Source organism: Magnolia sinica, chromosome 16, assembly GCF_029962835.1.
Source record: "Magnolia sinica isolate HGM2019 chromosome 16, MsV1, whole genome shotgun sequence".
Lineage (NCBI taxonomy): Eukaryota > Viridiplantae > Streptophyta > Magnoliopsida > Magnoliales > Magnoliaceae > Magnolia > Magnolia sinica.
The window spans coordinates 61,356,762-61,428,850 of record NC_080588.1 but is presented as its reverse complement, the minus strand read 5'-3'; the positions used below and the strand labels follow the sequence as shown (position 1 = coordinate 61,428,850).

Genomic DNA, 72,089 nt, shown 5'->3' with positions numbered 1-72,089 from the left:
CGCAGAACCTATTCCCATATTAGCATTATTGTAAATTAGTGGTAAACTATCATAGCCTAGCTCGTAAGTAGGTCTCTTGGCCCTTGTTTGGGATCATGGAAATGGGAATTTGTTAAATTCTTGGATTTGCATTGTATTTGGATTTGAGAAATTTTAAAGCTCACTAGTTACAAATTGAGCAGCAAGTTCACAGGTTTGGAGATTATTTATGGTAAGGGAATAACTTTTATTACTTGCATAAAAGTATATATTTTCTTGTAAATTTGCCAAGTTTAAAATTTTTTAGGACTTTCATTTGCCCAACGTTTATAAATTTATGGAAGTGTGGATTCAGAATAGCTAATCCACAGATTTGGCAACCCCAACAAAAAACAAGTAGGAGATATTGAAATCTATGAATTACACAAGTTCCAACTCCAAATGCTCATCCCGAACAGCCCATTTACAAAAGGCTTCACATCCAAATTACCTAAGTGCTATTTATTTTTTTTTAAAATCCTTCTCATATCCTTATTAATGTATAATTTTAGCAAAATTGAAAAACTAATTTCATTGAAATTATGCCCCTAACTTTTCCTATTATGCATAGTTGCAGGAATTATTTGATACTCAGGCAGTGTATGATGCTTGATACGCCGATTGCTTGAACAATCCCAACTTCTCACTCCTGAACGCTCATTTTAAAATAGGTTGATTGGATTTTATTTTATTTTTTTGCAATTTTCACCATCCAATCAATATCCACAACTTGAACATTCAAATCATCAAGTAATCTTAATGTTTTGTTCATGATAAATCTAAGTTGGGATCCATGATTTAGATTTTAATTTCAATGATTTTTATAACCACACATGCAATTTAAGTAATTTCTAAATGCTTGCCTAATGTTCATCACTCTCTACCTGAGTATCAAAGTTCTCATATATTAGAGAAGTTATCCATTTTATTGTAAAGGCTTGCACGAATATATTCTTCGTACTAATTGCAATGTGATACATTGGAACTTTATCCTTTGGATCTACATCATCTTCTAATTATGTAAATTGCATATTCGATGAGCCTAGACTTTTAGGGTTGATAGACAACAAATGAAATCTTTAAATTGAATTATTTCTATAATTTGATTTATTTATTTTTTTAAGAGTTTTTTTACATATAAAAAAATGAGTTTAATCAAAGGGTTGAAATATCCAATTTGATAAAATTTTCAAGCATCTCCTACAAGGAGAGCCCTACCCAAAAAGATATATATATATATATATATATATATATATATATATATATATATATATATATATATATATATATATATATATATATATATATATAAACAAACCCCAATCCTAAGGGCCTGTTTGGGAGCGTGGATTTGGAACCCGTTGGATTCGGAACCGCGGGATTAGAAACCCCCTGGATTTGTCTTTGGCACCATGGAGTGTGAATTAACTTTAATCCAAAAGTACCTATCCATGGTATATTTATAGGGGTTTGAATTTAATTACTAAATCAACTTTAATATCTCTAATTAGTGAGATATGTAATTTTTGACACAATGGTTGTGATAAGCCCGCTGAAATATATGCTTTGCCCAAAAATGATAAAATTCCAAGTCTCGGATGCACCACAAGCACAAGACCATGTCTGAGTGACTAACCAACAATTTTTAATCATTGATTTACATGAACAATGTTTGGACGGTGTTGATCATCATTAGTGGGCCATATGCCCAACAGAATGATAGTGTATAGTGACACACATGTTACACATGCAACTATTGAAATGATTTTAGGTGTAATCTAAGCTCTCATGGTGGATTACAAACCCCCTCTAGTAACCTCTTACATTTGAAACCCTAAGTTATGGCTGCCAAACAACAGGGGGTTTGAACCCCCTCAAATCACCTTCAATCCACAGTGCCGAACGACCCCTAACGATAAAATCTTGAATTATAATATTGCATTATCAGGGATGTAATTTTTTATAATGGCCTTAAGCAAAATCTAAGGTTTTGCTCATCTACTTTCATATTAAATGGTATTGACCTTGTCATAAATTAATAATAATAGGTGATTAGGTAACTCTAGCTAATCTATTAAAGAATTCAAATACATTAAAAAAGAAAATCTTCCATTCAGATTCAAGTCTGCATTCCTTACAAATATCGTAGGGAGAGCTGTCTCTGCGACTTTCCTTCGCCTGTAAGTCATTAATACACCTAAATAAATTCCAAACATGTGTTGAATTTATTCACTTCTAAGCTATTACGACGAGGTAAGCAACAATCAATCAGATATATGCAGTCATTATATAAATTATATCTTATAAATAGATAGACTTCCACCAAAGATATTTCAAATTCAAGTGGTGGCTGGGTCAACCACTTAATCCTTTTGGACGGATTAGATTATGATCAAATTCATAGTAAGCCCACGAGAAAAATTGAAGAGTAAGCTTATTCTAAAACTTTTATGAGATCCAGCCTACCTGGAATAGGAATCTTCACCGTTGTTTTATGGTTAGGTTCATTGAGGACTCTGGTGCCATACCGCACCATCGAGATTACCTGGTGTGGCCCACCTACTAAGTGGATCTGCCTGAATTTCGAAATGGTGTTTTCGGTGGTGGAGACTTAACGTTTTGATGGTCCGGATGTCTTGCATGATCGGCATGTTAGATGGAAAGATGGTATGGTAACTTGTATGGTCCGCCAGTTGTCTTTGATTTAAAACGGTCCATTTGACAGAGACCTCTATGACGATTTGGACCGTCCAAACAGCGTGCTTCTTTCTCTGCGTACCATCCACATTGGGACTCGAAAAATGGACGGTTTGGATTAGGTGAGGTGGGCCAGAGACATACATAGTTTCACTGTTGGCAATTCATGATTTCAGTCGCGTGGCGGACTTAGTGATGAGCCAGCCTGATTTTCTGCGGTTGTGGCGTTGTTATCCACATGGTGGGAGTATCTTTGCATGCCTCATATCTTACACGTGTGACACGTGTGCCGGAGTAATGGCCGGCATGCCAGCAGGCTGTTGGTGGTGCATGAGTGTATCCGCCAAGGTATTCTCTTCCACGTGTTGGCACATGATCTGTCCTTATGGCCGTCGGCATCCACATGAACGATTGAACGTACATCCAAACCGTCCAGATTATGGTACCTGATCTAGCTGGGGTACACTCAAAAACCATATTCATTTGAAGGATCTGATCATTGATTAATTGGTTTTTCGTTTTTGAACCTTTCCACCGTTCAGAAAATTAAAGATCGACTATTTGACTATGCAGTACGAAATTTGGATTGCAACCAACTAAGAGTGAGGCCCATAGTTTGGACGGTTCAGATTAGGTAAATATGCTATCTATACCATACTTTCGTAAAGTGTATAATGTGAAGCATTGCTATTGTATTCTTCGTGTCCCCACCCAAATGGACGTATTTTATAGTGCCGTAAATGAGTTAGCCTTCTCCAAATGTCCAGTCCCCATTGAGGGCGGAAAGTCCACGAGAGAGAAATGTGGGGAAATACGCTTTATATCATATTACTTGCAGCCTTTAACTTTTCTTATAGTACGTAAATTGATATCATTTTATATGAGTTTAATATTATTATTTGTTTTTTGTTTTGCATTACCATAAAACTAATAAAATTAGTTTTATAATGTAAAAATATAATAATTATAAATTTATTTATTAAGTATGATTTCTAAGCTATAATTTTTTTTAAAAAACAAATCAATTGAAATAATAATGACTACTCATTTATTTTGCATCACATATGAAATTGGAAAACAAAATACTCTTTAAATATTTTATAAATAAGAGTCTATATATGCGTGGTTGAAATTTAGGTTTTAAAAAAATTAAAATGTTTTGAAAATTTTGTTTTCCTGTAAAAGAAAAAAAACGATGTTGAAATTTCAAATGAAAAGTCGTAGTTTCTTTAGTCTCATATTAGAAAGAATGAAAAAAAAAATCGTAGTTTATAAGTTGTTGAGGGCTTAGTTTTCTTACCTGGACAATTCAAGGATGAGATGCTCAGTTTGCATTACACACTGGAATGCACACGCACGCTCGGGCATGGGTAGTATGGTTGTAGTGGCGTACTTTACACTTCACATGTGCGGATTATATCGTAGACTGTGCGCTCCCTCGCGAGACTGTGCGAGAGGTGTGAGATGAGCCTGGGTTTTATAGGCAAATAGAACGATTGGATTTATGTATCCAAAACCATCAGCTGTTTTGAGAACGACTATTAGCCTTAAAAGCCAAAATAGTCCAAAAACGAACGGGCCTTTATGATCTAATGATCTGAAACACCTCGAATTAAGTGTAAATGGTTAAAAACATTTTACAAACGTTCTGAACCATTGATGACCACCTAGCAATGGTCTACTCCTCTGATGCCTATATAAACTGGAGCATTCTGGTCCAAAATTATGAACTCCAACAAATCCTATCAAAATATCATCTGGTCTTTTATTCACACCCCAAGTATAGGGTTGTGATGTAGTAATAATCTCGATAAGAAACTCAACTCGTAGATTGAGTGGAGATAACCCGTTTCAACACTTGAGGTCTTGGTATCGATCCCTAGTGGGGTGGCTAACATGGAGTGTGTGTACTGACATGTGGTGTGTACTAACAACCAAACCCCCCAAAAAAAAAAATAATAAAAAATCTCGGTAAGACCGGGGTCGAATCCACAAGGACCGAACCTTGTACGTAATCTGAAAGTAACTTGAACTAGAACTAGGCAAAGATGTAATCTAAATCAGGGAGAAGTAAGAGAAGAATTGTGAATTATTTAATTAGAAACTTGTAAAATTCAAAGGTGGGAAACTAGGGTGCCAAGGATCCACTTATAAAGATCAGGGAAATCTATGCTTGATTCATAAGCGCAACTGGATTCAGAGTCCCATCTTCATCCAGTTGGAAGTTATTTCATTAAAATCCAAATATGAACTTCCTTTGATCTAGTTTTCAAGAGAAGATAGGTATGAGAATTAGAATTGATTCCATCACAAAACCATGCCCATGAGATAAAGCAAACAACAAAATTTAGCCAATTCACATCCAATCTAATGGATGTATGAATGTTAGGAAGGATTCCATCATCCAACTATGCCCAGGAGACGATGATCAACAACAAGGTTCCCAAATTCACAAACCCTATAATGAAAAGACTATACTCAAAGCTATCACAGATTTATTGTAATTTAAGTCACAACAAACCATTAAAAACTAAAAGCATATCTTATAATCAAACTATAATCAAGAGGGTTCATCAACCATGAATCAAAGCCGTAAAACACCCCATCACGCTACAAGCTTCACCTCTTAGCCCTAGCTAAGAGGTTTAGCCAACCACGGACATGATTAAACTAAATCTCTTAAAAGAATATAAAATAAACAAACAAGAAATAAAGAAAAGAAGGAAAAAACTCTTTGAAGCCGGCCCACACTCCATGGATTGCCTCCATGGCTGCCCACGTCCAAGAATGGCCTTCCCACGTCCTTCTCTCTCTCTCTCTCTCTCTCTCTCTCTCTCTCTCTCTCTCTCTCATAGGCCCCAGGGGTGGTTTAGAGGGCTGGAGGTTGGTGGAATTCATGTTTACGCAGCACGGATGCAAGAAACGTACTAACTTATGTTTGGACCGAGTTCTCCACCAAGAGACGTCCAAGAAATTAATTTGAACTCCATGGTTGGGGTAAAAACCCCCCTATGAAGGTTCTGAATGATTTGGATCACCCATTCGATCACAATTTGGGCCATATAACTCCCCATAACGTTCGATTTTCTCGGATGTACGTTACTTGCAGAAATTCTACGCTGACGTGTTCGGTGGGCCCCATAGTGGTGTTTTCGGCAAAATCCACCTCGTTCATTAGATTCCTGGTAAAATTTCAGTCGAAAAGGAGTGATTTTGGTTAAGTTTTGGTGTGGTCCACTGTATAAAATCAATTTGCCGTCTATTTTGCATTTTCTGGCGATTCATGTGTATACGTGCGCATGTGGCCAAAAGGCCACCATGTTCAGGGTCGTGGCAACCCCTTAGACATAATGGACGGTCCAGATCGTCCATTTGGGTGACGGGTGGGGCCTACTAACAAAACCTAATCAGCTCAGGTGCGAACACTAGGCGTTTGCACGAAGAAGGCTCGGTCAGCCCTATCGAACTCTCTGTCCGGTGCACCTCTCGTGCATGTGTACCCTATGTACATGCAATGCACATGTGGGGTCCATCGTGATGTTCATGAGAATCTCAGTCCATCTGTTTTAACACCTCATTTAAGGGATTGAGACTAAAATTGAAGTATATCCAGATATCAGGTGGGCCCAAGATCAGTATTTTAGGGGATGATCTGTCCGTTGGGCCACTTCCACATGGATCCAATGGCTGAACTTCGACGTGTATGGTTAATTTAGGGTCCTCAGGCCAAATATAAAGTTACGAGCCGAACATATGGTGAGAACCCTGTGATCTTGCATTTTGGACGACTTTCAGGCCACTTGAACTTCAATCATTTGATTTTCTCGGATCTCTGGCGTGTACATTCTTCGATCTTGGTCCCCTGGGGTCCTTCCCTTGCATTGGTGACTTCTGAGCATTAATTTCATGCTTTTAGTACCCTTTTTCAGTCCAAGCTCCTAAATTCACCTTGAAACAAAAACACGATTAAAATAGGAGGTTAAGCATTATCATGTATGTAAAACTAAGCAATAACAGGGGTATGCAATATTTGACCCTCAACATCTCTCTAAAATACTTTCCTTCTAAGAAATTGCTAAGACGACCACTAATTTAGTTTGCTAAACGAAGTAGATTCCTTCGTGATTGTTGCACGCGAGATCTAGAGAGAAGACTTATCTTATCCTGGAAGCAATTCGCCTGTAACCCATCAACAATCGATAAGGGGGCGAATCAAGCTTTAAGGACGACATATTTATACGTGAATCAGCCTGGTGCTAAAATATAAATAATTTCATTTTCGATTTTTTCCAATATATTTTTCCAACACGTGTGTGAGTAGGATTGTGCCATATGACACTCATTCAACTATTTATAACTTACACACACACACACACACGCACGCACACACATATAATATCTCATATTCTTTAAACACTATTAGAGCTCTTTAAAAACTTTTAAAAATCTCTATAAAGTCCTATCCCATTTTGAACTCCGCACAACTCTAAATCTTTTTACAATTCTTTACACATTTCTACCATTTTATGCAACTTTATGCACTAGTTCAATTGTACATTGATGTCGAAAACCTCTCTAATGTACGAGATGAGCATGGATTTAGCCAAGGCTATGAACGATTAATATGTAACCGTTTACACTTTAGTCTTTGTATTCATCTTGTATTTTGACAACCTAAACAATTTAGGATGACGCTTGATTTTGATAGGGTATAGACAAAAATATAAACAATCGGAGTGAAATATTTTGAGCCATTTATCTCTAACATTAATGGTCTTCATATATCTAAGAGAATGTTAATTGCCATAGAAATTGAAATTAGAATGTTTGGAGTGTTAAAAAATATATGATTTCAATATATTCTTTTTTCTTTTTTATTGAGATTTGATGAAGTTGGGATTAATTTAAGGTTAAAATTGATTTTATTATAATCTTTATTTGTTAGGTCATTTCTCTTGTATAAATTTAAAGCTATACTCAATGAAAATATATAAGTAATTTTCAATATTTCAATTTCAATTTATCTATTTCTTGATTTTTTATCATGGTATCGGAGCTTTTTATATAGAGCTCTTGATCATTCGATGCTTTTTCTGACAATATCATTTGACTGTGCAGATTCTTATTCTTTAACTTAGGCTTGTTGCATGAGACATAACTCCCTTCTTCAGCCACATAACAATTGTCACCACCTTTAGCATTTGCGGTTGTGCCTAAAAAATTCTTGACCTTCTAAACCCACCTTCGTCATTAATATTCATCCGAAATCCCATCCGAAAGCCTGAAGCCCCTGCTACTTCGAATTAACATCCATGTCTTATCTTAGAGGGTTTACGCCCCTACCCCTACCCTTGTTGTCATAGTGTAGTAATCCTAACTCTCTCTGATCTACCATTCTCACAAATTGCTAAACTTATCCTTTGTTTGAACCCTCACTACTGTCGTCACATCCCGGTTGGTCGTCACCCATAGCCCATTGCCATTGTTGCAAATTGTTGGCCCCTCCTACTACCACAACTAACAGTTGTTGTTACATCCATCTTGATCTTCAATCGACAACAATCACATTACCTCCTGCAGTGACCCCATTGGCGGAATCTCATCTCGTCATCATTGTAAGGAGCCCCTACTGTCGATGTCGATCTCTTCTCCCCACCATTGATCCACAATACCATTAGACAAGTCCAAGCAGCCCCTTTTGTATACTTCTTTGCACAAACAGGTAAAACTCTTCTTCTTTTTTTATGCTTCGTATGTGCATCGCAACAATCTCCTACATTATTTGTTGTCAAGGTAGAATAAGTCAGCATCTTGGCATGCCTTAATTGAAGCCTCCTAAAGTTCGTTAATAAGCTTAGGGCATATTGGAAAGCCTAACTAGTTATTATGCACCTGCCTTTTCTTGTGAATCATTGAAGTTTGAACATGTTACTCGGCGATTGTTGTCTCTCGGTTAAGGAAATTCATTGGAGAACATCCGTTTGTGCTCATGCTTTTTTATTTTTCTATCCATTCAAGTGCTTTCTTTCCAACTTCATAGTAACTTCCTTTAGCATGTTGGCTTTTTTAGTCATTTTTTCCCATGTCACCACTTGGATGATAGACCACGGTGCCTTTGCTCACATGTCACCCAATCTCTCATTACTCATAGACTTCGAACAAACTCCTGAGGCTAATTAAAATCGCCACATTACCAACTGGAGATGCCACCCCATCACTCATGTTTGCTTAATCTCTTTTTCTTTAGATTTGATTTTAGATGATATTTTTTGTGTTCTCACTTTTCATTTTAATATTATATTGGTTAATCAACTCACAAAAAGTTTAAATTGTGCTATCTTTCATATATATATATATATATATATATATATATATATATATATATATATATATATATATATATATATATATAATATTTTTCAAGACCTGTCCTCGAGAAAGTTGCTTGAAGAAGGTAAAGTACGAAATAGACTCTACCAATATCGGCCACCCCAAGTCTTTGCACTATCAGTCATGTTCACTACTCAGCCTATCAGGTCTAACATACATATTGGCCACCCATTTGCATCACGATTATCTCAAATATTGTCTACTTCGAGAATGAATCGTAGTGATGTCTATAAAAGAATTAAACAAACTCGTCGTCCATTTCCATTAAGTTACATTCGAAGCATAAATCATTTTGATTTGGTTCACCTTAATATTTGGAATGTCTATCCCACATTGGTGCACATTATTTTCTCATTATTGCCGATGACTATTTGCGTTGTATTCAAGTTTATCTTCTGTATTTTAAAATTAAAATATATTTTCTCTTCAAAAACTTTAGTGTAATGGTTCAAATTTAATTTAAAAGTCAAGTTTATCAAATACGCACTAACAATGGAACAAAATTCCTTTCCAACTCCATGCAAACTTTTCTTCGTGAACATAACATTCTTCATCAGCTCACTTGTGTTGAGACATCATAATAGAATGAAGTAGTTAAGCATAAAAATTTACACCTACCTGAGGTTGCTCTCGTTTTATGATTTTAAGTCAATTAGAATTGTCCTTTCTGGGGGATATACCATACCCATTTTGAATAATAAAACTTCATATTAAATGTTGTTCCAACATCCACTATCTTACGATCATTTACGCATATTTGACTACTTGTGCTATATTCATACCATTCATAGCCATCGATAGAGCTGTACACGACTCGTGCTAAGTCGAGCTTGGCACAGCTCGACTCGGCTCGGCCACTAGCTGACCCCAGCTCGAACTTGACTCGGCTCGGTCCTCAACCCTGACTAGCTAGCTCGGCTCAGTTCGATCAACAGCTCGAGCCGAGTTCAAGCCTGTGCGGCATTTTTATAAACATATGGAGTGCACTTTCAATTTCTTACTGCATATAAAACAAAAACAGCTGTTTATAGGTATTTCATCAAATACCTTGTAGGCAACATCAAAATCAAGAAAAAATGATATTTGTTTCATATACATACCTTCCTTACCACCAGCCGACACTTCGTTGAGTCATTTCATCAAAAACTTGGTGAGTAACATCAATATCAAAGTAACTAAGTCACTAAACTAGTTCGATCCGAGTTCGATTCGAGATGGGGTTCAATCCGAGTCGAGTCGAGCTTGAGCTCAAAAAATCAGCTTGACTCAGCTCGAACTCAGTTTTGAATCAAGTTAAATCGAGCCTTTTCGAGTCGAGTCGAGCCGGGCGAGCTAACCGAGCTAACTTGGTTCGTGTACAGCCCTAGCCATTGATATAAATTTACACCTCGTGCATCTAAATACATCATTGTTGGTTACCCTTTGATCAGTGTGGTTATCAAGTTTATGACATTAAATGCAAATGCATCTCTATTTTTTGAGATGTTACTTTTTGTTGAAATTAAATATATTTTTTAAAATACAAGCACAGTCGATACATCATCTCTTGTCATTCATATGCCCATCATTAAAGATTATCTTGTGCTTCCTACCAATGCACCTCCACCTTGCTCTGGTCACTCTCACCATATTATAACCCGACCCACTCACCTCAACGACTATATTTGTCCCACCCTTTCACCTCCATCCTCTCATACTTTACCTCTATACTCATTTCCTCTATTTTCTCTCATGATGAGCTGATATCATTTTTTCAAATTGTTTAAATTTCTCATTGGCGCAAAGTACTAATTGTAGAAATAAAGGCGTTGGACTAAAATTAGACATTGACCTTACAACATCTACCTCTAGGCAAAAATTCATTTGATGCAAATGGGTGTACAAAGTCGAATATCGTATTAACATAACAATTGAATGTTTCAAAGCATGTTTAGTGATGAAAGAATACAATTAAAATAAGGGGTTTTGATTTTTATGAAACTTTTGCACCTATTGTCAAGGTAGTTACTATACATTGTCTCTTGAATGTAGCTACTATTCGTCATTGGCCACTCAATCAACTTGATGTCAACAATGCTTTCTTCCATAGAGACCTTCATAAAAGAATTTACATGACGATTCCCCCCGGTTATGTGAAATTAAGGGGAGCAACATGTTTGCCACCTTAATAAATCCATGTATGGTCTCTGCCAAGTATTGTGAAATTGGTCTGAGAAATTCTCTTTTATGCTTAAAGAAGCTAGCTATCATCAATCATTAGGGGATTATTCCCTTTTCACATATTTCAATGGCAAACTCTTCATGATAGTTCTTGTTTATGTTGATGATATTATCTTAACATAAGATGATCCAACCACCATTACAAGTTTAAAGGCATTTCTTCAAAGTAAATTTTACATTAAAAATCTCAACCTACCAAATACTTCTTAGGAATTGAGGTTGACTCATTCTCATAAAAGGAATTTTTCTGAGTCAACATAAATATACTCTTAATATTCTCAAAGACAGTTAATATCTTAGAACTTGCCCTGATACTTTTCCTATGGAACAGAATTTGTGTTTGACTGATGATCTTCACACTCTTCTTTTATATCCCTTTATGTATTGACGACTTGTTGGATGCCTCACATACTTGCCCATTACTCGACCCGACATTGTTTATGTGGTCAACATTCTTAATCAGTTCATACATAATCCACGCCAACCCCATTATGATGTAGCCAATCGAGTACTCTGATATTTCATTTCTTCTCTTGGCAAGGGTATCATTTTTCCCTCCACTAGCTCCCTCCAGCTAACAACTTATTGTGATTCTGATTAGGCCAATTGTCTTAAGACACATCAATCTACTACATGTTACTTTACAATGCTTAAGAGTAGTTCTATGTTTTGAAAAATTAAAAATTAGACCATTGTCTATAAGTCATTTGTCGAAGCCGAGTACTATGCCATAGCTAATACTACTTATGAACTCACTTTGCTCAAATTGCTTCTTTAAGATTTAGATGTTCAACATCTCCAACTAATGCATTTTTCTTCTGACAATCAAATCGTTCTTCACATAGCCATCAATCTCATTTTTCACAATGAACCAACACATAGAAATCGATTATCAACTTTGTCCATGGAAATATAAATTCTAGGGTTCTCCTTCCTTCTTACGTGCCCCTCAGCCACCAACTTGTGGACATCTTCACCGAAGCTCTAGTTCACTACCAATTTCCTTTTCTACTTAACAAGTTGGGCAATATATATCTCCGCGTGCTAACTCAAGTGGGAGTATTAGAAAAAATATGATATATATATATATATATATATATATATATATATATATATATATATATATATATATATATATATATATATTCATTTTATTTTATTGTTGAGATTTAATTAGGTTGTAATTAATTTAAAATAAAATTTTATTTTAGTATAATTTTCTTTTTTACGTCATTTCTCCTATAATCTTCACAAGTAATTTTTAAATATTCTAATTTTAATTAATAAATTAATTTTTTATTATAGAAAAATATTAATTATCAATAATAAATTGCCTAATTTAAATTTGCCATTAATAATTTTTAGAATTATATTACAAATAAATAAATAAAAATACGTGACTTTCGTATGTATGATTGGGCTGGCTTAGGTCAAGTCGACCAACTTTTAAGCCTAGTCTGATTGTAAATGGACTTCACTTTTTAGGCCAGCTTGGCCAGTCAAAGCCTGGCAATCGCCTGGCAATCTTAGGTGAGATTGGCACTGAAATAGATGGAGCGGAGAAACACCGAGTACGGTGAAGATCGACGTGGGAAATTTTGACACGTCAGGCTTCGAACGCGGATTGCGACCTACCGCCGTCCGTCTCCAGCTGGGAACGGACAGGAGCTCTGCGTTGCCACCGTGATGTATGGGTTTTATCCACACCGTTTATCCATTTATCCGTATCATTTCATGATATTTGGTCAAATCTGAGGCAGATCCAAGATATAGTTGGACCACGCAATGGGGATTAAGATTTTACCGTTGAAAACTTCTCAAGGGGCCACGTAAGTTTTGGATCGAGCTGATATCCGTATTTTCTCTTCATCAAAGTCTACGTGACTTTATGAATAGGTTGGATGGTAAATACACATCACTGTGGGCCTTAGGAAAGTTTCAACGATAAGCATTATCACCACCACTGTTTCCTGTGGTGTGATCCACTTGAGACTTATATTTTTCTAAATTTTAGTCCCATTTCATAAAACGTTACGCAGAAGTCGATGGACGGTGTGGATAAAACCTACATCATGATGGCCACTCAAAGCTCCTGCCCATTCCTAGCTGGAGAGGGGCTGGGTAGGACGTAGTCCGCGTGAGCTGGGTGTTTACCGGTCTCACCCGATCTGGTGCCGGTGAGACCGTCCTTCAAACGGCATTCACCAATGAAAATGACCCCCGTCCCGTAAACGGCCTACACCAATGAAAGAGACCCGTAACTCACCCGTAACTCGCAAGCAGGAAGTAGATTGCGCGTGACCCTGGGCACATAGATATCTCCGTGCCGGGGCGTATGTGGCTCATGGAGATGTCTGTGATAAATCCACTCCATTCATCTGTTTTAAAATACAACAATAAGGCAAAATTTTAAAAATCAGGCCGATCTAAAACTCATGTCAGCCATACCATATGAAATAGTGGGGATTAAATGAATGGCTGTAAAAGAAGTTTTGTATCACCATGATATTTGTTCCTACAGTTTGCCTGGGTGGTAATAATTTTATGAACGGTTTGGATGACATATAAACACGATGGTCAGATGGTCAGATCCAAGAAGGTTTTAACGGTGGACGTTGCTGTTTCTACTCTTTTGTTGGTGTGGCCCACCTGAGTTTTATAATCATGTCCTATCGTGGTCTTTTAAAACACGTGAACGAAGTTGTTTTGTCATGGATATTCATGTGGACACCAAGCAGCCTCACCAACACCGCCGTGGGCCCCACCTAGCTTTCGAGTTCCTGCGAAGGCAGGAAGTTCTCGTGCCCACCGCCACGGGGAGCGGATTAGGTGTTACCCGGTCAGACTTTATTGGGTGTTAGGACTACAGTGTGGGGCCTACATTAGTAAATGTATTGTATATCCACGCTGTCTATCTGTTTTTCAGATAATTTTAGGACCTGATTTCAAAACTTAAGAAGGTTTAAATCTCAGGTGGACCATACCTCTGGAAACAGTTGTAAATAACCATTAAAAACATTTTTTGGGCCATAGAAGTTTCGGATCGAGCTGATATTTGTTATTTAACTTCATACATGTCTATTGACCTCATCAACAGGTTTTTGGATGGCAAATAAACGTTACAGTGGGCCTTAAGAAGTTCTTAATGGTAGGGTTCAGTCACCATTGTTTCCATGGTGTGGTCCATCTGAGATTGAGAATTTCTTAAGTTTTTGGTTCACTTCCGAAAATTGTCCGTAAAAACGGATGGACGGCGTGGATATATAGATAATAATCAAGGTGGGCCCACGGTAAGAGTAACACCTAATCCCTACTACCACCAGACGGACGGTTACATCAGGGGATCTGTGGGATCCCACCGTGATCTACATGTTTTATCCACACCGTCCATCTATTTTAAAAGATCATTTTATGTTAATATAGAAAAAAGTAGCAAAATCGAACGTTCAGTGGGTTACACCTGATGAAGCAGTGGGAATTGAAATCTTACCGTTGAAAACATTCTATGGCGCACGGTGATGTTTATTTGTCATCCAACACCTGTTAATAACGTCACATGTATATATCAGCTTCATTCAAAACTGATGTGGCTCTCACTAAGTTCTTTAAATCCCCACTGATTTATGTGGTGTGTCTCCTTGGTAGAATAGCACCATAAAATGATCCGTAAAAATGGATGGACGGTGTGGATAAAGCATACAGACAAAGGTGGGCCTCAGAGCCCCCGACATGATCCTCAGTCTATACCTACGTCCTGGTGCGGGTAGTACCCAGGCCGCTCCCCTGACAAACCTCTTACGAGAGCGAGTGCACTTCTCTTGGTACTCACCTCTAAAACATGGTAAAGCAGCATACAAGTTAGAAATCCAAACCGTTTATAAGTTGGGCCTCCCACTTTCAATGATTAAAAACCAAGCTGATCCGATCATCAGGTGGACCAACACTTGCACGAAGAACATGGACCATTAGCAAGTTCTTCATAGCCGTCCGTTCCTTAGGTATAGCCGCGGCTCACATAACAATCAGATCGATCAATTTCAAAACCAACAAAAAAACACCATCATCCATCTAACGAGTGAGATGAACGAATTAAATCATTCACACGTGCGTAAAATTTCCGCATTCATGGACGGAGTACAAGAGAAAAGTGAACTCGCTCGAGCGCATTGTCGCAGTCATTTGGGACCGGATTAGGTGCAACCCAGGCCTTATTCGACATGGTGCGGCCCCTTACCGTGGGGCCATATTAATTTATGAAATGTAAATCCACACTGTCCATATGTTTCAAAATATCACTTTAGTATATTAATCGAAAACATGAAGTAGATATTACAACTTTTTGGTCCGAAACATGAAGTGGATTCAAAACATGAAGTAGATATTTTGAATCGAAAAAATGGTGAATGACCATTAAAAACTTTTTGTGGGCTAAATAAGTTTCGGATCAACCTTATATTTCTTTTTCCTATGAATCCAGTTTTTTCAACTTATAAAAATTTTGGATGAAAATCAACATTACAAAAACATTAACGTGGGCCCTACTAATTTTTAATGGTCAATCACTACTCTTTTTTTTTATTATGGTCTACCTGAGATTTGGATCTAGTTTATTTTTTGAAATATGTCATAAATTAATATTTAAAAACATATTAACGGTGTAGATTTATAATTTATACAAAAATTTGGGCCCCAGGATAAGGAACGTACCATTTTCGGAACGGCCGGGGCCGCACCTAATCCACCCACAGCAGTCATTGGTTTTATGTTCGCTACGCGTCTTGGACGCGTATACTACGTTCTATTTTAATAAGGAAACCTTAGACGCGTCCAACTGCTCTTCTCTATAAAATACCATCCTCCATTGAAAAACGTTCATTTTCTTCTTCTTAGAAAACTCTTCTCACTTGTTCCAAAAAAGCCCTCAGGGAAGATGAGTTATTACAACCAGCAGCAGCACCCTGTCGGCGTTCCGCCTCCTCAAGGTACGATAATCATCTGTCCCCGATCTTTGATTTCTGAGGGAGATTGACGTGATTTTGAAGAGCTTCTAGGGTTTTGAGTTGGCGATCTGCCGGATAGATCTGCGGATTTCTTGATTTTCTTTTATGTTTTTGGGTTTTGAAGGTTATCCTCCAGAAGGTTATCCCAAGGATGGGTATCCACCGCCGGGGTACCCTCCCCAAGGGTATGCGCAGGGATACCCGCCACAGGGCCAGGGCTATCCTCCGCAAGGCTACCCTCCGCAAGGTTACCCTCCGCAGTATGCTCAGCCTCCGCCGAAGCAGAACAGCGGCCCTTCTTTCATGGAAGGATGGTACGATCTCTCTCTCTCTCTCTCTCTCTCTCTCTCTCTCTCTCTCTCTCTCTCCATCTTGCGATCATTTTCTTTGAATTGATTTTCGTCGGGTTGAGCTGGATGCCGTCCGATCCTTTGGTCGGATTGGGCGATGGGGATCCCGACTGCCTAAAGTCGTTTGCTAGCGCACGTTAGCTAACGTGCGCGCGTCCTCCAACTCGGTGGAGGGGGGCAGTGGAGGCGTTTGGGCCTTGGGTGAGGTTACATGGGCCTTAACGGCCTGAAGTGTGCTCCTTCCGCCGCCTGCGACGGCGGAGTGCGGACCGTATTTAGTTTCTCGCGTATGGCGCACGATAGCGGCTGGTGCTAGCTAACGTGCGCACATCTACCGTCGGTGGAGTGTGACTGGCAGAGATTTACGCGTCCGCTTTTCGTGTGAGGCCGAGCACGTCCGAATTTTGGTAACTCGCTCATTGGCTACCGTGCGCATGGTGCGTGTGATTGGTAGGTTCATGAGGTCTGCCGACGCGAGGTGGTGTCAGTTACCTCGTTGGAAACGATTGGTATCGTTTGATTCTCGAAACAGAATCCTATCTGTCTTATCTCCTTTCCTATACATAGGTAAACGAGATTTTCTCGTCGATCTGGCAAGATATTTTGCATCTATTGAGGGCAGTTTTGGAAATCAGTTTATTAGCTCTTGATCATCTAGTTTTGATCCAACGGATGTTATCCTCTCCAACAGATTGTACACTACCGTTGATAATATGGCCGTTGTGTATGGTCCATGCGCCCACGATCGCGAACATAGAAATATCCAAAATCCCAACTGGAAAATGATACGCTAGTTCTTTACCTACTGAAATAGGCTAGACATCAGCTCCTGTGCGGGATGGAACTATTGAGAGAAACGTTGGAGAATATTTGGAAAGTGGTTTTAGACTCTACTTTTCCTTTCCCTGTCTGATTGGATGCCTTCACCATGGAAAGATCTAGAGCCTTCAAATGGGACGCTGCTTGGTTGATGATGCTGATGTATGTGTTTTATCCATGCTCTCCATTCATTTTTCTTAGGGCTATCCCAAAAATGAGGGGGATCTAAATCTCAGGTGGACCACACCACAAGAAAACAGTAGTGATTGAATGTCCACCGTTAAAAACCTCCTTGGGCCTACTGTAATGTTTACTTGACATCCGACCTGGATTAAAGGGAAAAACAAATATCAGCTTGATCCAAAACTTTTGTGGCCCTGAAGAAGTTTTTAATGGTGGATGTTAAATCAACATTGTTTCCTGTGATGTGGTCCACTTGAGATTTGGATCTACCTCATTTTTGGGGATTTTACCATAAAATGATCTGGAAAAATGGATGGATGGCATGATGAAACACATACATCATGGTGGGGCACACAGAGCACCGACCACCAGCCATTGGCTAATGGCAGGGTCACTAGCCAAACGGCATCCCTTCAAATAGGTGTCTATATATATATATATATAAGAGAGAGAGAGAGAGAGAGAGAGAGAGAGAGAGAGAGAGAGAGAGAGTCCTTCCCTAGAGCCCCAAATTGGAATTCTTTTACTCCATGGAATTGGTTTGGTGTGTGAACTTTTCTATTTGCGAACAGAACCATTATGCTGATGCCCTAGACCAAGAATCTGGTTGATCACTGGTCAGTGGGCCACAGTTGCAAAACCAATATGGCTCGAAAAACTTGTCTGAAGTTTTCTAACTGATCCGCCTGTTTCCAGTGTTGAGTCCCATATGCTGAGCAGGCCAGATTTATTGTTGGGAAAACATATACAAGGTTGGGCCAACATGATGGATGGATCCATCTAAACTGGTGCATGTGCTTGCAAATCTAGGCTGTTTAATGGATGGGATGCCTATTGGATGAAAGAAATCTATCCGGTGAGATGATCCAAACATGATGGATGAAAACCTTTACTTGAGACCTGTAAAAGAGTCCTTTGATGGTTAGTGCCATTGTAGCACTGTGGTTTCTGCTATTGTCCCATGCAATGAATGGCAAGTTCGTTGTTGGGACCAGATCAATGAACCTGGTCCAAATCGTGGGGCTGGGGCAAGGTGCCCTTTACAATTGGTTGTATTGGTTGTGTTCTGTTCTTCTCCCTGGGAGTGGGCCCTTCCTGACTAGTTCAAATCTGGGACCAAGCCAACCTCTAACCCCCAGTCCTAACCTTGATCGTGCAATGTGTTATTCTATTCATCATTCTTCCTTGGATTAATCTATGAACAGCAGGCTGCCTCTTGAAAAGATCGCATAACCAAAACTCAGTTCCTTGTCACTTATCCAAATGATCTGATCAATTGGCTGTGAAATGTCTGCCAATTGGACGCTGAGGATCATCTAATCAATTCGATGTCTATTGTATTTGTTTTAAATAGTTGTGACTGTTTATTATGAAGTACTCCATGCTACACAACATGAACTAGTGCTGGTAGCTTTGCATTATTTTAATTCCTTAAAAATTCTATATGCAGTTTGGCCGCTCTTTGCTGTTGCTGTCTTTTGGATGCATGCTTTTGAGGGATGGGTTTGCTGCAGCTAATGGAGGCATTTCATTGTTCAAGTGTAATTCACCCATTGATTGTTGAGGATGGCCTTCATGAACTGATGGATGGAAATGGTAGGGTGTTTTTTTTTTTTTTTTTTTCAAGGTGGTGAGGAGTCTTGACTTTGGTTGGTATATATATAGAGGTTTGTGTGCTTTTTAATGCCTCCTTCTCACTGCCTTTATGTGCGTGGGTGACATTATCTTTTTGCTGTTAACTTTCAAAAAATCAAAGGAGTCTCTGCTGCTCCACTTTGTTTGGGGTTAGGGAAGAATAACAATACAAGCAGACCTTGATTCAATTGATATTCTATTTCTTTCTATTTATGATGTCTTGTTAGATCTGTCAATATTAGGAAAAAAAAAAAAAAAGCTGTATTGTCCAAAGCCCAACCGATGAATGTGGACTGTTCGCTCTGTTTTTTTTTTTCCCACACAAGTGTATGGTCCATGCCTAGTTTTTCAAATTAAAACCATGGCACCAAGGTGCTTGGCAAATGAGGGAATCTTGGGTGGCTAGGATCTCTCTCCCAATATTGGAGATGATTGGTGGTTGGGGAACTCTTTGAGGTAATATTTCAATACGGTAATCTTTCAATGAAGGTGGCCGTTGAAATATTTAGGAAGGGCTAAAACTTTCCGTTATTGAAGGCAACACATTATGGGGAATGGGGGCATTTAGGTAAATTTGGTAGAACCATACAGCTGCATAGTGTTCTTTCGTAGACGGATCTTTTTTATCTTTCTGCAATCAGAAGGGCTTAATAGTGCATGACTTGTGGTTTACTTTTTATTTATTTATTTATTTCCCATCAGGTTGGTCGGGCTTTCCTGAATAATCTCTCTCTCTCTCTATCTCTCTCTCTCTCTCTCTCTCTCTATGGGTTGGTTTCTCTTTGATGTGTACCCGCTTGAGTTATTGATCGGTCTGTGTGGGTTTTGAGATTATAGGACTATCACGTGGAGACATGTCTAATGGACGCCTTGGATGTGAGCTATATATCACCGTAGGTCCCACGCAACTACCATATGACTGGAACCCCTTATGGCAAGTCAACAGAGCATATAAGTTTTGGATAAAGCAGATATTTGTGTTTTCCCTCCATTCATGTCGATGTAACTTTTACAAACAACAGGTTCGATGACAAATAAGGTGGATATCATTATTCCGACCGTTTCCAGTGTTTTGGTCCACTTGAGCTTTGAATATGATGATTCAATTTTGGGATCATGCCCTCGTCATAGAAATGATATGGACTAATGGATGTTCGGCATGGATAAGACACATACCATCCATGGTGGGGCACCACAGCATTTACGTAATTCGCTTCCTATTATAAGACGGCGGATCGGTTGGGACTGTGGGTCCACTATGATGTGTTTATACTGTGCCATTGTTTTGCCAGCTGACCGTAGGGCATGAGGGAGCGGATTAGGTGGTACCCATCACTATGGGGCTCACAGTAATGTATGTGCCTTAAATCTACACCGTCCAACTGTTTTGAAAGCTCATCTTGCCACAGGAAACATTTAGTGATTGAATCCCCACCATTAAAAACTTAATTGGAGCCACCGGGATGTTTTATTTGCCATCCAACCTCTTGATAAGGTCCAAAGATCTGGACGAAGAAAACACACAAATAACAGCTTAATCCAAAACTTTTTATGGCCCACAAAAAGTTTTTAATGGTGGATTACCACTGTTTTTTTAATTATGGTCTACCTCGTATTTGGATCTGCTTCGTTTTTTGTATCATGTCCCAAAAATAGCTTTCTATACGGCGTGGATGTAGTCACATCCATCACAGTCCAGCCAGCTCCACAGTAAGGGGTCAACTAATCCGCTCCTAGTTTCTCAGAAAATTCACTTTCTATTATTTGTAAAGGCTGATAGAAGAAAACCACCGGTTTTGGACCCAGTTGATATTGGAAACGGATTGCGTACTAGTAACTCAGTACCCTTAGCGTACTGAGTAAACTGTGTAAATCATTATTCCTCACTTCTTCCTGTGGCATGGTCTACTCGAGCTTTGGATTTACTTCGATTTTGGGATCAACCCTTAAAATTAGCAGGAAAAATGGATGGACGGTGTGGATAAACCACATACATTCACAGTGGGCCCAACTGAGTTTACTCAGTACGATAAAAGCGTACTGAGTTACTCAGTACGCAATCCGATTTCGTTGATATTTGTGTTTTCCCTGGTCTGTGTGGAAGCGAACTGGCTGTTCTACCACACGCCACCGACCTGGCTGGTGTGTTGACGTCACCAAGTTATCTGGGGTATGAGTTATATCCAAACCATCCGTCCACTTGGTGAGCTGGTAAGGCTTGATCCGAAAAGTAAATCGGATCCAAAAATCAATTGGACCACACTGTAAAAAGCAGTGGGGGTCACAGAAATTTTGGATCAATATGATACTTGTTTTTCCTTTTCATCCAGCTAGGTCGGTGGTGGGCCCTTTGAATGTCTTAGTCCCCACTGCTATTTGTAGTGTGGTCCACTTGAGCTTCAGATATTACTCATTTTTTTGATCAAGATCTAAAATGATTTTGCCAAATGGATGAACGGTATGGATATGATAAATATATGATTGTGGAGCCCATGTAACTTTGATATCCTTTGAACCGTTTGTACAATTGGAAGCTCTGAGCGTCATCACGACACATACCCGTACCAGCTAGGTTGGTGGAGTGTAGTACACAAGCCAATCTGCTTCCAGTCTATGTGACCTTCTCATCACTCGTGTTGTTAGTGTTGTTACATTAAATGTAATATCTAATGATGTAGTCCAATCACATTGCAACAAACAAAAGATTCTTACTTGTAGCAAGCCAATAATCTAGAAGGACAAATAAAACATTAGCATGGGCCCCAGGAAAGTTCCAGCAGTGAGTGTCATTAGCCCCACCGTTTCCTATGGCGTGGTCCACTCCAGCTTTTAATCTATTTCAATTTTTAGTCCAACCTAAAATGAGGTGGCAAAACAGATGCCCAGCTTGGATATCAAATACATACGTCTCCACACCGTTGCTCCCAATCAGCATCCCATTTTGTCAGGGAATCCTTGCCGCGAAGAAATTTAGAAAGTGTGAATGTCACGATGATATCGTTTAATATTAAATTCTTTAGAAAATACAATGATTTTTTGTCGCTCTGGCCTTGTAATATTATATAAATGGAAGATGCAACCCAAGTTGGGTTAGCTAAAGTCTTAAGCAATGATGCCAATTGTTTTTAATTAATTATAGTTGGAACGACAATTATGAGGCTGTATTACCATATTGAACAAATAATAATATACCTGGAATATACCCCTTTGCTGTCATACATCTGCTCTGCTATTTAGTGGATTCTCTTTTCATTGTGTCAGTGGTTCCCTTTACAATTCATCTGTCTTGCCTCTCTTAGATCTATATTTTTCATTAAGTGGGCCATGGCTCTCCCATTAAGGGATAATCATATCCACAAATGGGTCCCCACTCATGGTTTGATGTATTGTGATAGAACGATTGGATTGACTTAAGGGCCCGTTTGGCCGGGCAGATTGGATGGTATTGGAAGATAGATCCCGGGATTGGCCAGGCGTGCCAAACAAACACGGGATCCTAATCCCGGGATATAGCAATCCCATGGATCTTAAGACAATCTACTGACATTACCATCATTACCTTTAAATCCCATCCAATCCACCCTAATCCCTTCGAAATTGCCTGGGACGTGTTTGGTTTGAGGGATTGAAAGGGATTGGAAGGTTTATTCCCGGGATTGGCCAGGCATGCCAAACAGACCGGATATAGCAATCTTGGGATATAGCAATCCGAATCTTGCACTAATCCACTGACGCAACTATCATTACCTTGAAATCCGTGCAATCCACTCTAATACCATCCAATCCCATCCAATCTGCCCGGCCAAACAGGCCCTAAATCAATTGGCAAATCATGGTCCTACTAGTCATCCGTGCGGGTGGGGCCTGTGGTTGTGGCCTTTGAAAAGGTCAATGTGGATGGTCATTAGAGACGCATTACAACAAGTGCAAATCTTGTTAGTGACATTTGCTTTGGAGTTTCTTGTATGATTTGAACAATGATGGGACAATGGGTGGAAATGAAGTCGGGTTGGGTTGGGTTAAAGTAAGGATAGGCTCAGCCTATAATGAAAATAAATCTAACACAAACCCAACTCATTTATTAAATAGATTGAAAATCTCTATTTAAACTTAACTAACCAATAATTGAGTTCACACATTCAACCCACCCAATTTATTTAATTTAAAAATAAATTAAAAAATACATATTATTTATTTGTAGAAAATATAAAAATATGGACTGTATTTTTAAAACTCTTAGTTAATATACAAAATCAAATTACAATTATCATAGTCAAATTCAAGGCTTTTAAACCTCTCTTTGTTCTCAGCTTCTCACAAATTGTCTTGAGAACTTTTTAGAAATCATATCACATGATATGAGCACAAAATCTGAATGGTCCACTAGATAAGTCATGTAAAGAAACTCTTATGACCCAAAAATTAGCCCATCTTAAAATCTGACGGGCGATAGCAAAGTGAGAGGGAATTTCCACCATTAATTTTCATCGGGGCCTAATTGAGTTACAAAATAACTTGATCTTTTGCCCAATCCTTTATGATCCGTCGGGTACAGTCTAGCACATCCAAATCCAATTGGTTGGATTTTGGGTTGATAAACATAACCTGACTCACACTACAAATGGGTGGACCCAAACCCTGACTTTTTGGATTGGTCTGGGATCAGTTGGTGGATTGGGTCTGGATTTGCTATCCTGTGCCTTTTAAGCGTGATACACGCTTTGAAATGTACAGAAAGAAAAAAGAGATAGTTAAATGTCTAAGGGGATCAGTTGGTGGGTTGGGTCTGGATTTGCTATCCTGTGCCTTTTAAGTGTGATACACGCTATGAAATGTACAGAAAGAAAAAAGAGATAGTCAAATGTCTAAGGGGATCAGTTAGTGGGTTGGGTCTGGATTTGCTATCCTATGCCTTTAAAGTGTGATACACGCTTTGAAATGTACAGAAAGAAAAAAGAGATAGTCAAATGTCTTAAAAAAAGATGGTCGTGACTTTTCCATTTCCCACTGCCTTTCCTAAACCACTTGTTTGGAAGTATCTTTCCTGATCGAAGGCCTTTAATGGAGATCTAGTGATTGATGTGGACCTCTATCTAACGTCATTGACGAGATCCATATTGATTAATAAAGACTTTTGTCATTGGTCTGGACTGTCCATATGTGTGGCCCACTTTTGATTCCTATTACTCTTAAAGGTCATTTTGACCTAAAGATCATAGCAGAGAAGCTTCAAGCATTGATCTAGAACGTCCATGATGTGGAGCCAACCTTGGATTGGCTGTTCATCTTAAAAGTCACTTTGGTCCAATGTCCTAACTATCAAATCAATGGAAAATGAACAATCCATGAGGATGTAATTGATAACTTATTTGAGAAACAAGGGTCAAGAGGATTAATATCCTTGACCAAAAGATAGCCTTTCTAATTAAAAGTTTAATCTATTTACAAACTTCAAATTAACCGTTTATTGTTGCATCCAAACAGCCCCTAAAAGTGGTTAACGATTATCCTCATATCCAAAGGGAGGTGGATTAGGTGTTACCTGGGTAACACCTACAACCCTTACCATGTGGGGCCCACCTTGATGAATGTGTTGTATATACACGCCGTACATCTGTTGTGGTGAATAACCATTAGAAAACTTTTTGCGGGCCACAATATTTGGATCAAGCCGATCTCTGTCTTTTCCCTCCATCCAGGTCTGTTTGACCTTATCAACGGGTTGGATGGCAAATAAGCATTATGCTAGGAAGTTTTTAATGGTGGGTATTCAATCACCATTGTTTCCCGTGGTGTGGCACACCTGAGATTTGGATCTGCATAATTTTTTGGACCACATCCTAAAATGGGCTGGAAAAATGGGTGGACAGGATGGATATATGACAAATTATCTAGGTGGGCCCCACGGTAAGGGTAACACCCACTAAATGTTGGTTAGCCATTTATCCTTATATCGGTAAAAATTGGTACTATTTGTTACTGAAACTCGGATAATAAGTATTGAAATCCCTGTTGTTAGGAAAGATACAGAAGCAATCCGCATTCATTAGCTGTCGATTAGTTTATCCGGTCCGTTAGGTCCCCCTCTCCCTAGGGTGAACAATCGTGTGTAACTCTCTCTCTCATGTTCATAGGGATAAGAAGGAAATACAAAGTCCACATCCAATGGAAAAAGGAGCAAAAAAGAGTAGTTAGATTTGATGGATATCAACTGCAGATATTGAAAATTTCAGGCATGGTCTATCAAGGTTGGTGTCGATTAAATCAACGGGCCAGGGTTGCCACATTTGATTGGGTCAGCCAAACTTAGTTGGTCAATGACCCACTTTCAAACATGCTAGTCCATGAAACACTCTTTCTTTGACAGTGGCACGTGGCCGAATCCAACATTACCACATCAGGGCCTTGCTACATTGGGTGAGGCCCTGGCCTCTCCCAATCCAGTCCCTATGGGGCCCTACTCCCAATGCATGGCTATTGATAGCCCCAACAACTGATAAGTAGAAGGCGGAAGGGTTGCTTGCGTGTGGAAGGGTAAGGTGCAAAAGGGGTGTGCCGACCACTGATTTGGAGGTAATAATCTATTTGATAAACCACGGAGGCCCCACAAACAACTAATGGCAGGCGTCATCACCGTCTCAAATGTTTCACATGGTTTGGCCCACTAATGCTTTGGATGAGCTTGATTTTTCGGCTCATGGGTCAAAATGAGGTGCTGCACCTGGACGGTTCGGATCTGTTCCTTACCTCGACATGGCCATGTTAGGCCTTATAAATTTCTTATCAAAATAGCTAGATTCCTAGATTTCCTGGGGATCAAGTCGTGCTATTTTGACAACTCCACGATTCCAAGGTATAACCAGAGATTCTAGGTTTGATCCAGGGTCATATTCCCAAATAGTGTTGATAGCGCTCTGATGGGTGCTAAACAGGCCCTTAATTTTTTACAAGCAGAGATCAGAATAACTTAAATTTTTACAGGCAGTGATCAGAATAACTTTCTGGCAAAAACAACAGTATCAACAAAAGAGTTTATACGAGAGTTTGGGTTTATGGAAGATGATGGAAAACTGGGGATTAATACAGATGCAACAAACGCTCTTCTTTGTTTGCAAGAACGATTAGGTGTGAAAACTAATTTCTATTTTCATAGTTTTCCTCAAAAAACAAGTAAAACCATATTTTGTAAATTATATATATATATATATATATATATATATATATATATATATATATATAACCTGTTAGATCTATATGTCCACAGTTTTTTTTTTTTAAAAAAAAGACAACTCTCACTCTTTGGCCTTTTTTTTTTTTTTTCAAAAGCCAACACCGTTTAATATTTTCATGAAAATCAATTTGTGCAAAAACAAACATGCCAGCATGAATTCTTTGAAGCGACATCTGATTTTCCATATCCTCACATTAGTTTCCACCAATCCAAACACCGTATTCTTTACGAGTACAAAAACCAGCCCATGCAATGATGGAGCACAGCATACCCCAAAATTCTCCTTGGGTAAAGCTCTTGATGGATCAGGTTCTCCCTACAACCAGACTAAAAAGAGAAAAACCTCGAAACTCCCTTTTGTTTGGCATTATAGCTGGGTCGGGTATGATAACCAGCTTGGTGGTGGGTCGCAATTCAGTGTGCAGCCCCTAACGTGAGGGCATGGAATATGTGACAGAGATCTATCCATACAGTAAACATGTCAGAAATCTGGGCCATACATCAGGAAGGATACACCGTGAGCATGCCATGGGCCACAAATAATGGTCCACCAATGAGGCAGGTCAAATTTTTGCGACAAAAAATGGGTGGGTAGAATAGGGAAAAAGAAAAAAGAAAAAAAAAAAAGAGGGTTCAACAGTAAAAATTCAACATGCAGGTGCAGCAAAGTGCACCCTACCTGATGCATGGCTGGGACCATTCCCAGTTAAGGAGAAAAATCATAGCTGCTCTCAAAATAGCAGAGGAAAACAATACCTATTTTACTTGCATATCATATGACAGACAGGAAATCTCATCCAGAGAGTTGCAAAATTCAGCCAAAAAAACCCTCACCGGCAACCAAAAATATATGATTCCTATCTTAGATAGAATATTTAGTAAAAGAAGCCCAAGACTTTACCACCGACATTCTTTCTCCTCGCCTCCTCATGGTCCATGATGCCTGCAGATGTCGTCAGCACGATATAGCCAAACTGCATATTTCACAAGACACAGGAACTCATGTTACTAACAGGGTTCCAATGATAATATTATAAGCAGGATATAACCATCACCTCCTCATTGACATGTGGAACTCGTATGATATCCAGACTGGTCATTTGGCAATTCCCACTATCTTAGGACTATAGCGCACAAATCACGCCAGTGAAAAGATCCTAATAACTCAAATGGAGGACCTTCCATTGAATGCTAATCACAGGTCAACTTGCTTTTGCTGGACTCCACAAAATGCAAACCATAGGTTGATTTGCTTTTACGCATCCCCACTCAAAACTCCTCCAGTTAATGGTTAGGATCAGTGGAGTGATTGTTTGGCTATGGCCCATACATGATGGGGTCATCCAGGTTAGCAATCTGGAGACCGTGCCCTGCTTGGAGTAGGCAGCTGAGAATGGTGTTAGCACTCAGCATCCCTTGTTTCCAAAACTGCCGGAGAATTTCACTAACCTGTCTGGAGGGAAGCAACCTTGCAGTCCAAGGCTCTATCTCTTTGACACCGACATCGAAACGGGGACTGATGACTCCACATTTGTTCAATCTCCCGTTCAACTCAACCACTATTTTACCAGACCTGTGGTCATCAACATACTCGAACTCACCGATATAGCCTGCATAATGAAAAATTATAAGCATGCATGAGGCAACAACACCAGACAAAAAGTAATAATAATAAAGGCAGAAAGGTATAAGGATGATGCAAACCATGCTTCTGCATGACAAGAAGGAACTTAATAATCACTTTCGAGGACGGCCTGATCATGACTTGTCTCTTTCCTCGCTTCTCAGCATTGTACATGCTTTTGAGAGCATCATTTAAGACGCTAACTCTCACCATCCTTGCTAATCCTACATAGAGAGACAATAGGTAATGCACGAGTTAACTAAGAGGAGTCTCTTACAAGACAAGTGCTTGATAATGTTCCTGTACCAAGCTGCGACGAAGATAATAACAAGATTACCTTCTTTCCTTTCAATGCTCGTGAAATTAAAATTGCATTAGCATGAACAAATTGTAAAAGAAAACACGCTACCAATACAGTCCCTAATTTTCAACTTTCCTATTCGGAAAAGTGGAAACAGAACAAAGATGCTCAGCAGAAGTGCCCAGCTTATGTGAATGTTTAAAACATTGTCCGTTACAACTCGCTATCATCATCGTATTGGTTTCGGTCCTAAACAAAAGGTCACCAGACCTGAAACGGGATAGCAGACTGACACCAACCAAGGTATTCCAAAACAGTTACATAATGGCGGTAATGATGGTGAGTGTTACACGTTACAGGCTGTAACAAACGTAACAACTGGAAAATTGACCCATAACGGCCCCGTAATGGTCCATTATGGGTCCAAAGTAGGTTTTTTCATCTGTAACAGCCCCGCAATGGCTGTTATATCAACCACTATTTAAATCCATACGCATCATTTGCAAGAATAAAAGGTCATTGTCAACCTTAACTCCAATATAGCATATGGAGGTGAAAGAGCTTAAAATGCTTGAATCCTCAACTTCATGCAGTTCTGGAGAATATGGTGAACCTAAATTTCTATTAAAAAATAAACATAGGAACCATGGGAGTAAATGACGAAGGGATTTGAAAGATACACAATGAGGCTTCACACAAGATTTGCAGGTTTTCAATTCTGAAAAGTGGGGCCCATGCCTCGGTAATATAGACAATTATTCTGTTGCATCCTAAATTGGAATGTCATAGCCACCAACCATTGGAACATGCTTTCCAGTAAATGATACCAGGAACATGGAAGTCGACAAGTATGGTTTTGAGTATGATCTTTGGCATGCTTCATTAGACATTTTTAGCATGTTTTTGGGACATTGCCAGGAAAATTCTTGGATTGTTCATAGAAACTAGAATGCCCTTTATGTATGTATAAGGTAGGTTTGCTTCATGCATGTTCCATGCGTATAAGGTACATTTCGTAGTACTCTAGTTCGTAACCCTTGGTGGTCTAAACGTAACTTTAGAAAACATATTGAGTACAAATCAATATAACCAAATACACGATCATGTTTGCTAGATGATCTGCCTATAACTTGGTAATTACAACAAGCATGAAAGAAAGTATAGATTGAAAATTTTCAGCATCACTAAGAATGCAGCAGCCGGAGATACATGTCGAGTACATGCAGCTTGCCTGTCTGCAACAGACATATCCATGTGTAGCACAGCATCAAAATAAAGGAGATGTAGATAGAATAATATGTACTCTCATGGACACCACGGATGTGTACATACAAGGAGTTGGGGACAGGTTACAGTTCACAGTAGAACCAAGGTATTAAAAAACAGTCAAATAACAGTAACAGCGGTGCCTACTACATGATATGGGACTGTAGTGCCCGATTTTTTTTTTCAAAAGGGTACGTAACCAGCCCATAACAGCCAAAACGGAGATGTAACATATGTACACAGGCCCATAACGTGCTGATGCTAGCCGATAGGCCCACACATTTTTCCCTCATCATCATCTAAGCCTTAGCCCAATTACTTAGGATTGGTTACATGAATCCTGTCCCAAGATCATGTGGACCGTTGGATCATGTCCCACCCATCCAAGCAGCCTTTCAATGGTATCAGAGCAGGAAAGAGAAATCGGGAGAGAGAAGGCACTGCCACTGCTTCTATGGTGGCAGGGGCCATGGGCCACCACTACCCCAAACACGGATGATGGTGACGGAGATGAGGGAGACAGAGAGGAGAGACAGTAAGAGAGAGAGAGAGAGAGAGAGAGAGAGAGAGAGAGAGAGGCGGCCATGGCAACCACTGCCACGACTGCTCCTGGTGGCATCAGCCACCGCTGTTGTCGTGGACCACTTTCCTTCGTTCTCCAAATTTCTCTCTTATTTTTCTTCTCTTTCTTTCAATTATATATTGTTTTCCCTCATCTCTTTCTTATTTCTTTATTTTATCATCAATCTGTTGGGACTGACTTTCCAATTCCTATCCTTGTATAATCCTTTTCATTACACAAACTGCTTTAGATATTTCTCAAAAAATAGGATAGATGAAATCGATCGACATATTAAATAAAATGACATAAGATGAAATTTTGGACTTCGGCTAGGCACTTACCTCGATGCGATCGGAGATCCCTCTAATGTTGCTTTAGTACATACTAAAAGGTTGCCAGGACGGGTGGGCCTACAGGATCCAACAGTCTATACAATCTTGGGACACCTTTGCAAAAGTCAAAGATAGATAGTGAAAGGTTAGAGGTCTGCCTAACCACTATAGGAGCAGAGAGGATCTTATCACCCATATGATCCTATGGTTAAGATGGGTCCTGAATCAAGATCAGTGGCTTAGATTGCCTATGGAGTGGGCATGACGGATAATGTATACTCTCCTTTTCTATTTTCTCCTCTTTTCCTTGTAACCACTAAATGCCGTTTACGAGAGATCCCTTTCCTGTTCTGAAAGGAAGGATCGAGAAGTTTAGATGAGGCTGAGATTATCTCATCGCATTCGATCTCTCCTTTTTCCCAATCTCGATTTCGAAATTAAATCTTATCATTAAACTTTAAATTTTAATTTCAAACTTTGAAGAAGAAATAGAAAGGAAAGCAAAGTGGAAACACGTATGGGACCCACCCACTTGTGGTTGCCCACAAGTGGACCCTACAGGCCCATAACCAACATTTTGTAGTTTATTAAGTTCTTTATGCAAAGTTGATTTGTCGTTTTGTGAATATTGTATCTTTAAAAACTTTTAAGAAACTCTTTTCCCAAAGAGTTAGTGTTGTAAAAAGAAGGAACGGGATGCTAATAGACATGGTTAGATCGGATGATGGCACATGCCATCTCTCTACCACATTTTGGGGATGCGCTACTTACAGCAGTTTATGCCCTTAATAGAGTCCCGCCTAATTATGTTCCTAAGTTCACATATGAGATGTGGACGGAGAGTTCCTTCTCTAGATAACCTAAGCCCTTGGGGATCTATGGTATATGCTTTGTTGCCCATTCCTTATAGCCATACCCATTCCTTATAGCCATAAATTTGATAGTAAAAAACGATTGAATTTATATTCATTATGCACCCTGTGCATTCAAAGGGAAACATTCTAGTGTATGAGTATTGTGGAGAGTGGACTGAGAATCTCAAGACGTGACATTTGTTGAAGATAGATACCCCAATCGAAAGAAGCAGAAAGTTACAACTTCTTGAAATTCACAATATATCTCAGTAGAGTGGAAGCTCCACTTCTTATAATGGAGAAACTCCCATAGTTCATCAGGACAATGGGAGTACAACTCAACATGCTCTTGAATTATATCGAAGTAAAAGATGATTGATTCCTCGAAGATACTTTTATATCAAGGGTGAATCATACTCTTACATTGCAATTGACGATTATGAACTTGATTCTTATCAAGATGCATTGTTGTCTCCAAACTCGGCTTGTTGAGTAACGACCATGGACGAAGAGATCGCTTCCATGAAAAAGAATAAAGTCTGAAAACTTATAAAAACTTATAGATCTGTTTTCCAATCATAGAGCAATAGATAACAAATGAGTACTTAAGATTAAAAGAAACGCAGATGGTATAATGGACAAGTACAAAACACGATTAGTAAGGTTTCACACAGAAAAAAATGCATTGATTACGAGGAGGCTTTTTTACCTATTGTAAAATTCTCCTCAATCCGCATAATATTGTCCATTGTCACAAGTTTAGATTTAAAGTTATATCATATAGATGTAAGGACCACATTCTTAAGTGGTGATATAGATGAAGAGATAAACATGCCACAACCCATAGGATATGTGGACAATAAGAACCCAAAGAAAGTTTGCAAATTGATCTATTTGTGGGTTGAAACAATCTTCAGGATGGTGGTACATGAGGTTTTACTTAGCCAGCACCACCTTCGGATTCACAATGAGTTAAGAAGATTATTGTGTATATATGAAGCGATCTGAAAGATCTTTTTTATGCTATTGCTATATAAGACGGTATCCTGCTAACTAATAGTGATATACAATTATACATGATGATTAAAAATTGATTTTTCTTGAACTTTGAGATGAAAGATCGTGATGAAACCAACTTTATGCTTGAAGTAAAAATCATCAGGAACCACCCTAGGAGATTCTTGGGCTTATCACAAGTCACTTATAGAAAATCTTAAAGCAATTCAAGATTAAAATTTTAAAAGTTGTTCAAACCCCAAATGAATAAAACTGCCAAGATAAGAAGTCGCATTCACAGACTAAAGCTAAGAAATTGGGTACATCCTTAGTACCTTATGTGAGCGCAGTAGGCAGCTTGATGTATGTCATACTTTGCACCAGACTGGATATTAGTTACGCAGTTGACATAATTAGCCGTTACCAAAGTAACTCGAGATGGTCTTATTGGCAAGCCGTTAAATGAATATTGTGCTATCTTACAAGGACCAAGGATCCAATCATGTGTTATAAAGGCACAGATCTCAAACTTTAAGGATCTTCTAATGCCACCTAGGATAATGATACTGGTGAGGAAAAGTCTACTTCATACTACGGATTCTTGCTTGGAGAGGGAGCTATCTCATAGTCGAGCAAGAAACATACAACCACGGCCTTTTCATCCATGGAAGCAGAGTACATTGCATGTTTTGTTGTTGTTCAAGAGTATAAAGGTTCATGGATTCTTATAAGGTTTGGGTGTGTTCCACACTCATCAGCCTATGTCATTAACGACAAACAAAACCTTTGTCATTGGCTTGGCAAAGGACCCCTAATACCATCGTAAGTCGAAGTACATTGAGATCAAGTATTATTATGCCAATGATCAGGTGAAAGATAAAAAGGTCATTCTCATTAATATAGTTGTATTAAGCAATGTTCGAAGTATCAATATCGCTACAAGTTTCGTTGGCCAGGGATACGGAAACAATATCGCTACAAGTTTCGTTGGCCAGGGATTCGGAAACAATATCGATATCACTGATAATATCGTTGATAATCTGAAATGCTTGGAAACATTGGGGAAACATGGAGAAAACGGTGGAATCTTCAATGAAACTTTATGAGGTGATAAAATACACATAATTGCATATTTTAAAATAAAAAAATTATGAAAAAAAATACATACATAATAAGTTTCCTTTTAATGGGAGCCTAAAAGCATGTGTTCTCGTAAGAAATCAATCTTACCATCCCATCCATCCTATCAATCCATCAATCTAACCATTAAACATTCCATTCAAACATCCATCGATATTTCAGAATATCAACAATACACGATATTTCGTCGAGAAATCGTCAACAACTGAAAAAGGAATGAAAAAAATGTGGTCTCAATATCAATTATATTGAGATAACAATAATGTCATGATATTATTGATATTATCATCGACAAATTGAACACCATATGCCCATATAAAAAAAATTGAAATGGAAATTTGTTTAATAAACTTTTTTTTTTTTTTTTGCAACATCGATACATTGGCAATATTATAAAAATATCGGCAATAAAAAGCGACACCTAAAATTTACATAGTTGAAAATATTACTGATACATTCACAATATCGATACATTAACAATACAAGCAACACCTGGAATTTACACAATTGAAAGTATTGGTGATACATTGCGATATCGATATATCAATGATACTTAGCAATACATCACCGATGGTCAGAATTTTTTAATATTATTAATATTATCAATATCTCTACTAGTGTTACCGACATCGCTGAGATGGAGATACGATAATATCGAGGATACTTTGAACAATGGTATGAGTACCATTTATCTTTCATTAATGGTTCCTTTTATTCAGTTTAGAGCAATATTTTTTACTAAGTGAATAAATCATCAGCATTTGCCTTGAGATACACGATCTCTACCTTTGTTAGTAGGTTGATCACCCACTCACACGAATAGACCAACCCTGAATGTACAAGTAATGTACAATCGGGGTGATGTTCATGCGTTGGGCTGTAAACTACCCTCTATTGCAAAGAATAGAGGATGAGGCTACGAGTGACAAGACATTGTATTTGCCTTCAGCCCTGAAGGCCTAAAGATGAGACTGATCAAGTTGAACTAACATAATCACTCTTTTGCTATTCTATGTGATTAATGTTATGGCTTGAATAAAAGCCAGGTCATGAGGTTATGAAATGAGTCCTACCTCATGTATGACAACCTACGTATTGTAGACGCAACACATGCCTAGTGTTGTCTACTTTACGACGTGGATTGTAGCCACATGATTGGACATTTTACCTACATATTACTTTAATTCGATCTAATCATTGCAACGTGCGAGTAACTAGTCCCATAGATGACTTTCTATCCTTAGCTACATTCCTTTTGTGTACAAAAGATGAGATTAAATGTCACTACTTTAACGTACAATAACAAAGGACCCTTAGATTGGCTAAACTCAATTACACTAGGAAAGCAACCTAATTGATTCCAAATTACACATCTATGTGAGGAAGGCCCCATGATGGCTATACAGTTTTTAGAATTATTAATACGCACTTAAAGACTTATCTCCTGACAGTATCAAGCTTTTGATAGATTTTTTGCAAACTATATTATTTTCAAAAGTATATGTATTATAGTATTACTTTAAAATGGTTCAAATTGATGTTTGCTAAAAATCAAGATTTCATAATAACTCGATAAGTTAGATAAGTGCGTATGTTGACCGAGTACTCCATATTAGGAATCAACTTCATCTAATGTGATCATGCAAACTAGGATAAGCAAAACTTGGATTCTTGAGTGCTAGTTAGGTGGTCGCTTACTACTCAAACACCTATGAGAAGACAATGATGTTCCAACTAGTCTCATGCGTCTGATTCTTATGATCACGATCTTTGGTTTTGGTTGTCATGAGACGAGCAAGATAGGCAATCTATATTGTGCCCATCCCACAACGTGATTGAGTGGAAGATGTTGGATATGGTCGCACGTAGCCCACTTGGCAACCACTAGTTGGTTGATTCCACGTGTTTTCTCTCTAAAGTTTAAAATTAAATTTTAAAGTTCAACAATAAAATTTACTTTAAAAATGAGATTAGAAAAAAAGAAGAAATTGGCTGAGATGGGATAATCCTAGCCTCATTGAAACTCTTCCAACCATTCATTCTAAAAAGTGAATGGGATACCTTATAAAGCATTCAATAGTAACAAACAATAGAGATGTTCCCTAAGAGAAAATAGGAAAGAAGAGTATAATACCAATTGTCTATCTGGCCCACACCATAGACGATCTAACCATTAATCCTAATCCGAGAATCATCTTAACCATAAAACCAAAGGAGTGATAAGACCATCTCTGCTCCCGTAGTGGTTAGGTAGACTTCTAGCCTTTCACTGTCCATCTTCGGCTTTTGCAAAGGTCCTAAGATCAGGTAAACCGTCAGATCCTGCAGGCCCACCCATTCAGGCATAATTATGGCTTATGCGGTCAAATACTTCTCTATGCAGCTACATAAGCCCCAATGGCACAATAACCGCATGTGCCACCATGGCATTCGCAGCCCACCGTTCCAAAATAGCATATGCAATGGCATAATTGCTAAAGCGATCGCAAAGGACAAGACTGATCCAAACTACTCTCACCCTCCCTTAATTTGTTTACAACTTTAACTTGTTTAGAACTTAAAATGTGCCCCCTTCACTTCCTCTCTTAACTTGTTTGCAACTTAAAAGGTTACAGGCACATACATCATCGTTCAATCAAAACATTTCATCGAACACTCGATTTGCAAGAAAACAAATCCAAGCTTGCTATATCAACCAGACAAGAGATCCAACAGTAAATCAAACACCAGCAACAATACAGCACTAGAGTCCATCGCATCGACTGAGAAATAATAAAACCACTTAGATCGAATAAAAAAGAGCAGTGGAAGCTCCGTTTCGTGAAGAGAAAGAAGAAAAAGCAAACCATCGTCAACACCCCTATTTTCGACGCCGATCGATGCGGATAAAACAATAAAGAGTAAAAATCGAAGATTCAAGAGAGAAATAAAAGATCGGACACAAAAAAGAGAATGAAATTGGAAGGAGAAAGAACCCTAACCTCGAAAAGCTCCCGCCGATGCGGAGAGAGAGCCAGAAGAGGTGAGAAAATCTCAGCTGGGCTCGGCTTTGGGCGGAAGTCGGGTATTAGGGTTTTCAAATTTTACTTATATCAGGTGCCGTTTGGATGCTTGCAGAGCTTTAGTAGAGACCAAGACATCCCTGTCCGGGAACTTAATGGACCGGGACATCTTGTGTTTGGAGGCGGAGATAGGTCCATAGATGTTGAGATTTTGCGTTGATAACACCTTCGGAGAGTCCCAATCATCACGTTGGCCGAACTTTCTGATCTTAGACCAACCGGATGATCAGATAGGTTTAATTTTGGGCCGAAGAACAAATACTATAGGTCACAATGGATTGATTAACGGCTCAGATCTTAGACACGTATAGTAGGACACATAGAAGGCTAGGTCATCCTGTGCACCTCTTTCACGGAAGCGGACTGGCTGTGTGCCACACAAGGCCACTATGCCTGGTGTGTTGACGTCATTAAGTAATGTGGGTCACATCATGAAGTATGTGTTATATCCAAACCATCAGTCCATGTAGCAAGCTCCTGAGACGGCAAATCCAAATATCAATTGGACCACACTGCAAAACGAAGTGGGGATTGAATTTCTACCAATGAAACCATTCTTGGGTCACAGAAGTTTTGGATCAATATGATATTTGTTTTTCATCTGCAGACAGGTACATGTGACCTTGTGAATGGATTGGATGGAAAACAAACATTATGATGGGCCCTACGAACATTTTAATAGTGAGAATCATTGTCCCCACAACGATTCATGGTGTCATCGACTTGGGCTTTGAATATGGCTATTTTTGAGCTCATGATCTTAAATAATTCGACAATTGGTTGAACAGGGTGTATATAATAAATGCATCATTGTGTGGCCCATATAACTTTGATCTCCTTTGAACTACAACTCAGAGCTCGGACGAGTATCAGCGCTAGTCTTCGCACCACACTTACCCACACCGGTTATGTTGTTGGTGTGTGGTACACCAGCCAATCCAACTTAGAGCACAAGGGTTTAGGGTTTACGATTTAAGACTGTTTGGATACCAGTAAATGAAGTTAAATATAAATAATTTACAAATAGATATTTTAACAGTTATGTTTGGATGCTGAAAAATGCCCAGAAATGATTTTTAGTTCATAAATTATTTATTGCTTTCATCTATTTTATTTATACATAAAAGCAAGGATTTCATTTTCAATTTCTTCGTCTATAATCTAACGGCTATAAATATAAATATTAACTCTTCATTTAAAGAATTAAAATTATTTAAATATACATAATTATTTATTTCTAAATCATTTATAATTTATTATAAAATGCACCATAAATGATTCACACCTATAAATTATTGACCGCTTAAATTATTTATAGGCATCCAATTACAACCATTAATATTGTAAAATTTTTAAAATATATAGGGCGAGCCACAACGTGGCCCACCATAGTTTAATATTACTAGGATAAGTATGCGGCACAATTAAACAAGTGAACCACCATAGTTTAATAAAAATGAGTTTTAAAGCACTTCACAATAATATCGCAAGATTTTCGAAATATCTAAGGGTAGCAGTGAGCCAGGCGGGCACAATGTGGTCCTACGAGGCTGCCACCAGCCAGTGGGCCCCACCATGATGTATGTGTTTCATCCATTTTTACAGATCATTTTAGTGGTTGTTTTAAGAAAGGAGAGGGATATAAATATCAGGTAGACCACACCACAGGAAAACAATGGTGATTGGATATCCACCATTAAAACCCTCTTAAGGCCCACCGAACCGTTTGTTTGACATCCAATCTATTGATTAAGTCATACAGACACAGATGAAGGGAAAAACAAAGATCATCTTGATCCAAAACTTTTATGGCCCTAAAAAGTTTTTAATGGTTGAAGTTCATTCAACATTGTTTCCTGTAACGTGGTCCACTTGAGATTAGGATATAACTTATTTTTGGTCTCATATCATAAAATGATCTATAAAAATAGATGAACGGCATGGATGAGACACATACATTATGGTGGGGGCCACAGAACACCGACCATCAGCCATTGGCCTTGGTGGCCGGGTGAGTAGCCGATCCACAGCCACCAGCCAATGGCTGATGATCGGTGCTCTGTGGGCCCCATCATGATGTGTGTGTTTCATCCATGCCAGCCACCCATTCTTTCAGATCATTTTAGGATATGAGCCCAAAAATGAGATTGATCCAAATCTCAAGTGAACCATACAGGTTGGATTGATCGACCACCATTAAAAACTTCTTTGGGGCACGAAAGTTTTGGATCCATCTGATATATATTTTTAACCTTTATCCAGGTCTGTATGACCTAGTCAACAGGTTAGATGTCAAATAACCATTACAGTGGACCCTAAAAGGTTTTCAATGGTGGATATTCAATCACAGCTGTTGTCCCATAGTGTGGTCGACCTGCGATTTAGATCTACCTCATTTTTGGGATCAGGCCCTAAAATTATATTTTAAAATGGATGGACGGCGTGGATAAAACACATACATCATGATGGGTCCAAATAGCACCGACCACTAGCCACTGGCTGAGGGCGGCGTCACTGGCGAAACCGCGTCACGCGGATTGGCTGGTCACACCACCAACGGAGCTGGTGTGGGTGCGTGTCGGGCGAAGACGAGCGCTGACGCACCTCGAGCTATGTACGAAGGGTTAAAAGGAGATCAAAGTTACATGGATCAACAATAATGTATTTATCCTATCTATACCGTTCATCCATTTGTCCAGATCATTTTAGATCTCTATGCCCAAAATGAGTAATTTCCAAGGTTCAAGTGGACCACACCATAAATAGTAGTGGGACAATGATTCTTACCGTTAAAATATTCGTAGGGTCCACAGTAATATTTACTTTCCATCTTATATGTTCATAAGGTCGCGTAGACAGACATGGATAAAGAGAAAAGACAAATATCATATTGATCCAAAATTTCTGTAACACCGTAAGGGTTTCAATGGCAGGTGTTGAATCTCCCACCGCTTTTTACAGTGTGGTTCACTTGATTTTTTTTTTATACGTCTTATTTTTAGGCTCAAGCCTTATGACTAACTTACCAAGTAGATGAACGGTTTTGATATAACTAACACCTTATTATAGGGCCCACAGAACTTAGTGACGTCAACAAACCAGCCACATCGGTGGTGTGTGGTACGCCAGCCAATCCGCTTCCGATTGCATACCGGGTAAACTTTGCAGGGCCCACTAGATATACATATCTTATCAATGCCGTTCATCTGTCTTTGGGGCTCATTTTAGTGCATCAGCCTAAAATTGATGCATATCCATAACTCAAGTGGACCACAACATAGGAAATAGTGGGGACAATGACATCCACCGTTGAAACCTTCCTAGAGCCACTGATGTTTATTTCTCATCCAATCATGCAAAACTTGTATACCTAGTAAGTTTTTAACCGTCAATATTTTCAATTCACATTGTTTCGAGGAATTGGATCCTCCGTTTGACAGGAGCATGGATTTTATTTTCGAGACAAGACGTCCAAACGATGAAAAGGATATTAACTCATCTATGTCAATTTGGATGCTGTAAATATGGCTCTGAGAACGTTTTTCCGACATGGCCTTGAGTAAAGTTGGTGGAGAAGCATATGTATCATTGAATGGACAAGTGGAATGGAAAGAGAAAAATATACATTTATTCTAGGATACAGATGAGGGGCGGCAACACATGAAGCATGTATGAGGCTGTATGTTTTGTATTGAGCCAAAGACAAAGGCCATATGTTCCTACATACCTAGATATAATTCTAAAATGCATAATGAGCAGATATGTTGGAAGTTATTAAGATGTTTATAACATTCATGATGCCTTGCATGCTATTAGACTTACCTTCTTTGTCAGACACTTGGGTTGGTGCGCTACTAAATGTTGGGTGCTTGAGTTGGAGCATAGTAAAAAGGAGATGGTGGTTTAGCATAAGGCACTTCACGTTGGTGTGGGAGCAAAAGCGAGAGGTGGATCTTCGGTCAGCATGGTTGAAGGATGTGTTAGTGGGGAATGGATGCAAGTATTAAGGGCATCGGCAAAGTTGGGTACTACATTGCTAAGTTGCAATGTATACGCATATGCTTTAACAAACATCCTTGTCTTGCGGATGAGTTATTACATAAGGTGGGGCCTTGTTGTCTCCATGTTTGCACATCAACCCGTGTTTTATGAGGCGTGGCTTGTTCAATCTTGAATAAAGTACAAGTAGGAAAAGGAAGATGTATGAGGTTGCATGCTCAGCTACAATACTTTAATTTATACATGAGAGCAAACAAAATGTAGATGAGTGAACATACAATCCTCATGTGCAAGAGATGAGTATCGTTATAAGCAACTATTAGAACCTGTAAGTATAAGGGAAGAGATTTAGTAAGAATGAGTGACAAAATGACGAACTGCCATGAGTGACGCGCAGTGTGGGTGAGAGACAAGGAGCTATAACAATGTTTCTACCAGTTGTAAAGATATGCTCTACTTTTCAATCCATTTATCCCCCCTTTTGGTCATTTTTTTTTCTCTTCTTAATTCTTGCTTTTTTGGCAATGAGCGACTTATAATTTATGTAGTAGCAAGGAGCTGTAGTTAACAAATGTTCAATCATTGCATAACACATGACGCCTGACAGCTTGTGAGAAAACAACATGTGGCAATCAAAGATGAGATGTCGTTAGAAGTTAAGGTGGCCAAATGATATGCAAATTAAATAGCAATGAGTCTTGCAAATGAGGAGGGGCTCAACTTATGAGAAGACGACACATGACAATAAGAAGATATAAGATGTTGTTAGAAGATAAGGTAGCCAAATGAGATGCAAACGACAATGGGTCTCGAAAATGAGGAGGTACACATGTCTCTTTAAGGTGCCCACCTAAGGTAGATATAAGCTCCACAAGATGAGTTTCTAACATGCATTCATCCACTTTGCAAACCTTCGAGCATGATGCAGGTGCTTGTGCGAAAGTGGTGGAGTTGCACCAAAGCATTAGAGATGTGGCAAGCTACACGACTAGAAGAGTAGCACTCCACACTTAGAGCATCTGGGAAAGATGGTTTCAAAATGGACATGATTGTAAGAGTTCATTGGAATAATAACTATAACGATGGATTGCAGGGCAATCACTCTACCAATTAGGGAGTCCAATGAGGCTCATGTACATGGAAGGATCGCTTAGCCTGGAAGTAGTGTCTTCAGTTTATAGTCTCAATTAATTATCTAACGCTTGAAGAAGGTAACATTGGCTTGTTTGGACCCTGCGGGAGCCACAGGGCCAGAAGGATAATGATTGCAACTAATGAAGGTCTAGAGGCTAGGTACGTGAGTGACGTAAGTAGCATGACAAACATCCTTTGAAGCGTGCATCTTGATATTAAGACAATCTCAACAATATTCTTAGCACGAATGAACCTGAGCGGGCTTCATGAACCTCAACGCAAGCAGGCTTCGCACACCACATCAACTATAGAGCACCTAAACGTAGACAGCTCCAATGCGCCTTAGTGCACCTCACCACCAATAGCTCTAGCTTTTAAATGTTTGATGCTGATCTTCTTTTTTTATATAAATAATAATAATAATAATAATAATCATTGGTAGCTAATGTTTTCTTTGTGCTTTTGTACTCTTGTTTTTCCCTTTTAACAGGCCGAAGCCACTAAGAAATTAGAAATGGAAGCATGGGAGGATTGGGCAAAGATTTACTAGAAATTCGGATCATGGCCTGATGCAAAAGCCTGTTTGGATAAAGCCAATGCGGTCAGATTTCATTCTCCTAACAATTGGCATGCAACAGGTCATGAAAATTTCCTTTTTGAGCTTGATGAGCTGTATCACCCTTTTATTCTCTAATCCAGTCGTTTTGAGCGTAGCAGTCTATGCCTGTTGATTTCTTACTCCCCATTTTTTAAAAATTTTCTACAGACACTCAAAAGAATATGGGCATTTCTTCTATACAGAGCCTAGATACCTAAAATCTAAAACTTTTATATTGTATCATACATAGATCCTCATCATCATCATCTAAGCCCATCCCAACAACTTGGGGTGTATTGTACATAAATATTTATTCTTAATTGAGAGATATGATCCTGGAATCTATGAATATGATCATTGCATTTGTTAGGATGCCCATATAGGGATATTCTGATATGGGGAATAGAATCCGTTTCCAATTTTTGCAGAATTTTTAATATTTATGTAGTCTTCGCATCAAGGCTTTTATATGGCATTTCGTTTATACTTGTGACCAAAAGCAAAAACAAAAATTCAGTTGACCCAATACCCCGAGATTCAGTTGAAACATATCCTTCAAGTATACTATTGAGCATTGACTACCAGTATTGGTATTGTATCAATTTGAGACTTGTATAGAAATCTATAATGGGTTTTGAGAACTCAAAACTCTATTTACAACTGGTACATAGGTTTGGTTGACGTCAAATGAAAATGGTATTACAGAGTTTCATGAGCATCTTAATGTTAAAGCTGTATGAAATACTTAATAGTAAAGGTTGATGTCATTCCAAGTTTGTTGGTAGGTCTGTCAATGGGTTAGGTTTGAGGTCAGGTCCTAGAGTACCTGTACCTGTACCTAGCCTATTAGGATTGAGGTCTTGTCGGGTCAAAACCGACCATTTCTAAATGGTTCTGAAAATTTGAATGTGGACTCATTGAAATAGGGTTGCACACTACAACAAAAACGAGGATTTGACGATAGCATGGAGGATTTTTACCGGCGCTAGGTAAAGCCGGCCGCCGGCAAAGTTCTTCTTCCTGTGGCCAACTCTCTCCCTCTCTCTCTGCCTCTCCCTCTCCCTCCCTACCTCCCTCTCTCTCTCTCTCTCTCTCTCTCTCTCTCTCTCTCTCTCTCTCTCAGCTAGTTGCAATATTTTCGTTTATCCTTCCTTTGATATAGGTACGCTATTGGATATTCCACTTTTGCATAAAGCCCTAGGCCTTGATGTCTCTTCATCTCCTTCCCATTCACTACATTTTGATGAAGCCTCGATCTGTGGCTGGGATTCCTAGAACCCAAATGCAAGGACTGATTTGAATGTGTGCAGATCTGTTCTCTGGATTTTGCAGCGATTTTGGGTAATGTAGTTGGGTTTTTTAAAATAACCATTTGTTCTCTTTTTCTCTGAATTTTTAGTTTTTGTTTTCTTTTGTTCTCTCTCTCTCTCTCTCTCTCTCTCTCTCTCTCTCTCTCTCTCTCTCTCTCTCTCTTGGTCTTATTTGGTTACAAAATTTGGGGCTTCTAATTCCCAATTGGAGGTTTGAATTGTTCTTTTCAGTTTTGCTGAATTTTTAATGTGTTTTTCAAGTCTCTTATCTGGTTTGAAATATGCACGTTAACCATTTGAAGAAATGCTTCAACCAAGACCCCTTTCAGTTCTTTTGAATATTTTAGCTAAGTTGTATATCAATCTTTTGCAGTATGCATGCCATTAGATACTATATTGGTAAATTGTACAAGTGTATGCATGTCTTTACTGGCTCAATCAGGGAATATCCCCTGTCCAATGTGACATGTGGATGCGATATCTGGTCATTCGTCTACTGCACCCCAACATTATATACCATGGGCTAATCCAGCCATCAGGTGGACCATTTTACATATGAAAGAAGAAATGGACAACTAGAAAATAAAAATTAAAAAAGGATTAATGCACCCCATTCAACATCCATATGCAGCCCAATCAATGCCCCCACCGACATCATTTTCAAACCACTGAGCATACTGATTGAAAACCCCCTGATGAATGGTCTAGATCTCATGCGACAATGTCCCTTTTGGGACCAGCTGGACATTGATTGGTGGACATAGAGAAGCAAAAGAGAGGTTAAAAAAGGGGGACCCACTTGGAACATTGGACTTTAAGTCGATAGTGAGTTGTATGGGAATGAGTTGGTTTCCATTATCTCTGGTGCAAAGGATTGCACGGGAATCGCCTAAGTTGGCGATTGTTAGGTAGTCCCCCTGCATGGATTAAAGGAAAGGTTATCTCTCTAATCTCTTAGTCTTATCTATTCAACATGTGAAGCTACAAATTATCAATGGCACATGTGTGAATCACACAATTCGGCCACTCCACCCATCAACCCAATTGTAGTACCCTAGATCAGCCTCTATGAACATGCAGTGGCTGAAGATCAAGCCAATCCACTCATCGATTGGACAGCACATATTCGAAATGGATGGACGGCTAGGAAAAGATGACCAATAACAATGGATATTCAAAGTGGTACCAAGTGGTTTCGTTTCTCAAACATATTTGGCCCACTTCATGAGAAGATTTATCCTATTTTCTTGGAAAGGAGATGCTCAATCTAGGGAGCATATTAGTTGTGGCCCTGACCGTGGGGTCAACCTTGATGTATGTATTGTTTGTCCATGCATACTGGTGTTCTTTGGTTTTTTATACCAGTAGCCCCCAACCCAACTACTCCATGGGCTTGTTTGGATTATGGCAAAGTTGTGTCACAACTAACAGTATATTTGCTATTGGAAAACAAATACTCTTTGCATCCTCTTGCATTTGTCAGGGTTTGATGCAATTACAAATTATTTATGTGATATGGCATGGTTCTAAAATACAGTGATTCGATTGGGAAAAAAATAATCAATGGACTTATTTTAGTGGTTTTATTAAAATGTTTTAGCATTCTTTCAAACTACAATTTCTTCTAATCATCAAAGTCTAGTTGCCAGGGGAGGATTTAGTTGTAGTCTCTGCCCTCTTTTGTTTCATCTCTTGCACATCTAATGGACTTGAGCTGATTTAAGGTTGGGAATTTACTTTTCTGGTTCCAAGTAGTTGAACAGCTCCAGGATTTGGTGTTTTCAACTAATTTGAGTTGATTTGTGGGGGTATTTGTGTTATATAATATTTTTGTTGCTCGGCCTAAATTAACAGGGTTTCAGTTCAGAATTGCATTCCACACAGGGACTTTGATTGATCTCGACGATTCAATCCCCATCTGACAACCTGTCCTTTTGTAATATCTTGCAAGTGGATGGCTAAAAGCCAAATATTGCCAATTGTCCACATACAACTGGAAAAGCCTATCCAGTTTATGATTGAGATTTTATTTTATTTTGCATGCGTGAGTCCATTATCTATGCACAATCAGCTTGTCAGATGAACAATCTGGATTTTTTTTCTTAATGGTTTATGAGGTATTAATTATAATTCAAGATTGGGTTTCTCTTTATGAATAATTTAGTATTGATCGGCTTGTTAGATTTGCCATGCTGAATTGGTAGATTTAATTAGTACAGTTTCTGGTTGATCGGCTGTGTTTGGGAAGAAGTGGTTTGGATGTTTTTGATGAATTTATAAAGGACAAGCTATTTATTTTGTTCTTCTTTTGTTTGAATCACAAGTTGTAAATTGTTTAAGCTGAAATCTGTTTATAGCAAAATTTCAAAATTCTAGCTGTTAGGCTGAAGTTCAGTTGCAGGTAAATGGAATCAGTTTTTTTTTTTTTTTTCGCGCCTATTTTGATTAGTGGGGGATCAGAAGGGGGTTTATGGAAGTGCACAACATGAACTGCCGTTTGGTGCAAAATGATTAAGGCCTCAAAAGCCCCTTTTGAGGGTGTGTCCAAATGGGCCCTTAGCATTCATAAAGGGGAAGTAGCCCTCTAGTTGCAGTTAAGTTTCTTTCAAATCTATCTTGAAAGAATTCATAACGGGTCCAAGCAGATACTGGTAAACTCGTATCCTATATTATTTTTTAACAAATTTGCTATTGTTGACTAGTTTCATTTTCTTTAAAAAAAAACCATCGTCTTGTATTGTTTATGAATGTGGATTGCATTTTTTGCTTATGAAGTAAATAGAAGGTTATCTCATTGGCATTTCAAAACTACTTCTTGATTCTGGGAACTAGCGTAATCATTCCATCAATGCTTTTTTTTAATTTTTTTCCATTAATGCTTGTTCTGACAATGAGAGGAACCAATGTAAGTTCAGTATTTGTTTTCTAATAGCAAATTCTAGAAGATCTTGAGTTCCCTCTTGCATGAAATGATGGCCAATAGCTATGCGCATCATTGTCTAACCATTGACAATAGTTCATGTTATTGCTCAGGTTTTTGTTGTTACTGGATTAAATTGGCAGTGCAGTGTGAATGACGAGTGGTTTGCTATTGGAGATTCTCTAATTATAACAGTCCTTGGTCAAGTGATTGATCTCCTTGACTAGAATATTATATAACTTTCTATACCATGAATGAACACAACTTTTAAGAATAGAGTGAGATTGTTGCATATATTAAGCTTTGATTACTTCATTGTGACTAGACAACAAATATATTCCATGCATCCATGATCTGGGTACTCAGGCTTTGATTTTGTGGTGCTGAATAGTGTCAGTGCCAAGCTTCTCAGCCTCTTGTGTGTGTTTCCAACAAGCATGGATTTGAATGAGAAGTGGCACCCAAAGTTTAAATTGATGTGCTGAATTAGTTTCTACTGTTAGTTACAAATTAGAAATGTTGAATGTGTGAGTTAGGAACAATAGTTCCATTTTATTGATTTAGTTTGAGTTGATGTATTGAATTAGTTTCTATTGTTTCAATGTTTTGATATGAATTCCTTTTGATGGTATTAGGTGCAAGAAATTCAAAATTTTGTATGTTCTTCTCAGATATTCAATGTCTCTCTCTCTTTCTCTCTCTCTCTCTCTCTCTCTCTCTCTCTCTCTCTCTTATGAATTAATGTTTTCATCGAAGAAAATAGTAACATATATTCTTGAACGATGTTTCACATTCATCCACTAATGTCCACAATGCCATCACCATGTTTCGAATGATCCAGACATGTCACATGTTCAAGTATATGTCTGGAAGCCAGCCATATGTCCATATGTGCCATTGTGCTGAATATGTATGGGAGACATAACTACCTAGGCATGTATCTAAATATCAATCACTAGGGATTTTTGTCCATATTTATTTTTGTTGTTGTTGATTTTGTCTCTTTTCTTAGTGTGATCCGGGTGAAATTCTGATATTGTGGTTTGCTAACATCAGTGCTAGGATGGAGTTAATAAAAGTGACATACAAAAGATTAGGTGAAATTCTGATGTTGTGGTTTGCTAAGGTTTCTTTTGATGCACTAGGTGGCATCTGTTGTTGAATTTCAATTGTCCCTTAGAACTCTGTTTTGATTACATGCCCTGCCCTTTTCCCTGTGAAATTCTGATTGTTGATATTGTGGACCTCAACTTTGAGGGTGAAAGATATTTGGCACTAAGCCTTAAGAAGGATTCCAAACATGTGGGGCCCGTAGTTTGTCAATTCAGATTATTGATATGATGATTTTGTCATGGAGGAGAAATTCCCCAAATGGAAGATTCCAAACCTTCCATCTTTGGCCTATTTCCCATTGAATTTGCATGCCAAGTCTGATGGCATGTGTGATTGCAAGTATATTCTTTTTGCAGACTTTCTTCTGAACTTCATTAACCATATTACATGAGAGAATCTCCAAACGACCAAGAACACATCAGTTGATTCACTGTCTCTTTTGCAGAGTTGTGAATTTTGTATCAATGTTTTATATAAACACATCAGCAGTTCTTATGTTGTTGTGGTTTTTTTTTTTTTGTCCAGCATGAACATGCATCTGACATCTTTTATTAGTGTTTTTTTTTTTTTTACCAATGGTTCCCTGGAAGCATTTGATGGGGAGTTGGCTTTCCCTTTCACCAATGGAATGTCTGTGAACCTGAATTTTCAAAGGTTTTCTCCAATATTCCTTTCTCCAATTAAAAGATGATTTCACCTCTATCATCTATCTATTAAAATGCAGAGACTTCAAAATCATCTGTTATATGTATTTCCTAATCATTTATCTGACTTAGTTGTATGCCACCGATGCAATTTCTAGGTGCCTTTGCATCATCAACCATGTTCTTGCCAGAGTATCAAGCTTTGGATTGTGATCATGTTTCTGTTCTTGCTGATTTTGTGAGTAGATAATGGGTCTGAACCCTCCTTTCGGAGTCAAAGCAGGCCTCTCAAACAAGTTCATAGACAAGGCTCTCGAGTTCAAACCAAAGCTTCTCATTCTTATCGTTCCAAAAGAAACAGAAAGGTAATGCCTTTGGCAAGGTTTTATTATTCTATATGCATGTAGACCCGAAAATCAGGCATTCATCAGGTGGGCCACACATTTATGTTGGATGTGGACATTAGCCAAAACTTTCTATTCGTCCATTCTTTTGTACACTGGCCTACCTGGTGAGTGGACCTGCCTGATCTTTGGGTGATGTCATATATGTGATTGGGCACATGGTGAATGGCTTGGATTCCAGATGAAAGGACAGGTTGTTGTCTGTGGTTGGGCTGGGATCTTGAAACTGTGGGATCTCTCTCTCTCTCTCTCTCTCTCTCTCTCTCTCTCTCTCTCTCTCTCTCTCTCTCTCTCTCTCTCTCTCTCTCTCTCTCTCTCTCTCTCTCTCATTTGGATGTTTATTTATCAGGCTAGTTGAGAAGCAATCACATAACCCCTCCGTATATTGTATCAGCCACGTTCGATATTGATAGTGTAGGAAAGAGAACCATAGCCTTCTTTAAGCCATCTTTCAAGGCAGTGTTTATCAGCATCGGCGGCATGTAGGCCTGTAACACTAACAAAATTCATATTAATTTGTTGTCTGACTTTGTCTTTTGTACTATCTATCTTTATTTGGCATTGAGGGATTATTTTCATCCATCTTCTTTACAAAATTAAATTCAATGTTATATCGTCTAGCATGTTTTTGGAAGTCTCTCATCAACATAGCAGACCTCAGTATTGTTCTGGTTATCCAGATTGCTGCTCTGTTGTGCCCCACCATTGATGAACCATGATAAAGAAAAATCTCTTCGATATCACATTGTAAGTTTTTTTTGTTGTTGCTACAAATAGCCTGGTAAGAAGAGAAATATCCAATGGCCCATGTTCAATTGAAAAAAAAAGTTTATTCCTGGTGGCTAGGCTCTCCATCCACACTGTCACACACAAAAAATGATTTGTATTATGTAAGCATGGGTCTCACTTGTCAGAATCAATAACCAGTGACCATTGTAGAAAGCCTCAGATCATATCTCCTACAAATCATCTTGTAGTGATATGAATAGGATTTGATTTTTTTTCTTCTGTTGATAATATTCATTAATCAGCAGTAAAGATGAAATCAGTGATTCTAAAATTAAAAAAAAATTCAAAAAGAAGAAAAGTTCACCTTGAAAATATGGAATTCCAAGCCGGTCATTATTTGATATATGCTTTTTACTGAACGAATGCTCATTTTAATTAGATATGATTCAATCTTAGGATCTCTGGTTTCTGTATAATCTGTTATCCAGTACATATCAATATTTTTTCTTTTACATACCTTCCGGGCTTGAGTATCTGAAGCTAACGTGCTTAGCAAGTATTAATGTGAATGAACGTGATATACGTTTCATGGAGGACAACTAGGAAAGTCCCGTAGGCCTTTTTTTAATTCGAATTGGCTGATTTAATTTTTATTTTTAATTATTTTTTTGTTGTTGTTGATTTTGTCTCTTTTCTTAGTATGATTTGGGCTAGATCAATTAAGTATGATTGAGAAGCTTGAGATACAACTTGAATTGTAGCATGTACTCATGTTACATTAGATAATAACTGTAAGCTTAAGAGTACCTAGTTGATCTGGAAATTTTGGCATAGTTCACGGTTCTTATTAGCAAACTCATTTTCCCTCTTCTTCTTCTTTTCTTTTTTTTTTTTTTGAAATGTTGAAAGGTTCTTGGTGCTTGGGGATTGGGCTGCGAAATTTTGATGGATGTGATGGAGGTTACACAATTCACATGCTTCCAGCAGGTATCTTAAATCTTTTTATAAATTTTTTGTGTTTTGTGGGAGATCTGAGCTGTGAATCAGATAGGATCCATTTGTGAAGATCACCTGGCACAAATGTCAGGTAGGTTCATTCATCTGGCAGCCACATTGAGGTTAAGTGGATGTATTTTATCTATGTTTAAGTGAATTTTATTTTGAAAACCAAGATTTGCTTGATACAGGATGGTGAAAAGACACCCAAGTCTCCATCTCCAAATCCTCTGCTCCTTTCCAACCCTTGGAATATGCATTTTCTACGATTCCTATAAGCATAAAAAATTCCTCAATTTTTCTGTTAAAAGAAACACATGAAATTCTGTGAAACAAATGAAATCTATTTATATTAATTAGCAATTGCTAACTTATGGATGGATGTCTGTTTGGTTGTTTTCACTTGCACATCAATATCAAGCATAAAGACAATAGTATCTTATCATTAATCTCACAATCTCATGTTCAGGTGAGATATGGTTGCCTTGCATGCTTGTGTGCTTATATGTTGTTAACTTGAAATGAAATTGGGTGTATGTCATGTATACATTTAGTGTTGGGAGGCAAATCAAAGGCACTGAAGTTTCCACTTTATCATCGCCTACTAGAATTTTCGATTAGGCCGCCTAGGGAATTTCATGAGGTGACTCATTTAGTGTTGTTCCCACACTGCCTAGGGATTTAATTCCAAGCGATCGGCTCTATAGCTACGGATTATATTCGTATCTATTTCTACAAAAGCAATCACTGCAGAACTAATGGCTAGGTCTTGCCATGAACTATAACCATAGTTATATGTATTTAGCTATGGGTTTTATCTATAGCTTTTCATCATTTTTCTGGTGGTGCTTACATGCATCGGCATCCACCACAACCACCGGTAAAGGCCGATGACCGCCGGAAAAAATTTACCGGCCCTTACCGGCACTTACCCAACCGCCGGTAAAAGTTTTACCAACGGTAAAGGTCAGTTTCATTGTAGTGTTGGGTCCATTGGTTACCCACAGATCTGAGAGCCCATTGACAACCCTGACTGTCAGTGATTGCTCGTGGCTTGCGTGGTGATTGTTTTGGGTCAAGTCATCGATATTACACAGTTGTAAAACTACTAGAACGAAAACATTTAGGTCTGTTGGGATTGGAGGAATTCTGATTTCTACTGTGGAAAAAAAAAAAACACTTTCTGCCTATTGCAAGAATAAAGAAACCTGTGGGAAATTGTTTTCCTATAAAAATAAAAAAAATAAAAAAAATAAAAAAAAGAATAAAGAAAAAATAGAAGAAGGTTGTTTTCTGTTTTCCTCAAAAAAAAAACTTAATAATTATCATTTCCTCACTTTTTGAGAGTTTATTCACTTTTGGACCAATGACCATTCCACATTTCTCTGAAAATCACAGAGATTAAAACAAACAACCTTTTTAGGATTATTTTCCATTCCTCAAATGTGACATTTTCGTTTTCAAATCTACTTGTTGACTCCAAGCCAAACAAGATCTAAGAAACTACAAACGAGTTCTCGGTCAAGCCTATTATTGCGATGGCGATGGTGATGGTGATGGTGATGGTGATGTGGAGAATTACTTATCTTTATTTTCTGCATTTCAATTCAGTTGCAGTATGCCATTTCATAGTATACTTTGCATGGTATGGCATAACCTGCATCATTAGCATTTATGTTATCTAGCTTCTCATTTCGTATATAGGGTACATGCGTGATCATGGTACATAGTACTTGTAGGACATCTTATGTTGTAGCATATCACTCATTTCAATCTAGGATTGCAATATCAACCACTATGCCAGTGCAAATCAAGACATCTGCCACTTGCTCAATGCCCAAATGTTTTTTTTTTCTTTTCAATCTCAATCAACTTTATACGGATTTTTCATTCATTAAGAGCCTTGCACTTCAGTTCCTTATTTCTTCTTATAAATTGATTCTCCATGCATTTCAGGTATGTTATTGGAAGTCCAATCATTAAACAATGAAGCCCTTGAGGCCTTCTCAACTGCACTTTCGATCGAACCAGACCATGTTCCTAGCATGGTTTCAACAGCGGTGATACTAAGGAAATTTGGAGGGAGTTCACTGCCAATTGCAAGAAGCTTTGTAATGAATGCTCTACGATTAGAACCCATGAATCACAATGCATGGTTGGAGCTTGGGTATGTATCCAAGATGGAAGGCTCACTACAACAAGCCGCTGATTGCTTCCAAGCAGCATTCGAGCTCAAACAATCATCGCCTGTACAGGATTTTCTGTGAACTCTCCTCCCACTTCATTGCATTGGTGAGAACTAGAGTTCTTCATGAGTTCAATTCTCATGCGATAACTTACAAAATCCATGCAGCTGTAGAGCCGCTAAACTGAAGGCAAAGGGCTACAAGATCTGTATCTGATCGCTGCATCATTTTTCACAGGCAGCGGGCCGCACAGATTTCCCATTTTAAATTCAGGATGTATATAAGTTGTTTGTGTTACTGAGGCCATCTGACTGAAATGCAAGAGGGGGGACTTGAGTTGGAATGGAACTGAATCTTGGGTTTGGTGGTTTTGTCCATAGCATAAGGTCCCAATCAGAGCCGTTCATAATGTGGGTCCCTCAGTGGTTTGGCAGGATCGCCCAATCCGTGAAATTTTTGTGCCTGAGTAATCCAAGATGGGCCACAATGGCAGATGGATGGTTTGGATCAGCCATGGTGAGCACTGGATGTGAAGATGCACTATGTTTGGTAATTCAAAGTGTCGATCTGATGACCCAATTGAATGTGGAATGCACAAAACATCCACCAGATTGGTTGGCTAGGATCTTCTAATTTAGAAGACTCAAGGCCATTCTCTCCACCTTGAGGCCCAGAACACTGGCCTGGATCCCCCATGCAATGTACCCAAATCATGTATGGTGATCCGGACCATTCTTTGCTGGGCTCCACATGGATGGCCCATTTTGCAACAGAGATTGTTGATGGGCCACAGTTCAGTGATCTAAACCATTGATTGATGAGATTCAAAGCTGATGGTGGCTGCTTTGAAAATCTTAAAGATAGTGGGTCGATGATAAAACAACGGTTAAAGATAGGGTCCATATTCAAAAGAAAAACGATCAAAGGGTAGAAACATTACAACCTAAGAGTTTGAGCATCCCCTGGTGAGGGTGTTGCATAAACGGTTTGGATTAATGGAAACGTTGTGATCATAGATCAACGGCTATAGTACCAGAAGATAACGATGCGTAGGAATGTATTGTAGCAAGTCTCTTTTATAACTTACAATGCCATCTCCCAATTATCCAAACCATTTATACAATGAATCTCACTCTGGAGGGTTGATAGACAACAAATAAAAGCTCCCAATTAGATTATTTCAATCCCATGATAATTCGACTCTTCTACTTTGAATGTGGACTGTAATATTCATGCATTGAAACGAACTGGTAAAACAGATGGATGGATGGCGTGGATAAAACATATACATCTGCTTGGTCTACAGGGTATCCCAGAGACCGAGTATCTAGGCCATTCATTGATTCGGATTGGGTACTGAACCCTCCACTCCTGAAGTCTACCTTATGGTGGAAAACCTCTGTTGGCCCACCATGATGTATATGTTTTATCCACGCCGTTCATCTATTTTGCCAGCTAATTTTAGGGCATGAGCCGAAAATGAGGCAGATTCAAAGCTCGAGTGGACTATATCCCTTAAAATAAATAGATGGCGTGGATAAAACATATACATCATGGTGGGCCAACAGAGCTTTTCCACCACCGACTTCGGTAGTGGAGGGGTCACTACAATGGGAGTCAGATAAAGACATGCCACGTGTACAATCTTTTGTGTGTGCGCATGTAGATCACTAAACTCTCGCAATGCACCGAAGTTTTGTCTCGATAAAACGCGGGAAAGTCCAAAACGGAGTTTTGAATCGTGACAGAGTGAATGGCTAGTTCCTGCCGTTGGAGGAGATCTGCTCCGTTAGAAGAACGTATGCTAAGAAAATAGAAAGTCCAACGGTCCACATTCAAGGTTGTTTTAGGTGAAATGATAGTAATGCCCTCGGCTATCCTTTTCCAAGAAAGTGATGAAATCGAGCATCTTGGAGCTCCACATGGTGTGCGTGTGAACCCGTCCAACAGTTGTACCACATCATAAACAACAGCCAACCAAAAATCAGGCCGGTATGCTCATCATGTGGGCCACACAAGAATTAGGTGATTTTTAGACAATGTGTATTTTTATTTTTTAATTTGTGGCCCACCGGATGATTGGATCCGCACGGCTCTTGTTCCTGAAGATCATCATAGCACCAGTTGGACGACCATTTTGATGAATTTTATTATATCCACGCTGTCCATCTGTTTGGCCAGCTCATTTTAGGCATTATCCAAAAAACGCTGCAGATCTAAATCTCAGGTGGACCACACCACTTTAAACGATGATGATTGAACACCCACCATTAAAGTTTTCTTGGAGCTACGGGAATGTTTATTTGCTATCAAACCTATTAATAAGGTCATTGATGGACGGGTCTTGCTTCTTATGATTGTCACAGGCGGGTTCACCAGTTGGACGCATTGGGTGCCATACGTAGGTCCACGACAGACACGGCTTCGGTGCCATCCAAATCTCAGGTGGACCATACCATATGATACAGCGGTGATTGACTATTAAAAACTTTTTGCGGGCCACAAAAGTTTTGGATCAAACTGATATTTGTGTGGTCCCTTTATCAAGGTCTTTTGTGAACTTAGCAACAGCTTGGATGGCAAATAAACGTTCTCATGGCCCCCCCAGAAAATTTTAATGGTGGGTATCTAATAACCATTGTTTCTTGTTGCGTGGTCCACCTGAGATTTGGATATGCTTCATTTTATTTTTTTTTGATCTTATCCAAAAACGAGCTGTAAAAAAGGATGGACGGCGTGGATGTAAGGCACATGCATCACAGTTGGCGCCACCATTCAGTGGATCCGGGAAGCCGCGTCCTTCCAGGATTCTGGCGAGATAAAGGTCATTTCGGTCATTTCATCTCTTTCCAAAAACAAGTTTCTAGAAAGATTTGCAAAGCTATAAGAGAAGAGAACTGCTGCCACCCTCTCTCTCTCTCTCTCAACAACAATCGAGAAGAACAACCCAAGGTACGCCTCTCTCGTCTCTGCATGTATGTTGATATGGTGGGACCCACTTGAGGGCTTGGAAATGCATCGATTGTCCATTGCCTCATTCATGGCGGGATTGGGCCCGGCTCATCACGAACGTGTTTAACGTGGGGCTGGTGATCAAGATTTCGAATGCCCTGTCCCCAGCAGTTGGACATTGGCCCTACGGTTACCAGCCGTACCGCAACGTTGGTGTGTGTCCGGTGTTGTTGAAGTAGAGATGAGATACTCTTAAATTCAATTGAAATCGGTTTTCTCTGTTTGTGACAAAAACCCTTGTTTCTTTTTTATGCGGATGCATTAGGATGTTAATGAATCTTCCTCAATTTGAGATTTCCCGTAGTCGTAATCTAGCTATGTGGAACCCACAGATGCCCGTTAGAAATCTACTCCTTCCATTAGTTTCTCAACTTGGGATTCCAAAAATCAATCAGAAACACATGTGGGCCACACGACAAGGAAACAGTTAGTATAGAAATGTCAACCGTTGAAAACATTCAAAACTGTAGACACAAATAACTTCTGTGGGCCCTGCAAAGTTTCCTCTTAGGTTTCTGTACGTTGGTAGTAACAAAAACCACCCTCAAGTCTCCACCCCATACATTATAGTCCAAGCTTACCATTACATCTATAGTGGGGCCCACCGTATGCTCAATAAGTCTAATCCAATAGTCAGATCTAAACCGTTTATCATGTGGAGGAGAACCTAATAGAGGTCTTACAGTACTCTCTTCCTGAAAAAGTAGAGCATATCTAAGCAAAGGTATTCTGTTTTTCTTTCTCATCCATGGGTTATAAGGTGTATGAATTCTCTCCCATTGACGATGGCCCACCAGAACATAGGATCGAGTCCTCCCGTGCCCACCTCTACCTATGGTACCTGGCCGTACAAATGGGAAATGTAGAGAGCACTGACCACAAGCCACCGGGCTGGTGGCAGGGGGAGTAGCCAATCCGTTTCCTCTTCCATAGGATGGCTAGGAATGGAGAGATTCGGAGCATTCATCACAACACCTATGCCAGGAGTACTTAGAAAATAGAAAGTCCAGGTCCAACGGTCCAATTCAAGGTTTACTTTCTGTTTTTTTTAGAGTTGAAATGACATTGATGCCCTTATCTATCTTTTTCTATGAAAGTAATGAAGTCGAGCACCTTGGAGCTTCACATGATGTGCGTGTGACATCCAACCCGTTCAACAGGTGTACCACATCATGATGAACAGAATAATTAAAGATCATGCCTGTCCAATCAGTACGTGGGCCACACAAGAATCAGGTTATTTTTGGAGAGTGTATATTTTAATTTTGGCCCACCGGATGATTGGAAAGGCATGGGTCTTGTTTCTTATGATTTTCATAGACGGGTGCACCAGTTGGACGCATTGGGTTCCATACGTGGGTCCACGACAGACACGGCTTCGGTGCCATCCAAATCTCAGGTGGACCATACCATTTGATACAAAACTTCTTATGGTCCACGAAAGTTTTGGTTCGATCAAACTGATATTTGTGTGGTCCCTTCATCAAGGTCTTTTGTGATCTTACCAACAGCTTGGATGGCAAATAAACGTCCCGGTGGTACCCTGAGAAAATTTTAATGGTGGGTATTTAATAACCATTGTTTCCTGTTGTATGGTCCACCTGAGATTTGGATCTGCTTCATTTTTTAATTGTGTCCTAAAACGAGCTGTAAAAAAGGATGGACGGCGTGGATGTAAGGCACATGCATCAAGGTTGGCGCCGCAATTCGATGGATCCGGGGATATAGGGGAGCCGCATCCTTCCAGAAGTCTGGCATTACTTATTTAGAAAGTATAGAAGATAAGGTCATTTCGGTCATTTCATCTTTAAAGATTATAAGAGTATTTCCACCAACTCTCTCAATCTCTCGACAAAACACTCGAGAAGAGAAAAAACCAAAGAGTCTCTGTGAAGAAGAAAAACGCGAAAGGTATGGCTCTCTCGTGTCTCTGCATGTAGTGGTATGGTGGGCCCCAGCCCCACTTGAGGGCTTGAAATAAAGCCCATGGCCTCATTCACGGCGGGATTGCGCCCGGCTCATCACCAACGTTGATAGTGGGGCTGGTGATCAAGATTTCGAATGGCTTGTCCCCAGCATTTGGACATGGTGGACCGATCGACGGTTGCTAGATGGGCCCCACCGCAACATTGGTGTGTGTCGGATATTGAAATAGAGATGAGATACTCCTAAATTCAATTGAAATCACTTTTCTCTGTTCGTGACCGAAAAAAAACCCTTGTTTCTTTTTACGTGGATGCATGAGGATGTTCATGAATCTTCCTCAATTTGAGATTTCCTGTAGTCGTAAGCTAGCTATGTGAGACCCACAGATGCCCGTGAGAAATCTAATCCGTCCATTAGTTTCTCAACTTGGGACTCCAAAAATCAAGCAGAAACACCCACGTACGTTAGTGATGGGCCACACGACAAGGAAACAGTTAGAATAGAAATGTCAACCGTTGAAAACATTCAAAACTGTAGACACAAATATCTTATGTGGGCCCTGCAAAGTTTCCTCTTAGGTTTCTGTACGTTGGTACTAACAGACCACCCTCAAGTCTCCACCCGATATATTACAGTCCAAGCTTACCATTACATCCATAGTGGGGTCCACCGCATGCTCAATCAGTCTAATCCAATAGTCAGATCTAAACCGTTTATCATGTGGGGGAGCACCTAATAGAGGTCTTACACTCTCTTCCTGAAAAAGTAGAGCATCTCTACGCAAGGTATTCTGTTTTAGGACAATCCATTGATTAAATGGCCCAGATCTTGTGCACGTGTTCCATGCATAAAATTTAGGCCTTTTGTAGTTGGATCTTTCCTTCTTACCAACCTTGGTGTTTTGGAGCTCCAGGACTTAGGATTGGTGGTCCTCTCCTATGGTTAGAGCTGGACATCAACTCGAGTCGAGTGGGACCGAGTTAGGGCTGACTAGACTCGATCTGGTTTTGAAATAGGCCTGGTTTTGAAATAGGCTGGACTCGAACTCAACATCGAGTCCAGCATGCCTGACTCGATCCGAGTCCAGTCTGGCCTGATTGGAACCGAGTTCGAGAATCAGGTTTCAGATCAAGTCAGTCGAGTTACCGGGTAACTCAAACTTGACTCGGTTTGAATTCAGATTGGGCGAGGCCTACACGGTTCGGACTGACTCACCCATTTGGTTCGAGTCGAGTTGGACGAGTCGTCCTGTGCCCACCTCTTCCTGTTTGGAATATACTAGCTGTCTACACTTTCACCTTCTTTATATTCACTAGCTGTATTTCTTTCATCGCCGTCTATTTGCATGCTACAGATCGAATTGTCTGGATTGTTCTATCCAGGCCATTTTGGGGTTATGATGCATTCATGGCGGAGAATATCAGATTGATAGCCTTTACCACTGAACCATGGTTCTGCATTAGGAGGAATCATACTATCATGAGACCCACAATTCCATACATCTCAGGCTCATGAATTGGTGATCCAGAGTTTATTATGATGGGCCCCTCCATGGTTGGACAATTTACCATAAATCTTGTAGATTGGAAGATCATGATGCTTTGATCTTTGCCATAAAAATAACTACTACAACCACTCAGATTCAATGCAGAGTGTGCACTGTCATGCCCCTTTTGATCATGGATTGGACCCGTAAGATGGACAATCTGGACCATTGAACCATGGGATCCACAAGTGTTTAACCCATTTATCCCCCATTAGTTAGGTTAGGGCTTAGTTGATGATGATCATGGAAGAGCATTTGCTGCATGGGGCCCACTGATGAGTGGTGCTAATTACAATCTAACCCAGAACATCTGATAGTGTCATGCTTAATTCCTTTCCTGTTGTATCGATTAAACATGAATGCATTTGTTTTCATGTAATTTACATAACATGATTTTTATATTTTCAGGAAGATGGATTCTTTTCTTGTTGACGATGAATTTGATCAATGGATGATGACCGAAAACGTCATAGATAAAGATCAAGTTGATCGATTAGAGCTTGAACTCCAGGGATTGATTGGCAAACGCCTGCAACCTGTAATGGAATGTAGAGAAACTGGATTAAAGAGAAGAAAGCTTGAATGCAACTGGCCTTCGCCTTTCGGTGCTTCTTCAGTGGGGCCCACTGATGAAAGGTGCTAATTACAATCTAACCCAGAACATCTGATAGTGTCATGCCTAATTCATTTCCTGTTGTATCAATTAAACACGAATGCATTTGTTTTCATGTAATTTACATAACATGATTTTTATATTTTCAGGAAGATGGATTCTTTTCTTGATGATGATGAATTTGATCAATGTATGATTGAACACATCATAGATAAAGATCAAGTTAATCAATATATGCTTGAACTCCAGGGATTGATTGGCAAATGCCCAGAACGTGGAGAACCTGAATGGCCCACTGATGAAAGGTGCTAATTACAATCTAACCCAGAACAGCTGATAGTGTCATGCTTAATTCATTTCCTGTTGTATCAATTAAACACGAATGCATTTGTTTTCATGTAATTCACATAACATGATTTTTATATTTTCAGGAAGATGGATTCTTTTCTTGATGATGATGAATTTGATCAATGGATGATTGAACACATCATAGATAAAGATCAAGTTGGTCAATATATGCTCGAACTCCAGGGATTGATTGGCAATCGCCTGGAATGTGGAGAACCTGAATGCAACAACTCACCTTCTTCTTGCAGTGCTTCTTCAGTGGAGAAAGAAGCAAAACGACGGAATAGACACACGCCTTCAATAAACCTGTCTTCTCTGATAGACAATAACGTGGTGTTGTTGGGGGAGAAAGCACGTTACTGGAATAAAAAGGAAAACCGTGTTATGGCAGAAGGGTGGGTCATGCGCGAAGGAATCAGATGTTCGTGTTGCAAAAATGTGTATTGTCTTTCCAAGTTTGAGATCCATGCAGGCAGCCATAGTCATCGGCCTACCGCCAATATCTTCTTGGAAGATGGAAGGTCGCTGATGCAGTGTCAAGCACAAATAAAAAATGGTGATGAAGTTAAAGGCTATGAACAAAATCCACACCCCATAATTCAGAAAATGGAGAGTGATATGAGTGTTGAAGGTTTGACAGGGTATCTGCATGAGCAAATGGAGAGGAATCAGGCCCACCCCTTAATTCAGCAAATGAAGGTTGACAAAAAGGATTGCAGAGTCACAATTGCAGAAGAAATGAAGAGTAACACCTCATGTTGCAGAGGAAATGGAATATGCCACATTTGTCTCCACCAAGGGGTTGGATTGCTAGTGTGTGAAGGTGAATGCCTGCGCATGTTTCACTTAAGCTGCATTGGTTTAGAGGTATGATCCCAAACTCATGAAACCTTATGATATAATTCTATTTCCACTACAGTTTGGCAATTAAGTTCAAGTAGTTGGCTTGCTCCCCCCAAATCTGCTATATAATTCAACCAGTGTTTGGATGCACTATTGAATTGAATTCAAATAAATTAGTCATGTATAGAGGAAATGGCTGAATCATAATCACCTTAATATTTGTATTGACGGGTTAGATTCCAAATTGTAATTTTATTTCTTTATGGGCGGATTTGGAAGGAAATGATTATAATTTGAATGTTAATTCCTCATTGTGAATACTATAAAATGTCATTATGATTTTTATTTTTATTTTCTCTTTATTGGACTAAATTTTCAAATTTTCTTTTTATTTTTTAATCCAAACACAGCCTTAATTCATATATTAATACTGAGAATAGAGAAAATTATGATTTTTTTTAAATATTTTTTTTTTCTCACGTTTAACTTGATGTTGGCGCTCGTGTAGGGTTTTCATGGAAGTGAATGGTACTGCCCATCTTGTGCATGTGGATTATGCGGCGGGGGTGAATACAATAATGACGGCGATCAGTTTGTGGAGCGAACGATTGTGTATTGTGATCAATGTGAACATAGATGTAGGTTCTTCTCTCATCTTCTTTTTTCCTAGATGTGTTGAATGGAAAATTGATCTCCAAAACTAACATTTTCTTTAATTTTCTTTAGATCATGTGGGTTGTCTAAGAGAAAGAGGAGTCGAAGGGCTTGAAAGTCGTCCGAAAGGAAATTGGTTTTGCAAGGAAAAATGTGCAGAGGTACTTCAAAATTTTCTCTATGAGAAGTAGAAATATATGCTTTTTCTAATTATTGTTTCACTCACAGTGTGTTTGGATGCACAACTGAATTGAACTGCAAATGTTCGATTCACTCGAAATTGAGTTAATTTCTTAACCATTTGAAACTAATGTAATTGCCACTTCTTTTAAAAGTAAGAATATGGAAAATAACTGCAATCCAATCATTTTCATTTATTGAATTAATTATTTCAATTCATTTCAATAATCCATCCATATGCAGCTATAATTAGTGCTATTATGTGATTTGTGTTTTATGAAGTTCTTGCTTTACACATTTACAAGAATTTTACTGAGACATGAAATATTTTGTTATAAATGTGTCATTGAATATTCATACCTTTTATTATCTTTCTTTTTCAACTACATAGTTGTTTGGTGGATTTTGAGATGTCACCTATATACTAGACAGTTAAAAAACTGACATATGATCCACATTCATTGTACATAAGTGGTGCATGTCAAGGCATCTAAAAGTCTAAAATGTGTGCCGCACATGTCAAGGACTTCGAACAGCGGGCCCGCCTAATGGGTGGCTTGTATCTTGTACACACATCTCTTTATAGTAGAAAGAAATCAGAATCATTGAATTTTCAAGTCGAATCATGTGTTTGAATTCAACATATTTGTGATTATAAGCATTTTTTGAAATCCAAGAAACTTCAACTCTATATTTATCCAGTTACTAATTTAAGAAAGATTGTCATGTGTCTCTCATTGAAATTCTTTCTCCTCCATGGATTTCCTTAAGAGTGGTCAATTCTAGCATAATAATACTCATTCTTGTGCTAATTTTTTTTTTCAGCTATGATAATGTTAATTTCTGCTAATGTACTTATTGTGATACAGATATTCTTCCATCTCCAAAAGTTTCTTGGAAAATCAAATCCAACGGACATAGGGGATCTATCGTGGACTATTTTGAGGTCAAATGAAAAGGATGGGCATGATCTTCACACATCCTCCTATATTGAAGCAATGACTAACCGCAAGCTTGAGAATGCACGTGCTGTACTGCGCGATTGTTATGGTCGCATTGTCCAGCCAGTTACCAAGACGAACCTTATCAAAGATATTGTTTTCAGTAAAGAGTAAGACCTACTTTCCTGCTTTCAGTAATAAAAATATCTATTGTCCTGGTAGTCCTATTATATTGTTAGCCATATAGCACGATGTGTCTTTGAGGTTGAGGAATCACCAAGTCCCGGTACTCGTCTGCACATGGGGCTAGTTATTTGGTGATCCAGGCTGTTAATGTGAGGGCACTGTCGACAAAGCATATACCCTGGTTTTAATCATTAGCATATTGACCTCAATGAGTCTACTGCCATTGTTGCATTCCAACACTTAAAATTAAAAATAAAACTGAAGAGTACATTTTCTTAAATTCAAGATTTGATACATTTAACTTCCACTACTTGGAACTAAATAGAATCTTTTGAAGATTAAGAAACTCATGGGTTTTCCATGTTGCTCAGTGTCACTTCTATCCATGATAAACTGAGCCTCTTTCCTTCAATGCAGATCGAAGCTGCCCTATCAGAACTATCGAGGTTTCTATACCATGATCTTGGACAGAGGGAAGAGACCAATATCCGTGGCCACATTCAGGTACCTTGGTAACCCGTATTTGAACCTTTTACTTTACTCTTTTTTTTTTTTTTTTTTTTTTTTTTTTTGACTCTTGTATGTATTGTATAACAAAACATTATTCTACTTTTGGCACATTTCTATTCTAGGGTCCACGGTGACAAGGTAGCAGAAGTGCCTCTATTGGGTACACGTGTTACGTCGCGCCAACGAGGAATGGCACGCCTTCTCATGAACAATTTACAAAAGGTAAGATTTTCAGTAGATATAGATATACAGCTAGATATTGTGTATTGATATTTAATGATATGTTTTAACTTGTGTGAATAATTTTCATTCAACCCATTGATTAGAGGCATAAGAGATAACATAGTTTTACCTATCCATCTGTGTTTGGGGAAAAAGTTGAGGATATTGACACAATTTGAGTATAGCAAGTCTGTGAATTTCATGTCCCAATATCACTCTATTCCGCACCAGGTAGGACCCATGTATATGTTGAATGTGGATATCTGGTCAAGTTAGTTTGACAGTCCATTTCTATTAATATACATGTGGCCCGCTTTATGGACGAACCGAACCAAATTTTAAGCCATGGGGTCATATATGGTGTTCCCATTTCCTGAACAGCCTAGATATTGCTTGAATGCCACAGAGGATTCAATATCCTTCATGGTTCCTTCAGATGCCTGCTCATGTGGGCAATGTCTGAGATTATTTCAATACAAACAATGAAATACCATGGCAATTATGGAGACTTGCTCACATTGTCCTACTTGCTTTTTATGCAGATTCTTTCCGACATGGGTGTACAAAAATTGATATTGCCTATAGCTCCTAAGTTTCTACAGAGTTGGACTACGTCGTGTGGTTTTTCTAAGGCAACAAATTCAGACAGATTCGAGCTATTGGAGTGCCCTTTCATAGAATATAATGACAGTATAATGTGCCAGAAAATATTGATAACACCTGCAATTTAAAGCAGCAGAAGCAAGACGGGTGCAATATTTATACATCTATGCATATTGCATAGTTTCCATGACATTCAATGTATAAAATTTCTTCTTTTTTTTAATTGTATACAAAAAGCTCCATAGTTATTATTCTTTATCTAATATACATAATTCTTATCTTCCATTTGGCTTTCATTTGTAATAAAGTTCTTCTTACAAGAGGCACCTATAACAGCAAGACAATACATATTACTTGGTTTGATACAATGGTCAAGATTGTTGCAAGTGTTTTTTGGATATGGGCTGTTCTTGATTGGCCCACTTGTGGCTAATTCAGAAGAGCGATTCCAATCCACATTAGTGGTAGGATGTTTGCCTTTCAATGACCAATACACTTTGGTGGTATATAGAATATACAGTAACTTCAAACCAAACAATATGGAGAGCACAAATACAAAATTAGATAAATTGGAAAATGTCTGTGTGCATGCTGAGTGCATCACTGATCATCCATTTGATGGCACCAATTAGACGGTGAGGATCATCTATTCAAGGTTTTTGAATATGGCGCACCTTTAAATAAGGCTTGCCACTTGGACAGTTCGGAATTTGTAATGAGGTGTGTGTGCACGTGAATGTGTAAAGTAGCTTTGTAAATGCAGAGAGGGACACTATCAAGCAGGGTGAACAACAACTCATTTATCGAACTAGTCAACACAAATGTTTGTAAATCTACACCTTCCAAAAAATGGGACCCACAATGGATGGAGCAAATTCCAAATCAGTATTGACTACATGATGCTGACCATTTAACTTTTGGCTATGAAATGGATGAATGAAAATAAATGCCAAGCCATCCAAGTTTTACAAGCGAAATGGGATGGTCAGGCTTAATGAGTGTGGACCATGCCATAGGAAGTAGTGGTGATAATGACACCCCCAATGGAAACCTTCCTGTGAGCTACCTTGATGTTTATTTGCCATAATTCCAAAACTTTTGTGGCTCCCAATAAGTTTTTAATGGTGGGCGTTCAATTCCAACTGTATGGTCTAGTTAAGCCTTGAATCTGCCTCGTTTTGGGGTTCATACCCTAAAATGATCTGGCAAAACGGATGGACTGCATGGATAAAACCCATGCATCACGGTGGGCCCCAAATAGCCCACCCTGGATGGATTATCATCCGGGGTCAGGACGCAATCTGCTTCCATGAATAAGGGCATTTAAAATAAAATTTGTAATGGCTCACATTCAACTAACTCAATCTATGGTGAGGATCATTTTTAATGACATGTGAGGAATGATGCAGGCTACATGCAGCACACAACGTCAGTGCTGTATGCAGCCCATAGCATACGGCATGAAAGCCTACACCCAAAACGCTGGTTGGACAGTCTCCCTGTATTTACCATCCCTTGGATCCAAGATTTTGTAAGTAGGGTGGCAATGGGCCAAGCTATGCCCGATCCCAGTCTGACACTGTTTCACTCGGAGGGTAAGTAGATCCAAGGCAATAGAAAGGAAAGAAGAAACAATAATTATCCAATGATAATTTCCACCAGAATTAACGAAACAGGGATTTCAATTTTGAATCCTTGTTTAAGTAGTAAGTGGAATTCTCATATTTCTCTTAGGCACTCACCTTGTGTCAAAAATCTAAATTATGGAAAAGTTTAATGATTGTTTGGTAGAATCCACATTGTCTTTGCAATGTGTCCTCAAATACATACCAACATATTGCAATCAATACATCGGGACTTTAGCCTTTGAATTTGGATCATCTTCCGATGATGTAAACGGTTATTCGATGTGTCTCACCAATGTGTATTTGTGGTGAATAAACAACAAATAAAATGTCTGAAATTCAACTGTTTCAACTGTTTGAAATTTGGATCATTTGATTTAAAAGTTGACAGTCACCATCCGAATGATCAAAGCCTTGAGAAATATTAAACCTTGGAGATGTTTAGGGCACTCCCATCTATGGGAAGCCCTATCATATAATTGGTTTGAGTCACTGGAAAGAATCCAATTTCAGTGGCTGAGATAACCACATATCATATTGCAATACGTCGGGATGGATTCAAACAAACCTCTTTTTTTGCTATTCAAACAAAAGACAAATTTGTCACATCAAAGGAAAACCCTTTTTCCTTTTTTTTGCAGTGTGGCATGGAATCCATAGTTCCAAGCATGACCTCAAGGATCCAACAGCCTATGACAGTGTGAGATCCATTGATAAAATGAAATGGTGGGGCAATTAGGAGGAGAAGAGACGGTTCCAAGTGCAGTCTCTTGACGGTTACATGGGATGATGCAAGACAATTAACCACTTGCTCTAAAAGCTCGAACTGTTAGAGCATCGCAAATCAATCCCTTTATCTCATAGCCCAAGCCCAAATCTCATGGGTTAGGACCTCGGCCGAACCCCCCTCGTGGGCCCCAAATCACATGGGTACCGCCTCATACGAGCCACCTACTTCTCACGGGTGGGGCCCACCTCACACGGGCTGCCTACCCCAAGTGTGTCCCCACATCCCACAGGCTACCCCACTCGAGCCCGGTGTGAAATGCCCCTGCATTAATCACCCCCGGTGAGGAGTCTCGAACACGAGACCTCCTGCTCTGATACCAATTTGATGCAAGACAATTAACCACTTGCTCTAAAAGCTTGAATTGTTAAAGCATGGCGAATCAATCCCTTTATCTCGTAGCCCAGGCCCCACATTTCATGGGTTAGGACATCGGCTGAACCCCCCTCGTGGGCCGGAAATCACATGGTTACCGCCTCACACGAGCCACCCGCCTCACACGGGCCACCCACCCTGAGTGTGTCCCCGCATCCCACAGGCTACCCCACTTGAGTCCGGTGTGAAATGTCCCTGCATGAGAGGGGAAAGAATGGAAGAAATGTTTCAACAAGAGTGATTTAGTTGAGTGTGAGCCATTAAAATTTTCAATTCAATGGTCCACATTCATCTGCAAAATTAATTGAAAGAATCATCCATTCACACGACAAAATCCATGTTAATTTAGCAAGCAATCAAGGTTGTACAATAGCACTGTCAAGTTGCACTATGGCCCAACGCAAGCAAGACAAAACAAACCCCCATAAGGTCTACAATAAGCCCATATTTAAATAAATAAAACATGGTTAGGCATGCTAAAACTGTGAACATCTAAAATTACCAAAACTGATGAGGCACATACCAAAACTAATGTGACGAGAGAACTCAAGACAATAACAACTCAATCAAGCTCCAACTACTTCTGTTTCCCCTTCCATGACAATAACAACTCAATCAGGCTCCAACTACTTCCGTTTCCCCTTCCATCATAGTGTCTTCATCCGGTCTATCCACCTTCACTCCCACATCCTCCGAGTAATCGCCGTGGACCTGCAAAAGCACTAGTAGTATTAGAAATTTCAAGTATCATTGGACTTGCCAGCTTGGCAATACCAATAACACTAGTAGTATTAGAAATTTCAGGTATCGATGATATGTCGCGACATATCGACAATGTATCAATATCACTAGTGTATCGATATCACAAATGTTTTCGACTATGTAAATACCAAGTGTCGCTTGTATTACCAATAAATCGGTGATATTTTGATTATATCGCCAATGTATCAATATTGCCAAAATTTTGTTTATTAAAAGAAATTCCATATCAAATTCTTTTTATGGGTTCATGGTTGTATGACGAAATGCAAGTTTATATATGTATGCATGCATGGATGGATGAATGGATCAATGATGAATGTGTGTATGCACGCATGGATCGATGTATACATGCGTCTATGAATGCATGCATGAATGGATGGATGGATCATGTATTTGTGTATATATTGATATTGTCAAAATTTTGTTTATTAAAAGAAATTCCATATCAAATTCTTTTTATGGGTTCATGGTTGTATGACGAAATGCAAGTTTATATATGTATGCATGCATGGATGGATGAATGGATCAAGGATGAATGTGTGTATGCACGCATGGATGGATGTATACATGCGTCTATGAATGCATGCATGAATGGATGGATGGATCATGTATTTGTGTATATATCGATATTATCAAAATTTTGTTTATTAAAAGAAATTCCATTTCAAATTTTTTGTATGGGTTCATGGTTGTATGACGAAATGCAAGTTTGTATATGTATGCATGCATGGATGGATGAATGGATCAGGGATGTATGTGTGTGGATCAGGGATGTATGTGTGTGTGTGTATGCATGGATGGATGTATGTATAAATGTGTCTATGAATGCATGCATGAATGGATGGATCATGTATTTTTGTAAATATGTATTTGTCATTGTATGTATGTACGCATGCATGGATGGTTGGATGGATCATGCATTGTTTGTAAGTATGCATGTGCATGCATGGATGGTTGGATGGATCATGCATTGTTTGTATGTATGAATGTGCATGCATGGATGGATCCACCATTTTCCTCATGTTTCCCTATCAATGATACATGTTTTTATGCGCCCATTAAATGGAAACTTATTATTTGTTTCCTAAATATGCAAATTTGCAACTTTTTAGCTATTATTTGATTATTAAATATGCAAATATGTGTATTTTAGCATCTTCTAAAGTATCATTGAAAATTCCACCATTTTACTCGATGTTTGCCTCAATCAGCGTTACATGCTTTTAGGCCCCCATTAAAGGAAAACTTAGTATGTATACGTCTAGGTTGGGTTTTTTTTTTTTTTTTTTTTAATTATTATTATTACAGTTATTTGATTTCTAAATATGCAAATATGTGTGTTTTAGCACCTCCTAAAGTTTCATTGAGAAATTCCACCATTTTCCTCATATTTCCCAAACATTTCCCTCAATCAACAATATATTTTCAGGTATCGACGATATCAATACATGTTTCATATTCCCAGGCAGCGATACATGTAACGATACAGATACTGCAAACACTAATGATAACCAGGTTAGGAGAGGCTGTAAAGATACACTTAAGGGGGCCAAGGGTTTTCTTTAGGAACACACGCCAATGTCATGCACATGCCCCACCCAAGATGATACCAGTCCAAAATTGGGCAAGTTCATGATAATCAGGTATAAGAGATGTTGCAGAGATCCATTAAAAGGGGAATTGAGGGTTTTCTCTAGGAACACATGCATATGCCGCACATGCTTTGGCCCAAAATTGAGCCAATCCATCAGGTGGACAGGCCACAAATGCACAAGAAAAACACTTGGCTAGGAGAAAAGTAAGGACCAGTGGTCCAAATTCAACGTGCACTTGCACCCACATGAGCTTCCAAGGAATATTAGAGTCTTAGCTATTCACAGAATGGATGAATCTGGCACTCTGTTTTCTTTTTTTCTTTTTTTCTTTTTTTAAATTATTATTATGCCTCTTCGAATGGTTAAAAATCTGGCACTTCCCAGATAAAGAAAATTGGGTGTTGGTAGTGGTGCGAAAATGCAAGTCTACCTCCATGAGCTTCCAAAGATCGAATTTTGGGGCTTCAAGATCTTCACTTTACGGATAAATACATTCTGGAGTGGGTAGATACTTGAGGTTGCTTACCCAATCTCTTTCCCAACGACCTCAGGAATGAACTTCTGTACTGGTTCCTTTGACCATTATCTCTCTCATTTTGTGGCGGATCTGAAAATAAGACATGAATTGAAACAGATTTAAGATATGGTATGAGTATCACAAAAGGTAGCAGTTGAATGGTTGGGAAAGGAGCAAACCTGTCTGATCTGGCTAGATTGGCCATAACAAGTACGCTTGACCTGATTTGGACGTCTCTTGGTGAAACCGATGCAGAACATAGATAGGAATGGAGAAAGAGAGAGAGCGGAAGGACCCTAACCCGACGGCCATGGTTGATGCTTCTGAAGCTCCAGTGTCAGCAGAGACACTGTTTTAGTGATGCTGAAGATATAAATCCCTACTAAGCGGATTTCCTGCCAAAGGCTTTCGCAGGAAGTTCCTGCGCTGGGATGCCAGGTGGGCACCACAGTGATGTTTGTTAGAAATCCACCCCGTCCATCCGTATTGAGAGGGACGCGGATTTCCTGCGAAAGCCTTTCGCAGGAAGTTCCTGCGCTGGGAACGCACGTGGGGCCCACTTGGATGTTTATGAGAAATCCTCACCGTCCATCCATTTTATGAGTTCATTTTAGTACATGAGGCCAAAGATGAATCGTATCCACTGCTCAAGTGCACCGAAAACGTGATAATTAAATGTCCACAGTTGAAATATTCGTGGGGCCATAGAAGTTTTGAATCATGATAATGTTTGTGTTTTCAGTTCATCCCAGTAGGAATGATGTTATTAACGGTGTGGATGGCATGTAAACATCACTGCCGAACCCAGGGAGGTTTCAACGGTAGGAATTTCCCTAAATACTTTTTCTTTTAGTACGGCCCACTTAAGTCTTGGATCCTATCCAATTTTAATATAATCTTCTAAAATTATCTCACAAAACGGATGGACGGAGTGGATTCCCAACAAACATTACGGTGGACCCCATCTGCGTTCCCAGTGCAGGAACTTCCTGCGAAAGCTTTTCGCAGGAAATCTGCGTCCTATTGAGAGGATGCTTTAGGGAATGCGGCTGAAAATGAGGTGGATCCAAAACTCAAGTGTGCTGCACGAGAGTGAAAACTGCGAAAAGAGTTTCCTACCGTTGAAACCCTCCTGGGCACCATCTTGATGTTTATATGACATTCAAACCGTTTATGAGGTCACTCCCACTGGGACGAAATGAAAAAACGAAAATTTATCTTGATACTTAAATTTTTGTGGCCATGAAAATATTCCAGCCGTGGTCACTGAATCCACACTGTTTTATCTCGTGCAGCCCACTTGAGTTTTGGATTCACCTCATTTTTTCTTACATTTTCTAAAATGATATTACAAAAAAGATGTACGGCGGGAACTTTATGATTGCGAAAGGCTTTCACAGGAAATCCGCGTCCATTGCATACGGAAACGGGGGACGCGGATTAGCTACTGACAGGTTGAGTAGCGAGACTCGCTACTGAAGTGACGTCATCAAGTTCTGTGGGACCCACCATGATGTATGTGTTGTATCCACACCGTCCATTCATTTTTATATATCAATTTATACCATGATACAAAGAATGAGTCAGATCAAAAACTCGAGTGGACCCCACCACAGAAAACAGTGGAGAGAGTGACTCCCACCATTAAAAATTTCTAATGGCCACTAAAGTTTTCGATCAAGCTGAAACTTCTTTTTTCCCTTATTTCATGTCTGTCGTAACTTATGAACACATTGGATTTCAGATAAACATCATAGTGGACCTTGGGAAGGTTTCAACGGTGGGTGTTACTCTCTCCACTGTTTTATATGGTGGGATGCACTCGAGTTTTTTATCTGACTCAGTCTTCTTATCCTGCCATAAATTGATATCTCCAAATGAAAGGACCGTATGGATACACCACATATATCACGGTGGGTCTCGCAGAACTTGGTGACGTCACTTCAGTATATTTCAGTATCTAATCCCCGTCCGGAAAGGGATTGGCTACTAGGGCTATGGCGGAAACGGATTGGCTACTCCCGCTGCCACCATCCCTGTGGCTGACGGTCGGTGCTCTGTGGGCCCCAAAATGATGTATATGTTTCATCCATTCCGTTCATTCAGTTTTACAGATCATTTTATAGTTTGA

The 72,089-nt window shown here is 39.1% G+C and overlaps 4 protein-coding genes and 1 pseudogene across 4 annotated transcripts; 3 read left to right on the top strand and 2 right to left on the bottom strand.

Annotated features, from left to right (window-relative positions):
- The first annotated feature begins 16,148 nt into the window (after positions 1 to 16,148).
- Positions 16,149 to 19,519, top strand: LOC131229105 (cysteine-rich and transmembrane domain-containing protein WIH2-like). The gene is made up of 3 exons (XM_058224976.1): positions 16,149 to 16,307; positions 16,450 to 16,639; positions 19,128 to 19,519. Exons 1-3 carry the CDS (start codon positions 16,256 to 16,258, stop codon positions 19,171 to 19,173), a joined length of 288 nt encoding a protein of 95 aa, XP_058080959.1. The 5' UTR covers positions 16,149 to 16,255; the 3' UTR covers positions 19,174 to 19,519.
- Positions 19,520 to 27,280: 7,761 nt separating this feature from the next.
- Positions 27,281 to 36,756, bottom strand: LOC131229260 (small ribosomal subunit protein uS8). The gene is made up of 4 exons (XM_058225166.1): positions 36,600 to 36,756; positions 28,248 to 28,391; positions 27,993 to 28,153; positions 27,281 to 27,517 (listed from the first exon to the last, which is right to left on the bottom strand). Exons 2-4 carry the CDS (start codon positions 28,378 to 28,380, stop codon positions 27,419 to 27,421), a joined length of 393 nt encoding a protein of 130 aa, XP_058081149.1. The 5' UTR covers positions 28,381 to 28,391; positions 36,600 to 36,756; the 3' UTR covers positions 27,281 to 27,418.
- Positions 36,757 to 59,831: 23,075 nt separating this feature from the next.
- LOC131228885 (increased DNA methylation 1-like) lies at positions 59,832 to 61,846 on the top strand. The gene is made up of 4 exons (XM_058224730.1): positions 59,832 to 60,115; positions 60,242 to 61,025; positions 61,510 to 61,639; positions 61,728 to 61,846. Exons 1-4 carry the CDS (start codon positions 59,964 to 59,966, stop codon positions 61,844 to 61,846), a joined length of 1,185 nt encoding a protein of 394 aa, XP_058080713.1. The 5' UTR covers positions 59,832 to 59,963.
- A 492-nt stretch (positions 61,847 to 62,338) lies between these two features.
- On the top strand, positions 62,339 to 64,157 carry LOC131228883 (increased DNA methylation 1-like). Its single transcript, XM_058224729.1, has 5 exons — positions 62,339 to 62,401; positions 62,705 to 62,946; positions 63,380 to 63,466; positions 63,595 to 63,694; positions 64,101 to 64,157. Exons 1-5 carry the CDS (start codon positions 62,339 to 62,341, stop codon positions 64,155 to 64,157), a joined length of 549 nt encoding a protein of 182 aa, XP_058080712.1.
- Positions 64,158 to 67,690: 3,533 nt separating this feature from the next.
- On the bottom strand, positions 67,691 to 70,441 carry LOC131229501 (small ribosomal subunit protein eS1-like; annotated as a pseudogene).
- Positions 70,442 to 72,089: the final 1,648 nt, after the last annotated feature.

Bases quoted from the DNA above. Each gene is read 5' to 3' on its own strand.
- LOC131229105 (XM_058224976.1), top strand. From the start codon at position 16,256: ATGAGTTATTACAACCAGCAGCAGCACCCTGTCGGCGTTCCGCCTCCT. The intron at 16,308-16,449 runs GTACGATAATCA...TGGGTTTTGAAG, and splicing joins CGGCGTTCCGCCTCCTCAAG to GTTATCCTCCAGAAGGTTAT. The intron at 16,640-19,127 runs GTACGATCTCTC...TTCTATATGCAG, and splicing joins CCTTCTTTCATGGAAGGATG to TTTGGCCGCTCTTTGCTGTT.
- LOC131229260 (XM_058225166.1), bottom strand. From the start codon at position 28,380: ATGGTGAGAGTTAGCGTCTTAAATGATGCTCTCAAAAGCATGTACAAT. The intron at 28,154-28,247 runs GTTTGCATCATC...TTCATTATGCAG, and splicing joins TCTTGTCATGCAGAAGCATG to GCTATATCGGTGAGTTCGAG. The intron at 27,518-27,992 runs GTTAGTGAAATT...TGAAATATGCAG, and splicing joins GGTTGCTTCCCTCCAGACAG to TTTGGCTATATCGTGCTGAC.
- LOC131228885 (XM_058224730.1), top strand. From the start codon at position 59,964: ATGGATTCTTTTCTTGATGATGATGAATTTGATCAATGTATGATTGAA. The intron at 61,026-61,509 runs GTATGATCCCAA...GCGCTCGTGTAG, and splicing joins TAAGCTGCATTGGTTTAGAG to GGTTTTCATGGAAGTGAATG. The intron at 61,640-61,727 runs GTAGGTTCTTCT...AATTTTCTTTAG, and splicing joins TGATCAATGTGAACATAGAT to ATCATGTGGGTTGTCTAAGA.
- LOC131228883 (XM_058224729.1), top strand. From the start codon at position 62,339: ATGTGTGCCGCACATGTCAAGGACTTCGAACAGCGGGCCCGCCTAATG. The intron at 63,467-63,594 runs GTACCTTGGTAA...TTTCTATTCTAG, and splicing joins ATATCCGTGGCCACATTCAG to GGTCCACGGTGACAAGGTAG. The intron at 63,695-64,100 runs GTAAGATTTTCA...TGAATGCCACAG, and splicing joins TCATGAACAATTTACAAAAG to AGGATTCAATATCCTTCATG.